Below are 66,870 nucleotides of genomic sequence, written 5' to 3' on the forward strand. Positions count from 1 at the left end.
GGCAGAGCATTGTTCCTCATGGCTCTACTCTTCGAACAATTGCATCCGCGCTCCGCAATGCGCTTGCCTCTGCTCTCCCGCATTTTGGTGCCTGTGCGCATTGTGTGTGATTACTGGGTTGTGCTGCTAACTGAACCAACGTTCGGTCCCGTGCCTCAAAGCGGGATGCCAGTTGCTTTGGGGCTACACCGTAAGCCTGACCCAATATTACAACACCCCGTATATACTCTGTGGGATTCCCAATCAATTAAAATTCAGTCAAATGCGCCAACCTCCCAAGATGTCCCACAAAATAAGGTGCTCATATACTCCATGGGCCATCGAGATGGTGCCTCACCGGCTTCGGAGTGGGGTGTGTCTAATAGTTCACGTGGACTAAAAAAAAACGTGCTCTGCAATTTATCGTTTGAAGAAGACAACTTTTAGACTGTCGTCCCTGTGCTGGTATTTCGGCGGCACTACCATGCCTTGGAATGTGAATACCCGAATGGGGAGAGGGCTCGTGGTCTCGGGTCAGTTCACCATGCTCCCTTGACCTTTAAGTTTGTTAGGTGTCTTTTGTACGCCTGTCCTACACTATGTATAGAAATTGTTTTTTCATGTCCCACTCGTCATCTGTGCCACAACCCCACTCCTCCTCTACCTAGGGCCTCGAATAGTCCGCAACCATTGTTGCCGCTTGCGTCCGTCTGCGTGTGTGTCTGGCTGTATCTATGAGTTTCCAGATGCATAGTATTAAAACATGCGCTCTAAATAGAAGCTGATCATTTGCAAAGATCAAAGAGCACCTCTCAACTGTAGTGAACCGCAGCTGCTCAGTTCCTGCGTATGTCCTCGCCAGCTAATTCCGGCGCGTCTGCACGCGTGCATGGACTGCGAAATAAACTTGAAACAATACTTGCACTAGATTGCTTTTAGATACTTCTTACAGAATGCTCCAGCCCTGCAGCGTGCGAACTGCACAGCAAACATGGGATATGCAGTTGCGTGGAGTGGAGCTAGACATTACCAGAACCCATGTTTTTTGTTGCACTGGGCACCTATATTGCCACAGCTATCTTTTCCACTGATGCATCTTGAGCTTTTGCAATGATCCTTTGCCCTTCTGCAGGGCGCAGCAGTACTCTTAGAGTTGGTTGGCTTGTACGAGTGCTGTGTTCTGCGACGGAAACTGAGCCCAGACATGCCTTCAAAAGGCGATATTCATTCACAAATTTGCCTTGGTGCACTTCTGTATTAGAGATGGATTGAAGCAAACAGAGCTTGCTCCATAACCACGAGTGCGCGACCACCACAGCCTCGGAATCCATCACGACACCCTACGTAGATCTGCTTTGTGCACTTGCGTCCGCGTGTATGAAGAACAAAAATGTAAGCAAAATTACAAAAAAAACATCCTCCCCAAATTGATATCAATTGCGCACACGAATAGTTCGTTTGGGTGAGGTCGTGTGCTCAGTGCGCGCGTTGCAGGGAACACCCGCACTATAGTAGTCCTATGAGTCAACAGTTAGCGCAGGTGGAAATTTCTAGGTTGCTTCTGATTAGTAACCATGTAGAATAGAAAAAAGTACGGTAGTTTATGCCATAGCAACAGCTTGTTCTTATCACACTCGTCGGCAACAGTGCGGGGCGAGCGAGACGAACTACTTGGCTGTCCCTGCATCCGCACTGCCTTGGCAGGCTGTGAAGAGACGAGCGCCCTGGTCCCTGCATTGGCTTTTGGACAAATACTACAATTATTTGTTTACAGGAGTGCAGTGATTACGAATTCTTTTCGAGTTTGGGAGTCTAACGGTTGTAGCTACTTGCGCTTCCACTGTTCGCCCCGTACTGCAAAGCGTGCGAGGTGCTAGGGTGTCCCATCCACGTGCTGCAAGCTGTTTGCTCCGGGTGGCTATGCTCTTCAAGCCTACGCTGCTTCACCGCCCCCCGTCACATCAGTTTAGCTGCAGATCTCCACAAGAAATGTTCAATTGAATTTATTTACATTTAGTTGCAGAAAAGCAGCAAATTCCTCCAGCATTGTGTATTCATATCTCGTGGGGAGTGGCTGCCCCACCGTGGCGCCTTGGAGTTTGGCATGTTTTTTCTTGGCGGAGGTCTACGGCGGGGTTAGTGGTTTGACCTTATTGCATTTTTCCGGTACAGGGCTTGTGGGTGTTTCATATCTAGCCTGCATTCGTCTAGCTTGAGGGTACCAGCAGGCTTGTGCCTGTTCGCCGGGCTCGAGAAGATGGAGAAGATCGATGCGAATGCGAAAAAGGAGGTGGACGCTCTTGGTGATGTCCCGCCCTCTCGTTTTACCCCCAGGAGCTGTTGCTTGCCAGCCCCTGCCCAGTTCGTGTTAGTGGCTGTCCTCGGCTCTTTCCAGTTCGGATACAGTTTTTCTGCTCTTAACACATCCAAGGCAATCATTATTGCCGACTTCGACTGGTGCAAGGGCGACGCGAACCACTTCATCGATTGCAGCAATGGCGTGCTATACGGGTCTCTAATTACCACTGCGGTTTTCATAGGGTTAACTTTCGGTTGTCTACTTGCAGGGCCTGTAACGAATTTTGGGCGCCGCGTGGCACTGATTTTGACAAATTTGCTCTTCCTTGTGTCCAGCGCCCTGGCAGCCGCAGCAGAAGGCGTTGCCTCTCTTTTCCTGGCTCGTCTTTATCAGGGTCTGGCTGTCGGTCTAGCCACTGTGTGCGTGCCCATGTACATTTCTGAGTTCACGCCAGATAGCTCTCGTGGTTTCTATGGCACGCTTCATCAGCTGCTGATCACCATCGGTATTCTGGTTGCGACTCTGCTGGGTCTGGCCTTCGGTTCCCCACCGACGGACACGGATTTCACGTACAAGGTTTCCCTGTTCCAGCAGTGCTGGTGGCGGTTCATGCTGGCCTTCCCTGCAGCAGTTTCGATCGTCGCTATCCTTTTGCTGTGGTTGGTGTACACCACAGAGAGCCCTCACTTCCTGATGCATCAGGGGCGGAAGAATACGGCAACGGCGCTGTTGAGAGAGATTCTGGGAAAAGAGGATGTCTCTCACGAGGTGCAGACGATCGATGTTGCAATCTGCCAGCAGAAGGTGCTTGAGGCCGAGAGTCTCTCTCTGGGCAAGGCGATGACATTCCCGATCTACCGCCACGTGCTCCTTTTGGCCTTTTTCTTGTCCGCCTTCCAGCAGTTCACCGGCATCAACATTCTCGTCGCCAACAGCAACAAGCTCTACACCTCTTTGAACATCGACGCTTCCCTGGTCACGGGTCTCTCCGTCGTCTTTGGATTTGTTAACGTGCTCATGACTGTGCCGGCCATATTCCTGATGGACCGCCTTGGACGCAGGACGCTGCTCCTGTCAGGATGCTTCGGGCAGGCTGCCTCTACCATTATCGCGCTTATTGCAAACCTGGTCGACCGCCACAACACTGGCGTGCAGTGGCTGACAGTGGCTTGCATCTACGTTTTCGTAATTTCCTTTGCAGTTGGCTATGGCCCCGTGCTTTGGGTTTACCTGCACGAGATTTTCCCACCAGAGATCAAGCAGACTGGTGCATCTGTCGCCTCTGCGATTAACGCTGTGGCTACCATTATTGTTGTTTTGCCTTCTGACTTCGTACTCACATCTGACATGAGAGTCATGTTGGGCATCTGCGGCGGAACTTCCCTCATCGCCTTCATCATTTCCTTCATCTTCATGAAGGAGACGGCAGGCCTTTCCATTGACGAGTCTCCTTACTTCAAGGGAAAGAGGAGGGTTATGAGCAAGTACTTCGATGTTACAGGTCTTAACAACGCAGGGCAGCCAGTGCCCTCGCTTGCCTCTGGTCACTTCTCGGCCACCCAGCTTGCTCCTGCTCAGGCGCCTTCCTTCACTGGGAAGGAGCTCACTGTCTAAGCAGCTGCGAGGACAGCACCACCATTAGGGGGACATTGGCAGCACGTTTGCTGAAATGGCAGCTCCGCGGCCTTTTGGGGGCTGAGCTTAGCAGGGCCACTGGAGTTATTGCTGTCCTTTCCCGGTTAGGTATGGTATATGTACAGCTGAGGATCGCGCGAGCGCTCTACATGGGTTCAACGTGATCAGCAGCCGTGAAGAGGCCCTTGCTTTAGTGTCTTTGATACATGTTTGGATGTGTGTCAGCCAACCTGCTTCACGGTATGTGCACGTCTACACACGTATCGAGCCAGCTCTTTTTCGGGTTTTTATGTAACGCCACACGCGAGGTTCCTGTGGGGCCTTCAGGGTCTGCACCAGCTCGCTGTACGTTGGCTGCAGTAAAGGGCAGCAGAGAAGTGCCTCAGCCAGCAGCGACTGCTGTAGCACGTGCAGCAGCTGCTGCAATCGTGCGACCATGCCTACCATGGAGCGACCGCGAGTGTCAATCCGCGCGTCACGGTGGCATTTCTGTTTCGTCTCACCGGTCGGCTAGCTAAGTAGCTAGCCATATCTCACCACCACTCTAGTGTTGCGGCTTTGGGGGAGGTGCTTGCAGCGCTGTTTGCCGTTATATAGCTTGGGTGCGTGGTCTATTTTTTATTTGTTTTTGTGGTGCTGTGCAGCTAGGGAATTAGTGCTCGCTGCGCGGCCTCAGGCCACCTTCCCGCATGCCGAATGCATGCTGCGTCTGCTTATCTATAGAGGCATGAGCAGATAACGCCTTTCGTACATTTGTCTGCTGTAGCACGTGAGGGTGCATTATTTGTTTTCATGGACATGTGTATTATGTACGTACGCGCATAATGTGAAATTATTGATGCGCATGTATAGATACGCACAGATATGTCTATCGACAGACCAAAGTATCCGTACATGTGTATTTGTCTATCTATGCCTGCGTCGGGTGTACCAGACGCTACAGCATGCAAGGCTTTGCGGTGGCCGCATTTTTCAGACGTACTGTTGGGTGGGAGAACGATTTCTCTCGTCCTTTGCTGTTCATTGCCAGCTCTGGTTTAGTCTGGAAAGTTAGTGTTTTGTAAGCTTACGCCGCGGCCGGACAGGTTGGCGTTTGTAGGTTCGGAAGAGGGGCTCTGTAGTTGTCTTGCTAGGTTGTCTAACTAGGTGTTCTGGGGCGTTCCGAGCCTGTTCCGTTTAACGGGTCGCCCGTTCTACATATAGGGGAGGGGTTAATGTAGTTTGCCTGTGGTAGTGGAGTCCGTTTTGATAGGTGTTTCGGAGCCCTCCCGAAGCTGTTTCGTGCAACAGGTCTTTCTCTTAGCATAAAGGGGTTCACGTAGTTTGGCATCCGGCGGACAGTGGGAATGTCATACTGAAGCCGTCCTCAAAGGCTTCGTCAGGAAGTTTGCCTGGTGAGCCCGTTACGTTTTGTTCAAATGCAGAGCGAGTGGCTACGCACGTACGCCGATGTCCGAACTAGAGGAGCTAAGGTGAATGTTTCATTGAAGTATAGGGCACTCGTTCTGTGAGTGGCTGCTCGTGGTTAATCCAGAGCGGAGCTCATTGGCTGTGTGTGCCTGCCCCGCTGCTCACTTGGCTCTGAGTGACCCCTCAGGCCACGAGAGGCTGTTGCCGGTATGATCGCAGTTCCTGTTGCTGCTACTGCCGTTGGCTGCGCTTATGTCCCTGGTCAGCACCTCCAAAAGACTCAGCCCGGTGCGCGCACATCTCCACCCCGTGACGAAGTCGAAGTACTGCGCGCCGCTGCAGCCGAGAAAGTCACCAGCTGCAGGCATGCCTTGAGCAATGAAATCTGTACAAAGAGCTGAGCGCTAGCCAGCTAAGCCTCCTGAGTTTAAACCCTAGACCCCACTGGTGCAGTAGCCAGAATGAAACATTAACCATAAACCCTCCCCATTGTACTTGTGCAGTAGACGGCGTGTACATACAGCACTTACCTCCGAGGTGAGGCGTACCAAATCTGCCTCGTAACGTAGTGCTTGTTAAGAACCAAAGTTAAGCCGCTCTCGCACACTACTTTGAGTACGCCATCCTGACGCAGCGACGGCAAAAACAGCAGCAGCGGCGGGGCCGCAGACAATCAAGTAGTGGCCGCTGGTATTGCAAGCAGCGCAGCGGCAGCTGCCGTAACGTACTCAGCAAAATCGCGGGTCCAGAAACAACAAGTCCAAGTGATCAGCACTTAAGGTTTTAGGTTTGGGGTTTACTCGGCAGTCAACGTCATCAATGCCCTCGGCATCTTGCCTCTCCTGCAGCTGTTCGGCCAGCCCACTCAGCAACGCATCCGCAGCTGCTTGGTAATGGATGTCCGCAGCTGTGCCTGTGTCATCTGCCTCCCCAGAGGCCCCCAAATCCCCCGCACTTGAGGCAGATGCCTCCTTTGCTGCCTCTGCTGCAGGCTCTGTTACGTCTTGGGCGCCCCTTTGTGTGGCCGCGGCGTCTTGGGGCGCCGGCCCGCAGCGTGCCGTAGATGAGCCACTGAGACAGCGCAGCAGGAGCGCCCTAAAGGAGCCCGCTTCAAACAAAAGGGCCCCTTGCAGCTCATGAGGGAGACTTGAAAAGCGGAGCCAGTGGTCCTGAGGCTTTTCAGAAAGGCTGTGGGTACGTAGGGGCCCCTGCCGTGCAGGGAGGCACACCGTTGAGGCAAATACGGAGAAAATTGCGTGCTGTTTAGCTGACGCGAGACGCCCAGCAGCCCCTATAGGGCCACCCAGAATGGTAGCCATTTAGGCAGCGTCTACCCGCTGTAGGAGCCCGCCCCGCAAGTAGTAGGAGGGTGAAAAAGTGCCCGTTGTCCTTGGAAGCTTTTGACGCAGGGAGTGGAATGGAAGGTATTGTTGACCAAGATTTGTTCCTTCTGTTACTGCAACTGCTCCTACTTCTGCTGCTCCTGTTGCTCTCGGAAAATACTACCTCTCTTCGCTGATATCGCTGCAGCCGCCAGACTTGAACCTGTCAGGTAGAAGAAGACTCTTTCTGCTGCTGGTGATATATGTGCTGATGTCGCCGTCGCAATGTCTCCTGTTTTGTTGCCACCGTGCAACTGCTCATGCGAGTGTGATAGCGCAGTCCATGGTCTGCTTTACTCAGCTTCCTGTAAAGTGCTTGATGATATCAAACACAGCAAAATACGTACATCATGACGAATCCTTAGGATTGAAATACAATGTGTAGAACAGCAATTACTTACTGTGTGCGTCATTTCTCCCGTAGGTTCGGAGCAGGGGCTGTTGCTGCATGCAGTTCAGGCTCCGCCGCAACAACAAGAAGTGAATAAATACTTGGGCGAGCATTTCATTAGTTCTTCCATTTTTAATCTTGAAAGTAATCAAGGATCGTCTCGCCTTTCTTGTCTCTTTCTCCTGTCGATCGTTCCCTCCTTTCTCGCCTGCGGGAGCGCTGGCGATGTTCTGTCCTGCTTCGTGGTGATTTGTGCCCGTTTGTCTGCGTTGATAATATATCTAATTGCTGCGTCGAATTGCAAAAGAATTTATATTGCTCTCAAGTCAAAGCCTTCCCTTTCTGTGGGGTCTCAGTCGTCCACTGTCTTGAACTAGTTGCGGGGGGCCTGTGTTGTTTGTCAGAGGCAATCGTGGGCGCTGGCAACTGGGTCGCTTGATTCCCGCGTACACGCTGTGTCATCTCTTATTACGTGCTAGGGAATCTTGGTTGCTATCCCTGTCATTCCCTCCGTTTTTCTCTCACGCTTCGTCTGCTATCGCCAGGTTCTAGGATATCTCATATACATAAGCCCAATCATACTTTCTGAACTAAAGGGACTGCACTCACGATTTTCAGAGGATGTCCTCGGCTGAGGAATGGGACTCCTTCGCCCGCGCCACCCGGAACATCTTCCTCGATAGCCCCACAAAGGTAAGCGCTAAAGCACTCCTCAGGGCACTGATCAGACAGGCGGCCTATTCCTCTCCGCGGCTTGCTCATTTCTTTATAGCTTGAGGTCTGGGTTCCCCGGGGATGCGTTTGACAGACTCGCTTCTGCATGAAGTATCGCAGGAGTGATTGCCTGCTGAAGGCCAAGGTGACGAATGATGTCTCTGTAAGCAAAGATTTGCGTTTCTGCGCGTGCAGGGTGTCGTGATACTTCTTCCTTAGCCCCTACACGGCTGGCAGTTTGTCTGTCTTATCGTCCATTGGTCTGTTTCTGAATTTTTGTGCTGGACTTTCTCTCTCTGCATTTCTCTCATTCGCTTGCTTTTTGGCTGGATCACTTGCCTGTTGGTCTTCTTACGTGCCCGCTAATAAACTTTGTTTTTTATTGGTATGGTCCCTTGCCTTCACCCTCTCTGCCTTGGTTGCATTCAGTCGACCCAGGTTCTGGGTGTTTGCTGTGGCTGATCACGTTGCACTTGCTGCCTCTACTGCCTTTGCGGCTGCTGCTCCTGCTGCTGCTGCTGCTCAGTGCGTGAAATACAGGGCCCGCTCTGTCTCTGAGGTGACCCAGCTGGAGCGGCTCGCCGCGGCCTTCATGCTTTGGGCATCTCACCCCAAACACCAACTGGGGGATGCCGACTTGTCTCTGGAAGGGATTACTCGAGGCAAGAAAACAGCACCTTAAATCGAGAATCCTAGTTATCTGCTAAACACTCTTACTCAGATCTGGAACCCCAACACTTGCCCGTAGACGCTAACGCAGCAAGTCTCTTTCGCCATTTAGGGCTTCGGCGACGTGCGCTTGGGCCGTTTCGCATGTCCAACTATATTGCCCGTTAATAGGCTTTTTGGGTCTTGTGTGAGTGTGCACAGCAACAGCAAATGCCGAAAGCGGAGCGGCCCAGTCCCGTGTTAAGCGCCAGCAGCAACGGAGGCAGCAGCAGCAGTAGCATCTGGGCTAAAGGAAGAGAAGGGGGAGAACGCTGGCTCCCTTTAATTTGCATGCACTCTGTGGAGTCTTTTGCGGCGTTCTCTTGCTTCAGCTTCCTCCATGATCAGATACAAGGGCTCCAATGAGCCTGGGGTCATGTAAGAAGGAACTGAGTAGGCGCTGAGGGGCCTCATAGCCGAAGAGCTTCCCTACAGTGGGTCCGCAGAGCTTCTTTTGGCGTGTCCGGTGGATAAGCAGGTGCCTGTTGGGTTCCGTGCACCTCTTGCCAACTGTCTAAATGCGTAGTGCTCCCATTTTGTTTCATGCACTACTTCACTTGTTTAGGGGCTTAGTCAGTGCCTTTCTCTGGGGCTGGCGACGTCATCTGGGAACCCCAAGGCTTTTAGCTTATAAGAAACTAATACTGTGGAACGCTTCTAGAGTGCTGCGAACCTCTAGTAATGTTTCCTGTTGTGCAGACAGGTAGTTCGGCAGTTGCTGCACGGCCTGCGTAGAGAACCAACCACCCTCTTTAGCTCTGAAGGTGGACTTTTAGCTTATCTGGAGCCCTTTGTAGCTCGAACGGAGGCCCACTGCATGAAGATGTGAACAGCGACCGGGAGGCAAGACTTCGCCGACACAGACCCCAGGGGCAGCTTTAGAACAGTGTAAAAGAAACAGAGAAACCTACCAGATAACCAGGAGCCTCAAGTTTGGAATCCGTGTACATAAGTTTAGGCTACGCAATTGGCGTCTATCAAACAGGAAAGAGCCAGCGAACCGTAGGAAGCTAGGCTCGTGTTCGACTGCAGGTGTAGCGGCAACAGCACGCGTGGCGGCAACAGCAGCTACTCTTGCACGTGACTGGTAAAGATATTAGATGTCGTTACAATATTTGGTATTCAAATTCAGAGGACCTGGCTGTTGGCTCTTTCAGTTTTTGTTGGATATACGGGCCAGCTATGTGACAGTCAGCAAGAGCCTTGGGCTGCTCGGCGAAGCAAACGGTGTACTGCTTTTGGAAACTTGCTCCTGCCTCCATAGGCAGAACGGGGTCTGTCGTCTGTCTCAGAAGGACTGTTGTATGCACGAGAGAAGTGCACAGCAAACGAAGACGAGAGGAAAGGGACTATACTGGGGTCTCAAATAGGAGATTCGACTTGTGCTGTGGCTTCTGCTTCTACGCCTGCCTGGTTAGTCCTGGTTAGTCGTTTTTTTGAGCTGTCTTAATACTTTTGTCACCTGTTCTTGCCACAGTAAATTCTACCAATTAGTTGGGCAGCGTGTCCGTGTGTGAACCTTGTGTCTACCGCTATTTTTTTGCAGGCCTGCCTTTATCTGGCGGCCTCGCCGGGTACACAACTCCATCGCATGTACTCTGAATGAGCCCTCTTGGGCAATGGAGCTTCTGGAACTTTAGAGGCTTCCAAGGGACTCGACAGACTTGATTCCATCAAATGCAAAGTTGGGTGTCGTGGGGGCTTTGAGGATAGCCGAATGACTGTCCTCCTGTCAGGCTCCCCGGACTCCCTCGCGGGGCTAGTCCTCTCATCAGAGAGGCTGGGTAGTTGTGATTAAGGAGGGCTTTCGTGAGGCTTCGTCTCTGGCTGGTTGCTGAGGGCGGGGCTGCTTCGGTCTTGCACCGCCTTCGCCGATTGTAGGAAGTACTCCGCCAGCTCAGCGGGGGATAATAGAGCTGAAGCCTCCTCCGCTGTATAGACAGGAGGAGCTGGCAATGGGGTCCCCTTCAGCGCTGGGGAGAAGGGAAGGTTATCAGGAAATACCTGAAAAGGTGTCGGAAGCGCAAGGGAGCCCTTACTCAACCTATACAACTAGAAGGAAATTAGAACGTGAGTAGTTAGCCAAGCGGGCAGGAACACATAAAAGGCGAAACACGAGAAGACAAGGGCAGGTGAATAACTCAAGTAAAGGTAGAGGCACAAAGAGCGAACGAAAAAGGACAATGGCAGGCAAGATCAACAGAAGGAAAGCGACGTGGAACAATGAAAGATTAGCGATAATACGGCCAAAAAATAAACTGTTTCGGAGATACGGCTTCTGACGCTTGGCAAGTGTCAAGATACAGTGATTCGTTAGCTACTGTAGGTCTCCCACCTTAGCCGCTTCTTCTGCGCCCTTGTTTCGTAGCTCAGGGTCAGGCTGGAGGGATTCCCACAGAGCAGCGAAGCCAGACCTGATGCCTCTAATAATGGCTGTTCGTTCTGCTGTCAGTTTCTGCGTCTCCTTCTCGGAGCCCCCCACAGCAACCGCCAATGCGTGGGCTGTGGGGACCCCCACAGACGAGGCGGGGGCTGCAGGCACCCCTCCCTGTTTGGGGGATACTGTTGCAGGCCTTCCTGAAATGAGGGTGTTCAGATTATTGGTGGCGGCGTTTAGACGAAGCATATCTCGCATATAAATCTCCCTGTGACCTCTGCGCCTCATGAAGTCGTAGACGGGACGAAGGCCGCTGTGCTTCCGCAAAAAGAAACGCCGGGCCATTTGCATTTCCATCTAATGGGGGCACAGAGATAAGGAAATAAAACGGAAACAGAGAGGCAGGTTTAACCAGGTAGGAAAATACAAACAAAGAGCCATACAGACGGACGAAAAAGAGACAAAAATGGAAGGCTTCGACAGACATCCATCAAAGAGGCTTGCGACTAAGAAGCCGTATTCATATATAAAAAAACAAGCAGTCACTGGCAATAAAAACAGATGCGAACGGAAGAAATGGCAGAGAAGAACACCTACACACAAGAGGCGAGGGAAAAAAGCATTCGAGGATAAGGCAAGGGAAAAAAGCATTCGCAGCAAAGTTACAGCCCGCATATGCCTATACGCAACTTCAGCATGAGTGCATCTTTTTCAGAATATAAGAATGACAGCGGCTAGCAGAAGCAAATGCATCATTATACGTAGAAGAAACAAGCAAATGAGCAAGCTGCCAGAAACCACACGAAATGACAAGCGAGCAAACAAACAGGCAAATAAACTGACACAAGAAACGGCTTGGCACAGAGGCTAAGAGACAGCGGAAGCCGCTTTGGTGTGGCAGTGCGGGCACATCAGCCTTCAACAGCCTGTCTGTCGACTCACTGCCGCCTCTATTCCTCTTAGACGCGTAACGGGTGCCTTATCGGGGCGGCTGCGGAGGACCAGGACATGAGAGGCCCCTTGCGCGATGGCACTTCGGTAGGGCACAGCCTCAAAGAGCAGTGCGTCGGCCAGAGGCTCCGTCACAAAGGCCTTGGGGGCCTCCGCAGCGAAACGGGGCAGAGATGAGGACGCTACCATCGGCAGGAAGTCCCCCAGCGGCCTACGGGTGGGGCCCCCTGGAGGAGGATCCCACAAGGGCAGGTGGACTACAGGTCCAGTCAAGCCCGGCAGCAACATCGACGCACGCAGGCACTCCGACAGCGAGGCCATGTCCTTTATGTTTCCACCAGAGCTGTCTAGAGTCACAGACTTTAAGCTCAGCAGCCCGGAGGCTATCACCTGCAGCCACACAAGCCCGACACGCTAAACTTGTCAGCAAAACACGGCAACCCTGCTAGGTTCTCAAAATGCGTTGGTTTCCTTGAACTGCCAACGGCTCTTTGCTGCCCAGGGCTTGGTATCGAAATTTTGGGTCGTGTGGCCCTGGAATTAGGACCTGGAGTGAAATGCGTGGTGCAACGCTAAGCGTTGCGATTGCATCAGCGTACTTTGAGGGGCTGTTTCTTGTCATTCCTTTCAAACTGCCACCAGTTGAAGGGCTGTCTCTTCTGCAGAACCTCCACGAGGAGCGCATCCAGGTTGACGAGCGGTCGGCCCAAGCGGCTGCTGAGAAAGTCGCGAAGGTCGCCATCCAGCAGACAGCCCAGACCGAGTGCGCGGCCGATTCGGCGTGTGTCGATGAAACGACGCCCTAAGAATGGTAGCCAGTCAGTGTAGACTGCACTGCCTTCGTAAGCGAGTTGTCGAGACACCACGAACGCACCAATCAAAGCCCCTGCGCTGCTCCCGTACACCGCGTCAATGCTGTCCGTGAAGCCCAGATGCTGCAGGCCCACCGCCATTCCCGCACACACGCACGCACGCATCGCCCCCCCCTCTATTGCCAAAGCCAGCACTTTCCCGTCCCTAGGGCTCTTCACTGGGCTCTCTGTTCCTTGTGAAGAGGGCCGGGAGATCCCAGGGCGACCCCCAACACCCTGCACACTCCACAGGCGAGGGCCCCCGGCAGTGGGCCCACAGGAAGGAACCCCCTCGAACGGTCCACCCCCAAATAGGCGGCGTCGGTACAGCAGCAGTGCCACGGGGTGTACATGCTGCCGCAGCAAAGTGCTGCACTGCTGCAGCAGCAACAAGCCTCCCTTTTTGAAGGCTCCTGGGTCTTCACTGCGTCCGCAGAGCCAACGAGTTAATTCAGAAAGCGCAGCGTTACTGCTTCGGACACTGCTGCCGCCGTTGCTACTCAATAACTGCTGCAGCAAGTGTTCCAGGCGCAGCAGCAGCACCGGATTGAAGGGGGGACGATGGCAGTGAAGGTCGCCGCACACTTCCATCGATCTGCAAACAGAGCACAAGACCACAGATGTCAGTTCTAGACCCTAAACTCTAAACTGTGGATGTGAGAGCTGCTGGAGCTGCACTGAAATAACAGTTATTCTGGCTGAGTTGTCCCAGGATGGATTCAGCTGGGAAGAGGATCTAAGGCTAGAACTTGTGGAAGAAACTTAATGAATAAACGCCAACGGCCTAGATTTCAGAGTTCAGGCTTAGGGTTTATGGCTTGCTAACGCGAGCGGCACCCCTCTTGCGAGGGCTTTGTCCATTTGTTCTTCGCTGTGTATTTTGATTCTCTTTCTCCCAAACAAGGCGCCCCTCAACCCGCTCAGAGCCGCTTGGGGGGCCCTCATCAGAGAACTTCGCGGGATATGGAGAACCCCTGTCACTGGCCTTTTCTGGGTGTGGCTGCTTCTTAAGGCTTTCTCAACAAAGTGGATCGGCCACTGCTTCCGAAGTGAAAGAGCTGCATCAAGGGGCCCCGAAACGCGGTCATGCGGCAGTCTGTGAGATACAAAGGCAAACCGCCTTGGGTGTACCACGTGATGCTGCTGCAGTCGCTGGTGCGGCTGCTGCTGCGGCTTTGGCTCTTGCTGGGGGCACGGGGAAAAGGACAGCGCCGCTGCACCCCCGCCTGCTGCTTGCAGAAGCAGCAACAGCTGTAGCAGCAGCAGAGTCCCCCATGCCGGCAGAAGTGATCCTGCATGGCGTGCAACTGAGCTTCCGCGCATCGCCCTCGGCTGTTGCTGTTGCTGCTGGTCCTGCTGCGGCTTCTCCCCGTGTAGCGCACCCGGTGAAAGGATCATACGCTCCACTGGGGCTTTCCACGAGCGTTTTTGCGCCATGACTGAAAAAGCAGCTGCTGTACCGCTGCTGTAGCCGCAGGCGCTACTGCTGCCACTCTTGCTGTTGCTGCCGCTGTTGCTCCCACTCGTGCTGCAGCATTCTCATAGCAGAAAACACCGCTGTCCCTCCAGCACATACCGCAGAGAGACACGGAGTTTGCTTCTGGAACAGTTGCTACTGCTTCCCCTTTAGTTGCTGCTGCTGGTTTCGCTGCCCTTGGTGTCCTGGTGCAGCCGTTCTCGCCGTTGCTGTCTCTGATAGCTAGACGCTACAGTGATCTGGAGCCGAAGACACGCTGCAAGCCGCGATGATAGCCGCTGCAGGAAAGCCTTCACAAGGTTACCTCGCCCTACTTGTGCTGCTGGCGGTGTTACTGCGGGTGCAGCGGCGGCAGCGGAGCTGCTGCAGCACGGGTCCTCCAAACGAAGCAGTCGATGGGTGCTAGCTGCCTTCCGTGGAAGAACTCTTATGTACGTGCAGTTCGTGAGTCAAGCGCTTCTGAGCTGTTTTTGCTGTTGCTGGTGCTGCTATTGCTCCTGTTGGAGACAGAAGCCCCAACGCATAGAGCGGAGGCAGGGGAGCAGCAGCTGCCACGCACAAAGTTGCTGTTGCTGCAGCTGTTAATCTTAAAGTTGATCAGAAGGTAGTCGAGAGGAGCAGCGCTGCTGCCGATGCTATGTCACACATCCCGTTTGCCGCTGGGCGTCGGCAGCAGCACCGGCAGCTGCAGAAAGGTCAACGCCTGTGCAGCAGCAACACTAGTAGGAATGGCATTCTTCCTGCCGGAAGCTCCTAAAAGTGCCAAAGGCCGCATTAGCGGCAAAAAAACAGACACTTACAAGAGGTGGAAGAGCAACCATCACGCAGGCCCCACGCTGCTGCCAGTAGCGGTAGCAGCAGAAACCAGTCCCCTTTGCTGGCTGCTGCTTGGCGGCAGCAGCAACTTCTACAGTGTATCTAGAGTTCAGTGCAGCAGAGGCCTCAATTGACATTTAAACGTCCTAGTGGCCGCCAGTTGCACATTTATCCCCGTTGACAGCAGCACACAACAGGAGCAGCAGCAGCAGCACCAGCAGCAGCGGCAGGAGCAGCAGCCAGCTGCGGCAACAGCAAGACAGTTAATCCCAGTATCCGCTGCAACGGCGTTATCTTCAATAAAATTATATTGTCACAATCACCCGTTGCTGCGTAAACCTAAACTACTGCTGTAGAGACAGCAGCAGGAGCAGCAGCTCCTGCAGCTCCTGCTGTTGCTCGGATGGTCCATCGGCACGTGAAGCCCTACCCGCTCTTCGGAGCAGCAACGAAGCCTCTGCGCAAGCAGTGGCTCCTGTAGAGACCGATCCTTGTAGTAGCTGCAGCAACAACAGCGGCGGCAGCAATGGTCGGCAAAAGGGAGGCGGCGCCGAATGCGCCACCACCTCAGGCACCCCAGTCAGAGCAGCAGCGACAGAAGAAGCACCAGCAGCTGCTGCAGCGGCAGTGGGAGCAACAACAACATCGGCAACAGCAACATCGGCAACAGCAGCAGCGGCAGCATCTGCCACAACGGCAGCATCCGCCGCTGTCGCAGCATCCGCCGCAGCAGCAGCATCAGCCACCACCACAGCAGCTGCAGCAACATCCGCATCCGCAGCAGCAGCAGCAGGATCTGCTCGCGTTTCAACCCTTCTCTTTCCTTATAGAGGTCTCGTTCTGGCGTTTGCTCTCTGAGCGGAAACTGAAGGAATGGAGGCTCAACACTCCGTGGGTGCCCCTTATCGCTACGTACAGCTGCACAGCAGCGAAGCCGCTACAACAGCAGCAGCATAATCTGCAACACGTGCAACAAGGAGGGCATCATGCTGCTGGTCCTTGCAGGGTGCGCATTGACGCGGAAGCACTGGATATCGTGCATCACCTTCTTCAGGAGCAGCAGCAGGAGCAAGTGGAACAGCAATTTGAGCAGCAGCAGCATCACCAACAACCAATGGGGCAAGAACAGGAGGAAGAGCAGCAGCTGCTGCTGCTCCGGGAATGGCTGGACGGGGGCGATGACTCCTCGCCTTTGCCATCTCCTGAAGCTGCGGAGGCGGAAGCTGCAGCAGCAGCTGCTGCAGGCGCAGCAGCAGGGGCACCCCCTCCCCCTGGAGCAGCAGCAGCAGGGACCTCTAGGCGTTCCGCGTTGATGTCTCTACCCCCATTCGCTGCGCGGTGCCTTAAGAGTGGCACTCGACCCCTTGTGGGGCTTCTGCGTGTCTACAACAACATGGAGGATCTCGTTGCTGCAGTGCGCAGCAGAGCTGCGGCGCAGCGCTGCCTGCTGCGCCTAGAGGAGTCTATCTGTTGCTGCAGCAGGTGCAGCCCCAACCGCCAGCAGCACGAGCACCAGCTGCAAAACCAACAGGAGGCTCAGCATGAGCTTCAGCAGGAGTTAGATCTTGAGCAGCAGCAGCAAGTCATGTACCTACCTGTCAACGACCCCGCACTGTGGACGCTGCGTCTATGCTGCCGTGACCTGGAGCAGCAGCAGCAGCAGCAGCAGGACATTGATTGCTGCACAGCGCCATCATCTCCCTTCACATGGGCAGTGGAAGGGTTTGCTTCCCCAAGCACGGCAGCAGCAGCAGACGCAGCAGACGCGGACGGATACTCAACAGAGGCCGCAGCTGAAGCCACTGGAGCAGCACCAGGAGCTGTCTCTGGCTCAGCGGAGGAGGGGGAAGTCTGCGCCTGCCGCGTGGTGTACGGACAGTTACCAGCGACTGCTTGGCCGTGCCGGTTTGTTTTGGAGTCATTTATAGATCTCAAGAGACAGCGCGCTGTCTACTCTATTTGCACACCAGCCTTGAGGCCGGCAGCAGACATACGGCAGCTGCAGCAGCCGGTCCCCGCAGCGCCCCCAGTCACGCTTAGGGAACTTGTCGCGGATTTGGAGTGTAGTATGCACGATAACCGTTCCCAGCAGCAGCAGCAGCAGCAGCACTTGCAAAGGGAGGCATTTACTGCTGCGGAGCTTTCAGCAATTTCGCGGAGAATTCGTTCTCTGGACAGCAACACCTCCCCTTTTCTCGCAGGGGGATGCTTCCTTCTTCTCAAAGACAGCAGCAGCAACCGCAACAGCAGCAGCAACGGTAACAGCAAAGGCGCGAGTGGCAAAATGAATAGCAACACAGGCATTAGCGGCTGCTGCAACACAGGTGTCGCCTCTGAATCGCTTCAGCTGCTGCCTCTGGAGCAGCTTGAAAGGCTGCGACACCTCTTACCAGCCTCACAACAGGAGCACCAGATGGAGCAGCAGCACGAAGAGCAAGAGCTGTACTTATGCGTAATGGACCCGTCGTCAAATCCTGGAGCATTGGGGTGGCCTCTGCGGTGTCTGCTGCCGGCGCTGAGTGAAGGCTTCGAGCTGTTCGGACGGCGCCTCAATGTTTTGTCTTTCAGGGACTGGCTGCTCGACCTGCGGGTGGAGAGTGCCGCTGCTGCAGCAGCTGCAGCAGAAGCCACTGCAGCTGCTGCTGCCCACGAGGCATCGGAGGCCGCCGCAAATGTCGCGGCACACTCGTCACCAGAAAATGCTGTGGCAGCCCCACAAGCTGCAGCAAATGCTGCTGCGGCAGCGAGGAGGGCAGCAGCGACGGCAGCAGCGGCTGCGGCTGCGTGGGGTCAGGTAGTGGAGCCTCTCTCGCGCATTTTTGTTGTGCGTCTGCCAACAGCAGCAGAACTTTTGGGGGCCTTCACGCCTGCGCCTGCAGCAGTACCAACAGAAGCGCCAGAAGCAGCAGCAGGAGCAGCACCAGCAACACCGACACCGGCAACATCTCCAGAAAGTGGAGCAGCAGCATTACCACCACGCAAGGCATCCATGGTGCTCGGGCGGCTGAAGCGCGTAGTGCCGGGGGGTGTTCCTGGGCATTCTTCAAAGATAGAGCACCTTTTTCATGTAGATTTGGGGCGTTTTCTTGACCCACGAGTGATGCAACAGGAGGCGGACAACCTGAACATACAGCTCATCAGGCAAGTTAGGCCTTTCCCACAGGGCTCTTGAGTGTGCCTGCTCAGGGTTTGAAAAGTAGGGCTTGTGTCACAGCTATCTTTGGGCTCTCAACTTTGGGGCTGTATTCTGGTAGTTGGCTCCACAGTTCAAGGCCCGAGGATTTGGGCTAAGGAATCAGATTTCTTGGTCTATCGTGAAGGGCTTGTGTTTGCGTGAAGGTGGAGAGTGCTGCCGTCCTTCGTCCCCGAGTCTCTGCAGTCACTGCGGGTTTTGGCAATTGGCGCGGGCACCTTAGGCTGCGGAGTAGCGAGGCTGCTGGCCTCTTGGGGTGTCAGGTAAGCCCTACCTCCTAATCAGTAGCTTGCATGCAGTTAAAGCTCCTTCCCAGACTGTGCACTGGTTGTAGCCTGTGGCTTCCTTTCTATCCTTTCTATCTCTGCCGACGTTTGCCTGTCTCTGTGTTTCCGTTTGTTTCCAAAGCGCCGCAACTCTCTTCATTTTTCGTGCTAGCCCGCTTTTCCCTCAGTTTCTGCCCGTCTTTGCCAAACTGAGGCAGCAAAGAGAATTGGGGCAGAGACACTTATCTGCCCCTATGAGCCTCGCCTACTCTGTCTACAATTGAAGGTGTCCTTTATCCCGTATCTAATGGTTCACACTTAAACTGCTAGTCTATGAGGCTCATACACAGTGCTGCTGGCCTGTCATAAAATTCTGAAGCTACGTTGTTATCCCTTATTAATGATCAGGGCCATAACGTTTGTAGACGGGGGTCGTGTGGCCCTCAATAACCCCTCTCGGCAGAACCTCTTTACCCACCAAGACGCCGCGGCTGACGTCCGTACACCTTAGGACAGGGTTAAGGCTCTGTATAGACACTAAAGCCTGCACCTACTCGAGGCCAAGAGCTGCTCAGATAGCTGCTAGTAGCACCATGAGCCCGCCGTCCCCGAACACTGAACTGCTTGACCGTCTGTTAAATATGTATTAGTCACTAAAGCCTGTAGTTTAGGGCATGGCGTACAAGTATGGGCTGGAACTACACCCAGCGTTTGTGTTCAGGGAGGCTTGGGACGCCTGAAGGCCGAGGCTGCGCGCGACGGTATTCTCGCAGTCAGGCCCAGCATGGAGTGCAACGCGGTCGTCCTCGACGTCCCCATGCCTGGTTCGTCAACAAACACATCCTAACTAGTCAAATTAGGCTAGCTGCGTGGTTAGCTGGGCGGCTAGCTAGCTACGTTGTCACTGCGGCGGACGTAGTCATTCCTGTTTTGCAGTCGAAAGCGTTGACACTAATTTTGGAATGACTTTGCCGGCTGTTCGGAGCGTATCTTTTAGCTGCCTGCATGGTCTCGTGAACAGATAACTAAGAGGTTAGCTGAAGAGGCGGCTGGGTAAGTAAGTAGCGGTAGCTGGGCACGGCTTCCCTTTTCGTGTGCCGTGTATACCGGCGTAGGTCACCCCCGTTTCCTCCTAGGAGATCTTCTGGAGAAGGGAACGGCCACTTTAGAGCGGCTTATTGACTCGCACAATGTTGTGCTACTTCTGACTGACAGCAGGGAGTCGCGCTGGCTGCCCTCGCTCATTGTTGCGGAAAGGTCAGGTCCTCTTTTGACATCTTAACACCGTAGTTAATTGTTCTCTGTGCAATTGTTTGTGTAGTTTCTTCATTAACAATTGCATGTCTTATACTTTTGTGGAAATTATCTCTATGCCTGTGTGTGTGTATGCATATTGCATGCATATTCATTTTAGTTCGTATGTGCATGCACATGCATGTTTTTGTTCGTGCGAACGCAGTCCATGCACAGGCCTATACGTATGCTTTTATACGCATATGGCTCAAGCACTGTTTCGCGCTATAAATATGGTTCTACATAGACCACGAATTAGCGTGTGCACGCGAGCACGCACGAACTTACGTCCACATCTTACTTGTATGGGCCGGCATGCGAATGCTTATGTACATTTTGTGTGCGCAATCTCAATGTATAAGCACCAACGTGCACCTGTACAGGCAAAGGTTTAAGAGTGTTCCATCTGTATAGGTTCTGTTTACATGCCTGTACGCATTTGCGTGGAAGCGCAAATCATCTGCAAGTTTAAATACATACTCACATGCATGTTACGCGTGCATGCGTAGATACATGTGCGTTTTCCCTGTTTGCCCGCACTTCCTCATTTGTCTTCCGACTTTTGTGTTCATGCACGTGTTCCTATGTGCAACATAGCAACAGATAACTTTTGTAGATGTGTAGATACATGGAGGACATGTCATATCCGTGTACCTACAAATCAGTGAATGCATGTTTCGTATGTATGCCCATACGCACACACGCACATACATGAACTTCATGGACATATTTATAGGTAGCAGTGAAATTGTGCATTGGCAGTGTTGTTTCTCTCAGACACAATCGATATGCTGCGGGATTGCTTCGTGGCAGCCTTGGCCCTCCCTTGGCTGTGACGGTGGCCCTTGGATTTGACTCGATGCTAGTAATGCGCCACGGCTTTGGAGGCAACAAACTCGGCTGCTACTTCTGCCACGCCGTCAATGGCCCCGCAGATTCCATTTCTCACAGGTTGGTTCATATATAGACAAATGCGGCCGCAATAGTTGCTGCTGCAGCTTCTGGTACTAAAAATGTGAATGCGAAGAAGGAATGTAATCACAGTTACTGGCACTGTGATTCGTAGTGGCACTGTGCTGTATGTGCTGCTGTCCTTTGTGGTCTTGATGATGCGACATTTGTGGATTATGCCTCAGCTGCTGCTGCTGACACTGCTGCTACTCTAAGAGAATCTGCTGGTTTGCCATTGCTTATTGACCTGTGGCGCTGGTGTCTACAGCTGTGTTTCTGGGAGCTACTGGTGCTACCTGAATTGCTCGTAATGCTGGTATTTTGCTGCTAGTGCTACTGCTGCTCTCAGGACATTAGATGAGCAGTGCACAGTGACTCGGCCAGGTGTTGGGGCTCTGGCCTGTTCTGTAGCCGTGGAGCTCCTTGCTGCTCTGACGCAACATCCCCAGGGCTTTGCTGCGCCCCACACTGAGACTGATCCGCTAGCAGGAGGGAGTGCTGCCGCTGCCGCCGGTCTGCAACGGCAAAAGCAGGGAGGCTTTTCCTGTTTAGGCGCCACGCCACATATGATCAGAGCCAACTTCGCAGGTTAGAAATGAAAACTACACTTGCTGCACAGCTACTCCTGACGCTGCCGCCGCATCTGTTATTTCAGTTCAGACGGTTGCTTACCATGTTGCGACTGTCTTACGTGGCCATTGACTGCCCCTGAAATGGTCACCCCGTGCCCCGCCTGCTTTTGTCAGTCTGTATTTGCCTTTGAGCCGCAAGTATACATGCGCACATGCATTGCTTTTGCGTACGTCCGATCACATATGCATGCATTTAGCCCTTATATATGTATCTATGGGAGTTGTGTATTTGTCTTTTGTTCAGACTTTAGTTTGATGAAGGAGCACCAGCCGCAGTGCCCGACTTGCTCGTGCTGCTCTCCAGGTATAGTGTCTGCCTATCGATCCCAGGGCCTGAGCTTCCTGCGGGAAGCCACGAGTTGCGCCTCGCGGTTGGAAGAGTATTCAGGCCTAGCTGCCTTCAAGAAGGGCCTGCAGCAGCGAGCCCTCGAAGTGATTAATCTGTCAGACTCGGAATGAACTAACAACGGACAAACAAACGAATCTCACAGAAAATATGGATGAAAAATTACATAGATGAATAACGAAATTAGTAGTTAGGATAGGTGTATCAACAGACTCTAGGTCTCGTGTATGCCCACAATCACATGCGCGCATGTAGGCCCTTTACCAGTCGGCTCTTCCCGACTCTCCCCCAGCATGTATTACTATTCACAGAGGAGGACAGCTGACCGCGCATTGAATGCACTAGAAGCCGACAGCATGTGCACGAATATAAATTAAAATTGCCCAGGCGACAAAGACACAAACTGCGTGAGCACAAAACGCAGACAAATCAACAGAGCACGTGCACAGCGAATACTTACGCGAAGAGGGCCACAGGTTGTCTGAGCTTGTATATGGCCGGCCCCTGAAACGGACCCTCTAGTTAAGACAACTCATCAGAGGGACTTCTATTAGAAGAAAACAGTTCTAGGTTTTACTCTGTGGCAACCATCTCTCTGGGCTGCCCCTATTCAACAGCATCATCGGGCCTCTAGCTTGGTGAATAGCCATTCAGTGGGTGGTCTCTAGGCAAGCTCCGGTAAAGGACCTACATGAAAAATGAAATTGCGAGCAGAGAGTGACAGATGAGGATGAATGGATCGGGCATGAAAGAGGCGCCGTTCGACAGTGATGGAAACCATTTGTTCTTTGCAGTGTGCTGGTCTCCAACATTAACTCAACATGTCTGGAAAGACACATCCATGGACAACTACAATATTGTATTCCTGAGTAATTACTTAAAGGTTGAACCGGTCCGTACACGAAAACTTCCAGAAAGAAAGGGTGAAATAACAGAGGTAATTGCCAACAAAGTACTGAACTTGTTTAGTTCTTGGTTCAACTGCGCCGAGCCTCATATCGCAACTCGGCATTTATATACACCTAGTTTCCTGATGAATCCACTGCTCAACAGGAAAGTAGGTGTATATGAATGCCGAGTTGCACAAGCAACTCTCAATGACAGAGAGTAAATGCTGGCCGCCACTGGCGGGAGCGATCGAACTGGAAGGTCATTGAATTCACGCGGCTCCCCCTTTCGTTTATGCTTCGGTCTCGGCGTTGATCCTATATGTATCTCGTTAATCTTTCACGGCTATCGCTGTTCTTGTCTTTGTTGCTTTTCCCTCCTGTTGGTGCCTGTCTCACTTTTACCTCCGTTTAGAGGTTATGCCCATAACCTCTGCTTTCGTGTTTTTTCCCGAGTCCCTCCATCTGTGTATGGGTCTGTCTACAGACGGACAGATACAGCGTTGCTATTTTTGAAAAATTAAAAATAAAACTATGTCGTAACAGTCACGAGGGTCCCCTCTATCAACTGTAGTCCTTGGAATAGGCTGTCAAAGCCCCCAAGGGGCTGAACACACTGTCAGCTGAATGACAGCCAAACGGCCACACAGAAGAGCCATAAAACGGGCCATGGGACAAACACTACCGTGACTGCAGGCCCTAAAGGCTCTCAAGCTCCTGCTATACATCGGGAGCCCCAGGTCAGCCCGTAGATCTACAGGAAACCCTGATTACACTGGGGGCTCGCATTTAATCAATGACGAGCATTATTATATCCAAACATAACTATGTATTCGCGAACCTTTATAGTTATTCTGTGATGCTTTCATATACGTGTTCCGCCTAACTAGTGTATAATGTCTTCACATAACGAATACAGAAATCTGTACGTATAAAATTCACACTAAGCGCTAAGACTTAGGTGTACACCATGCACACCTACCCATAAAAAACAGTATATTTATCTATTGACTTACGTATTGAGAGGCAACGCTTCATCGCTTGCACAGCTCACAGCTCTGTACATAAAATTAGACTTAATTGGGAGATAATACTACACCTCCTGCACGGCTCTGTACATACAATTGAGCAACTCAGCAAAAATGCTACTGAGAGATCCTACAAAAGGACCTCACTAAAGCTAATTAAACAGTTAGCAGACGACGGGTCAACTCGGCCAGATTTTGCAAAGATGCCTCCCCTCCAGCAGGATCCCCCTCACTACTGCGTTGGGGGACCGCATCCTTGCCTGAATCGCAAGCAGCTGTGCGGCGTCGCTCAGCCCTAAAAAGTTCCCTGCGACAGCACACAGCAAAGCACTAGGGATCACGTTTCAACCCATAGCACCGATTTCTAGAGCCACAGCCCTGCAGCTCGGAACCCAAGCCTCTATTTACATTTCTCTGTGTATTTTAGAGGCTAGAGTAGCCTGTGCCGGCATCTGTCTCGCTGTCCCTTTACCCGTGTATCTACACTGCACATGTGTCAATCTTCTACGCATGCATTGTGGCTTGCATCACCCCCCACCTCTGCAGTTTCTTTGCCTTTTTCAGTTCCGCCCGCTCCTTTTTAGTCATCCTTCCTTTTTTTGCCACCTGCTGCAGCTGCTGCAGCTGCTGCTGCTTTTCTTGCTGCTGAGTCGAACTTTCCGCCTTGGCATCAGCAGCACCACTCTCGCCACCCCGAGCAACAGCAGCACCGGCAGCCGCAGAAGCAGCAACAGCGGCGGCAGCATCTGGCCCTGCTTCTACCTCGACGACGGAAACTTCGCCTCCTGTGCCTGTTGTTGTCACTTTGAAACACGGCGAACCTGTTGCTGCTGCTGTTGCTGCTGCTGCTGCCTCGCCAGTAAGCCACAAACGAGCACAAGGCAACAAGCGGATACGCAGTGAAGGAAGAGAGACCGCCCTCCTGCTGCTGCCGGTGCCTTTAATGCTGTTGTTTGTGCCGTTACTGCTGCTGGCGTTGCTGGGCTGCAGCAATGGGGGGCGTTCTATTCTCAATAGTGTGGGGCCCGCCCACACCCTGCATGGCAGCAAGACCTCTTTTGCTGCTACTACAGCTCCTGCTCCCTTTGCCCTTGTTGCTTCTGCTGTTGCGTCTGCTGCAGTTGCTTCTGCCGTTGTTGCTGCTGCACGCTGAACTGGCTCGGCTCCATCGATTCCGCCTGTTGCGGGCTGAGACAGGTCTTCCGGTGTTGCTGGAGCTCCTGCCACTGCTGCTGGTGGCAATGGCCTTGCATGCGCGGATCCCAATGCTTCTGCTGCTGCTGCAGCCGTTGTAGTTAATGGCGCCCTCCTGCGGCGAGGCGAAGGCGAAGCTGCGGCGGATTCTGCAGGTACTGCTGGCGCTGCTGGCGGAGGGTTCGTGCAGTTGTGGAGGCGCAAGCTGATGGAGTCAATGGAAAAAAGGCCGTCTAAAGCAGCGCCGGCACTGCCCGTACTGCCGCTGCCACTGTCTATCAAATTTCGGTGCAAGTAGACCTCCGAGGTGTTGCTACTGCCTGGTGGCGGCTGCAGCACGGCCACTAACACGTTGAGGTGAGAGGCCCCGTCTTTAGCTGCATCCCTACCATCTCCGTTGACTCCCTCAGACTCTGCCTTGCTGCTCTCGCTGCTGCTGTCAGTGCTGCTAGTGCTGCTTCTGGAATCGGTAGAGGTGGCGACTCGTTGGCGCCTGCGGGGCCAGATGGCTGCGAGGCAGCTCCGGCCTCTGTGGCGAAGGGAATAGTTGGTCCTCAAGCGTGCTGCGCTCTGGAGGCTCTTGACGGGCTTCTCCCCTACCTTTTGTGCAGCTTCTGCTGCTAGAGGCACATAGCGAAAAAGAGAGGGGCGGCCCAGGGGCCCCCACGAGTTAAGCTGCGCTGTTAGGGCCCCCCGCCGCCACGCAGCTCGACAGCAAGCTGCACAGGCCGGGCACAGGGGCCCCATGTTGGTCAGAGATGCCACTGCCCGGAGGGCCCCCAACATTTTATCCGGCGGGAGGCCCACGTATCTGCTGCTGCTGCAGCTGCTGCTGTTGATGGTTGCGCTGGGTTCATTTGCTGCTGGCTCCTGCAGTGCTGCTGCCTTGTTCGATTGGAGTGTCGGTTCCATTGGGGGCCCCTCCTTTGTTGAGACTTCTGAATTTTCTTGAGGGACGCCCTCTTCTCCCTGACCCTCCCAGCTGTCGCTATGAGCCTGCAGCTGCTGCAGCGTCAAAGTGCTGGGGGCCCCCTCGGGGGCCCCTTGCATCCTTAAAGAGTTGTAGTGCTGCATGTCAGGGTGAAAAGCGAGTTGCAGACAGACTGCGGAAGGCCCAAAGTTCTGCATTTTCCATATGTCCCATTTGGGGGCCCCTCCGTCGTCCTGGGCGGCGTCCGCAGCCCCCCGTTCTCGTCGTGCGGCGGCAGAGGCCCCCGTCTTTGCCTTGCCGCTGCGGTGGGCCCCTCCTCCTTCTCCCCAGCCGTCTTCGGGAGCCACGTAGATGAGCAAGTTGACTTTGTAGGCAAGAGAAATGGCCTGCAGCTCCAGCTGCCCGCCCCAAGTGCCGTCTGTCGCCATGCGTTTCAAGTACCTGTTGAAGGGCTCCTCCTCAGTGTCTATAAAGCCCGAAAAGGATGATTCATGGCTCGACATGTAAGATACGGCAGCTGCCCTCACTGCTCGGTGCTGTGCCTGCTGCCCATACAACTGGTCAGCAGCAGCACGAAACAGGCAGTTGCCGTCGGGTACAATGTGACGAAGAGATAGGCCAGCCGCCTTTAGTGCTGCAGAGAATGACATATCAGAGGCTACAGGGGGCCCGCGGGGCTTGCGATTGCCCCGAGACCCGCGAGACGGGCCCCTTAAATCCCCGCTGCGTCCCCATTCCCCGTCATCCGGCCCTGCCCCCGAGCCTTCTCCAGAGCGCCCGAGAGAGAAGCTCCCTTTTTGTTTCTTCTTCCCCATTGCCACTGAAGCAATGGAGGAGAGGGAGAGCGGAACAGCGAGAAGAGAGAGAAAGAAACGAAGGGAGAGGAGAGACAACCGACTCAAGGGGAAGCACGGACAGCCTCCAGGGCTCGAAAGAAACAGCTTGAATGAAAGAAGGCTCGAATTGTGCTCGAAGGTCTGAAGCTCCGAAAATTGGGTTTGAAGTCTAGATCTCAGGAAAGTGAGCCTCAGCGCTTGCAGCGCAGAGCATCCGCTTGCCTGGCCTGCCCAGGCGTATCGAGAACGGAAATGCGAAGCCCAGAGAAGCTATTGCGGCCTTCCATACAAATAAATTTATATAAGAGATCAAAAAAACATCTCAGACAAAAAAGCAGCGGCGTCTTTCTCTTCAGTCTATGCCCCTACAGTTGGGGGCCCCCTAGCGGCTATCGGATTTGAAGGGGCCCCCTTTGCCTTGCCCAGCGGCACTTTTTGCCTTATGAAGCTTCGTACAATCAGTTGCATTACTACTTGGGCTCTTACAAATGCAAAAGGCCCTCTTCGAGTGGACGCTAAGGAGGGAGCCCATCTTTTTATCGCTGGCGACCCACGGCAAGGGGCCTCAAGGCGGAAGAGAAGTCCTCGGGTGTTCTGCTTGGCCAGGCTTATTTAAGAGGCTCAGGGCCATTTTTAGGGCAGAGTTACCGACCGAGCACCAGCAACAATAGGAACAGCAGCGGCAGCAGCAAGCCTTCAGGGACGCTGGCCCCTATATTGTACATTGTGATTCCCGCCTGCAGCCACCTGAACGGCTTTACATGAGGCCCTTAGTAGCCTCTGGAGGAGGTACTGCAGGGCCTCCGGGGCCCCAGGGCCCCTCCTTGGCAGCTGCAGTAGCACCTGCTGGGCCGCGGCCGGCCGCTTCCTCACCAGGGGCACCCCATTTGCCATCCAGTGCATCTTCAAGCGGCCGCTTATCTTTTGGGTCTCCCCATATTGTCATATCTGCCTCTCCTTCGCCGAATTCTTCTCCCTCTCTCTCCGCTTTGCCCAACCCCTCAAACGCAGGCAGCGCAGGGGCCCCAAGTGCCTGCAGCTCCCCGTTGCCGCCGCAACACAGGCCAGGAGCTTCTTCTGTGGGAAGGCCTTTGCAAGACTCTTCGAGAGAAGCAAAAGGGTCATTTCCAGGGGCGCCATCAGGGCCCCAACAGGAGGGTAGGGGTCCCTCCGATGGAGGACCGCTGGCTGCATATAAAGTACCCCTCTACAAAGATGGGTCTCTTGGTGAGGGCCTGTGGATAGTTGCGGGGGCCCTTCCAGCCACTGTAGCTGCCAGGGGGACCCTTCTAAAGTCGGTTCGCAAGCTCGTCGAGGGCACGCGGAGGGCTAAGGGGGGCCCCAGAGGGGGCCCTCAAGCCCTCGCCGCAGCCAAGGCAGATGCCCTCATGAGAAGGCTTGATGCTCTCGCTGCACAAGAAGGGTAAGTCCCACGAGGATGGCCTGGTGTTTAGTCTCAGGCGAATTGTAGTGCTTGAAACTTCGGCCGAGGCCTAGGGTTTACTCATGTCTCAGGCTTGCGGCTTGGGTTGTGCCACTTAGCTCTTAGAAGTGAACCAGGCTGAGGTTTAGGGTTTGGGGTATACGCAATGAGGCTCACAGCATGGAATAGAGAGCTTGTTTGCGGCTGCAGGGATGCACCGAAGCGCTCAAGGGCCCCCCGCAAGTCCACAACATCTGCTGCTGCTGCTGCTGCCACTCAGTCGCTGCAGCCCTCGGAGGGGGCATCTTCAGGGGCTTCTGCCTCATCTGCAACTGCAGGAGAAGATAACCGCTCAGGCGGGGAGGGAGGTGCCCAACGGGGTCGCAAGGATTTAGGAGCCCTTGACTTTTCTTTGGAAACCTCAGAGTCTGTTGAGGAGCCCTTGCTGTTTTCTGTGCCTCGCTTGGCTCCCTTGCAGAGGCAAAAGCGGAAAGAGGAAGCCCAGCCCAGCTTCAACTCCCAAGTTAGGCACACACTTACAGCGGTGAGCTAGCGACAGACAGAAATGGCCAGCCACCTGCAAGGCTGGATAGCTACAGACACGGCTACTTAGCTGCTGGCCAGGCTAGCTAGCCACAGGCAGCTCGATATATGCCCAGAGAGACGGGAAGACGCATATCCAGTTGGATAGGAAGAGGTATTGCCGGCTAGCCAGAGAAAAGACAGGCTAGCGAGGCACTTGAAGGCTTCCTTTGCTATCTGTGGGCTCCTTGCTGCCTACATGGTTTTTAGCTTTCCAGCTGCAGCTGTGGATAGATGCTTAGCCAGCTCTTGGTTGGTCATTTGACTAGGTGGAAGGGCTAATTTTGCTGCCTGATGGGTACGGAGCCGTGCAAGAACATCACTCTTCTGCTTAGTCAAGCTGCTGCAGTTGTTGCTGCTGCTGCGGTTTTCTCAACTGTTGCTCCTGCAGCAACTATGTCAGTCGGCGATGTGTCTCTTCGGTTCTGCGGACTCTCTCTTGGAGGAGCAGTCTAACCCTTGCTGGTCGAAGTCCCCCACTCCCCAAAGTCGCGGTGTGTGGCCCTCTGCCTCTTTCGACTTTCCTGATTTCGTTTTATTGAACAAAACCTTCACATAAATGTGCTGTGGGTCATCGCGAGGGTTTCCGGGGAATGGGAGCGATTTGCGCTTGAGGGATGGCGGGTTAGGTGTTTTCTGCCCTGTGTGCAGCAGCAGAGGTGCAGCGCCTCCTCAGTCGCTCTCTGTTCATGACAGGTCCCCCGACTTTTCTTCTTGAGCCTCCAAAGTCCCAAGAAAGCGAATGGGCGGCCCCCCGAACCTCACCAGAAACCACTCCCGCCTTGCCTGGGGAGGCTTCCCGCGTTCCCCTCTCTGTTCTTCTTCAGCAGGAACCCTTCAGGTCCAGGCTGAGAGAAGATGTGTATCTGTCGGTCGGTTCTAGCTCGGAGAACCAGCAGCAGCAGCAGCCGCAGCACAAGAAGCAGCAGCAGCCTCAAACACAGCAGCAGCAACAGCAAGTAAAGCCTGCAGGCAGCACTTCAACTGCTGACGATGGCAACAAAGGCGCAGCAGAGGCTTGCGAGAAGAAGACGGAAGCCACGGCCGCCTCGCACGCTTCAGAAAGTCCCGCAAAGCCCGACACACAGCCGACTGGCTATGAGGCCCTCTCAAACTGGTGCTCCTCAGACGAAGACGAAATGGGGGGCGGCCTGCCGTTTGGGGAGGCGGACAGTTACGCTGAGCTATATGCCCATCGTGGATTTTTCTCCTGGAGTCCCCCCACAGCCAGAGACCCCCTGGGCTTGGGTTTGGGGGCGTCGAAATTGGGCAGCGGGGGCTCTCCTGGGGAGCCATCTGGCTTGGAGGAGCATATGGATTTGCTGCTGGCTGCGCCCGAAGAGCTGTCCGTTGCTGCTGCTGGTGACTGGCTGAGGAGGGCCCTGCGAGCCAGGAGACGCACAGAGAGGCGACAGATGGCCCTCAGGGCCCTCACGCTAGAAAGAGCAGCGGCAGCTGCTGAGGGACCGTCTGTTGCAGCAGCGTTGCAGCAACTCAGACCCCATGAGGTCATCGAGCTCAAGAGACTGCGCCAGATGCTGCAGCAACAACGCGCAATGGAAACTGCCAGAAAAAGGCACAGGCTGGCGGAAGCAGAGCAACAGCAGCAACAACAGCAACATCAACAGAAGCAAGTGCGGCAACAACAGCAACAAGAACAGCTACACCAGTCTCAGCCCCAAGAACAAGCCAAGCAACAGGAGCAAGCTCAGCAGTGGAAGGTCCCTGATGAACAAGCACAGGTTCAGCAGCGGCACGTGGACCTCCAGATTCAGCAGCAGATGCAGCAACAGCAGCTTCAACGGCAGCAGCAGGAGCAGAGCTCTTCTCAAGGCAAGAACCACCTTCAGCAACAGAAGCAGCGCATCCAGGAAGAAGAACAACAGCAACCTCAGCGTCCGCTACACCTGCAGCAGCAGACACAACAGCAGCACACGTCTCCGCAAAATGCCTCGCAGCACCAGTTTAAGCAGCAGCAGATACAGCAGCAGCTGCTGCAACAGCAGCAGATAAAACCGCAGCAACTGCACCAGCAGCAGGTGAAACAGCAGCAGATGCAGCAGCAGCAGCAACAGGAGCATCTGCAGCAGCAGGTGCAGCAACAGCAGCTGCAGCAGCAGGTGCAGCAACAGCAGCTGCAGCAGCAGGTGCAGCAACAGCAACTGCAGCAGCAGGCGCAGCAACAGCAGCTGCAGCAGCAGGTGCAGCAACAGCAGCTGCAGCAGCAGGTGCAGAAACAGCAATTGCAGCAGCAGCAACAACAAAATAAGCTGCAGCAGCAGTTGCAGCAGCAGCAGTTGAAGCAGCAGCAGTTGCAACAGCAGCAGTTGCAGCAGCAGCAGTTGCAACAGCAGCAGTTGCAGCAGCAGCTGCAACAGCAACAGGTGCAGCAACAGCAGTTGCAGCAGCAGCGGATGCAACAGCAGCAGTTGCAACAGCAACAGATGCAGCAGCAGCAGATGCAGCAGCAAGAGGTGCAAGAGCAGCAACAGCAGTTGCAGCATCAGCAGATGCAGCAACAGCAGCTGCTTTTGCAGCAGCAAATTGCGCGGCAGCACGCGCAACAACCGCAGCACCATTCACCGCAACAGCAACTACTGCAAGCGCCGCAGCATCAACCAAGCCAGCAGGAGCATCTTTTGGAGCAGCACGGTCAACAACGGCAGCAGCAACTGCAGAGCCATTCACACCAACAGCATTTCATGCAGCGCGAACAGCACTTGATGCACCACCAGCAACAGCTCTCGCAGCAGCACCAGCAGCAGCTTGTGCAGCATCTCCTGCAGCAGCCGCAGCAACAGCAGCTGCAGCAATAGCAGCTGCTTTTGCAGCAGCAACTACAGCAGTTGCAGGACAAAAATACGTAGTAGTTCAAATGGCATTAGCAGCTGCAGCGGCAGAAGCCATAGCTGTCGCAGCTGCAAAAGGGTTTTGCCAGTAGAGTGGGCAGGAGGGGCAAGACAGTGGCCACATGACCTTCAGAATAGGCGAGGGAAAGAGCAACAGGCGCTCGTCTCCACTGCTGCTGGATCTGCACTGGACAGCGCTTTGGTGGCAGCAGCAGCAGCTGGGCCTGCAACTGCAGCAGCGAACAAGGCTTGGTGGCAGCACTGCTATTTCAGCAGGTGCACATCTGGAGGGAACCGTAAATGTCCGGAAGGTGCTGTTGTGCGCTGTGCATAGCGAGTCAGCTGGATACGAAGCCAGTTAGGTAATGACTGGCATGCATGTCGCCGGTGGTTTTTACTGCTCATTTTATTTTTAGATGTTTTTGTTTTATGATCACTGTCTCCATATTTGCTTTTCCTTCGACGGGACAACAAATTAACGTGAGCTGACGCTGGTAAGGCGCCAGCTTCGTAGGTATTTTGGGCTCCAAGTTTTCGGGCCCTTCCCGCAGCCCCCGCCTCCCCTAGAGGCCTCTGCATGCACAGCGGCTCGCTCTGTTTGGGGGCTTTGCCAGCATGCATTAGCTGAAGGGCAGAGGGGACAGAGGCAAGCCAGCTGCCCGGCCGTCTCTCCCCAACATTGCGCGCTGCCCTGGGGCCTGTAGGATCCTATAGTGTTCGCTAAGAAGTGAGCATTCTTCTGAGGGGCCTCTGTGATGGTCACCAGCGCCTACGCGTTTCAAAAGAGATGTGTCCTGCCCCGGCCTCAAGGCTAGAGCAGCAGCAAGCTCCGAACGACTGCAATCTGAAGACCCATAAGAAGCATCTATTTGCTATGTGCGAAACTGAGGAGGCTCCAAGAGGGCTTCTCTAAAGGGTTTTTCGCTGCCCTCGTTAGCGTCTTTTCGTTAGCGTCTTTAAAAGCTCACTGTCAGCTTATTGACAGGCATGTTACTGAACTATAGGGAGTAGCTCTGAACTGCAGGGTGTACAGCACGGATGTCTGGAAGGCTCTGAGGGCTCTTCACTCTGTAAGCTCCAAGCTGGCCATACCTTCCGTGGCCCACAGAGAAGGCACGAACTGTTTTCTCGTACAGACTGCTTTCTACACTAGTGAATTTGTTATTCAGCAGGACAGCGTGTTGTTCAAAAGAATGAATTTAATCACTCAGTTATAGCTAAAGAGTTCGCTTTCCCTCGATGCCGCAGGTGGTAGTGCAAATGTACAGGCACGCACAGACGGAGACCCTTGTTCCGGACACCAGCTTGCAGGCACCACTCAAGTGCAACAGCCCTAGCGTCTAGAACGCCGCTGCCAGCAATCTTCCCCTCTGCGATCAAGTAAACTTAGCAGGCCCCTTTCCCGAGCCTTCTAGCCCGTATACTCTTGTTTGCGGTCAGAGGGCCAAGGGCTCTCGCCCTCGGGAAGCCATCTGACCTCCAGGAAAGTAGAAACAGATTCATGGTGCCTTTACAGGCCACTTCCGAAGCCTCCAGGTACCGTCCATCGAAAGCCCCTCAATTGTCATAGAAACGGGTGGAGCTCTTCATGGTGGACGAGATACTGCAGGGACCCCTGAGTAGCGGTTCCTCTGCTTTCCAATCCCCATTGGGCTGCAATGTATACGCTGGGAACCCTTCTCCCATCGATTTCATGAGTTGAACTGAAGGGCCGTCGTACTTCGCCCACGCTGACTTTCCTGCGCGGGTACGGTAAGGTCCTTTTTCATCTCGTCTGGGGCTGCCAATAAGGGTCTGGGAGCTCCCACTGCCGTCTATTTTGCCTTTGGAGGCGTTGACAGCCCCCGAAGACCCACAAAAAAGCCAGAAACCAATGGCACCCAGGCAGGCAACGAGAGCAAACACCAGCAAGGGAGGAGCTGCCGTCTCGCTAAACCCTGGGGCCGCTTCTTCTCCTTCATCATCGTCCAGCCCAGTCGTTACTCTCTGGGATGTCCGCACACCCGAGCTGTTGAGCACCACTAGCAGCCTAGACCCGCCAGAAGAGTTTTCAATTACCACCTCAGTGCGCACAGGGGCTCTCCAATTCGAGATAATTGCCTGTCTGCTGGCGTCTGCTGCATCACCTGCAGCACCAGCGGCTGCCACGCTGCCTTCAAGGCTTGGGCTGAGACGCAGTGTAAGCAAGGGACCCTGGCGGTGCATCTCCAGAGCAAAGGCGTTGTCAGATATCCGCACCCTCGGCGCATTTACGCCCAAAACGGGGAACACGTGCAGCTCCAATGGCCACTTGCTGCTGGCGCCGCTGCTGCTGCTGCTGCTGCTGCTGACCGAGGGAATGGCCACAAGACGGCCGCCGCTGCTACTGGCCGCAGCTTTGAAAGCCAGTTTCTGCACTGCAGGTTTTATGCGAATCGTGGCGTCTGCGGACGGGTCGGTAGTAACAAATTGTCCTGGGTAATCTTCGTTCTCTAATAGCCGAAGAGGAACAGCGATCGGCCAGCGCACACAGTGGGTCCAGAACACTTCCTGCTGCTGCTGCTGTTGCCGCTGCTGCTCCTGCCGTAGGGCTAGAACCGAGGACGGGCCGCTAAGTGAAACGAGCAGCGCCACAGGCCTGATTTCTGCCCCGTCCTGATCAGCAGAACCCTCTTGCTGCCGGTTTTTAATTCTAACTTGGTGCAGTGCCTCGCACTGTGCAGTGGCAGCTGGCGAGGTAGTTGAGTCAAGCCTTGCCATCTTTTCCGAAGTGTACGTCCACCGCGTAGCCTCTCTCTGCTGCAGCAAACGCTGCACTTCCTGGACACTTAAGTGCTGCCTCTCCCTCACAATGCACAGAGGCTCCGCCGAGAGGCTCCAGCCAACTGGAGTCCCCGGCGGCCTCTCAATAACTGGCCTCGACAGACCTTCTACAGTGTACAGACGGGACAGGAGGCGGTCCGATAGCCGACAGTGGACAGACAGCCGGGACTGAAACGCTGGAGACACAAATGGGGTGTCCTGCCACTCTCGCTTCTGCTGTTCGTGATAATGGGATGTGGCAATTCCTTCTACCGGGGTAAGGGCTTGCATGCGGAAAGAGAGAACTAAAGAACCCCCTGTCTTCCCTGTAAGGCAGCGCGGCAGCGTCAAGTCCTCGGCGTCGACCCACTGCTGCTGCTGCTGCTTCTCCTGCTGCTGCCAAACAGACTCCCTAGCATCACATGACGCTTGGGTAAGAAGTCTAAATGGCCGGACGAAGCCAGAAACTGCTGCTGTCGCTGAGGCGTTGATGATCTCTGCTGCAGCAGTCGTCGTCCCTTGCTGCACCAGCTGCACCACTGGGGCAGGTCTTGCGGCAAGCGCAGCAACAGGGCCTCCAACCCCTGACATGCAATTTGCTAGCCCCACAATAACCAGGGAAGAGGGATCGGAAGATCTCAAGGTTCCCATCCTGCTGCAACTCTTGCTGCTGCCGCTTCTGATTGACAAGCCCTCAAAGCCATTGTCCCATGAAAGGAAGGCAGCAAGGGGAAAACTCCAAGAGGGGCAGCAGATGCCTGCACCTGAAACTCGAGGGCCAAGGAGAACAGATGCTGCGTGCTGGGCCTTTCGCCAGTCCCGCGCCAGGCCCATCCACAGCTGCTGCAGCAGCAGCAGCACGCCATCCACTCTCCACGCGGAAGGAAGTGAATCCAGGGTTGCTGCTTCAACTTCTAAAGAAATGGGCGATGCTGCCGCAGCCTGCATTGTTTTGCTGCCGACTGCCAGCTGCATGGACACTGCCGCCGCTGCTGCAGTGGGCAGGTTAGGAATTCTGATGTCGGCTACAACAACAAAGGCTCCCGCCTCTGCTGCAGCTGCTTCGTCAGTAGCACAGAAGAAGAACGAGTTCGTGGCCCCTTCGTCACTTTCTGCTGCTGCTGCTATAGGATTCTCGTGCAGTCTAAGGCTGCGGACCTCGACCGCAACCGGAGGCAGTGAGTTGTCTTGAGGCATCTCGTCAGCAGGCATTAGGGCCTCCACAAGAAGGCGCCTCACCTCCGTCGATAAGGGTGTGTGCAATCGGCGCAACAGCGCAGCAGCTGCCTCCTGAGACATACACGTGGGCGCCCAGTCTGCTGCTTCTGCAGCGGCGTCACTTGCTGCGGCTGCTGCTGTTGTTGCTGCCACCCCTCCTGCGTCGCCATGTGCGGGGCCTCGCCAGGCGCGCAGCGCGTGAAGTAGCGGCGGAGCCCTGAACGCAACTTGAAAGTGTAGGGCCGCCGAGGGCGGCAGAAGAGCAGGCGGAAGGCGAGCGCCCTGCAGAAGAGGAAGAGAGGCACCTGGCAAAACGGCGAGCGGAGGCGGCCCCAGCAGGCCGTCAGTGACGTCCACACATGTGCGATAGGCAGATCCCGGCTGCACCCGTTGCTGCGCGTCTCCGCCGCTTTCCGCCGCAGCCCAATATACCCACACGGCAGCGCAGCCCCGCTGCAGCCCCTTCACGCGCACAGCAGGGGGTCCCAGGGGCCCATCTGGTCCCGTCACTACAGACGCCGAAACCACGGAGGGGTGAGACGACAGAACATCGAGCCTAAACAAAGGCAGCGACAAAGAGCAACCAGCAAAGCACATAAGGAGGAGAAATTTTTTATTCGCACTGCAACGAAGAAGTGAAGGGAAAAAGGCACAGGAAGGAAGCAACCGGCAATGAATATTCAGCGGTAAAAATACCAAGACGAAACCCATATAGCAAGACGCAGCAACGCTGTTGAACAGAAAGAAAACAGAGCTACGTCAAGCGCCAAATGGCGGAGGATTTGCTTGACCCCTGCAGTTGACTGACAGGATTGAAGATGGGGTGGCAATGATACGTCCTCTTTGATCTCTTAGAATCACCGTGAAGTCTTCCGTTTCTCCAGCTTGAAGGAGGTGGGGAAAGCCAGCTACTTGCAGTGTCTGCACGTCGGCCGTCTCCACGGCCACCAAAGCGCTATTGCTGTTAGTGCGGCTGCTAAAGCCGCTGGTGCTAGTGGACCACTGGTCACTCCCCGCAGAACTGCTCTCAGAGGAGAGTCTTAAGACTCCCTGTTGTCCTGGCAAAGGAGACGCTATGAAGCCTTTGGAGCCCGACAAAATGAACACTGCTGAATTTTCTGCTGCTGCTGCTGCAGCTGCTCTTGGCGACCACTCGCAGCAGTCGGCAGCCAAGCCTTCGCAGCATGCTGCTGCTGCTGCAGTCGCTGCTGCTGCGGCTTCTGCCTCCTTGCTGTTGCCCGCCACTGCCGCTGCAGCGGCGCAGCAGGCCTCGCGAGCCTCTTGCTCTGTGGTTGCCGTGGGACCTTCGCCCTTCGCTCCCGCAGCTGGTGCTGTTGGCGCTGGCTGTTCGTGTTGCAGCTGCTGGACGCTGCAACATGGCAGCAGGTAGACAGCGTCAGTCGCCAGCAGTGGAGCCAAGACAGGCGCAGCAAGGAAAGGCGAGAGCGAGGAGATGAATCCACTGAAGCCCCCAGCCGCGCGTGGGGCCAACAGAGCCGGCAAAGGGGACGGCAGTACGCGCACTCGCAGCTGCGGTAACAGCCAGAAAAAACTAAAGAGGGAAACGGTGGGCAGGCAAATGGCAACGAACAGCCATGCTAAGTTGCAAACAGACAAGATTTTGCAGCCAATGAGAGAAGGAGAGAAAAGAATCAATAATAACTATGCCGCAGACAACACGAACACGAATGAAAACCAAGAGCCGAAGTAAGCAGGCAAGAAGCTGTCAGACGAAGAGCTGCAAGCACACGCGAGAAAAAGCCCTCTAATGCGGAAAAGCAGAAACAGAATAAAGGGGAGCACGAGGCGATAGAGCTGTCCAGCGAGATGATCAGCAGAAGGAAAAGGCTGTACCTCTGGTGCAGTGACGGACGCAACAACTCGACCTCGCCTGGAGCAATTCACTGCAAGGCCTATCAACGCCTCGCCTGCCCCGACTCCCAGTAAAGCGACCTCAGACAGGCCGCGGGACTGCAGCCGTCTTTGCCCCTTCAAGCCCCTCCAAGATAGTGCCCCCCCATGCTCCTCCCCAGCCCCTCCTGGTGCAGCCGGGAGTCTTGCTGCTGCTGCTGAATGGAGGGCGGGAGCTTCATCAGGCACGTCGAAAGGGGATAGAAGAAGCACCCCAGAGCCGCTACGCACTTCCCAGGTGTACACGCAGTGGACTGCCTCTGCGGGCGGCAGTGAGGCGAGGGCACCTGAGCAGCAGCAAATGGCGGGCACAGCAGCAAAAACATCAGAAAACAGCAGCAGCAGGAGCAGCAGCGCGTCAGTGTAGCGAGCAGCAAGTACCAGTAGTTGACCGGCAAATAGCTGCTGAGAGCCAACGCTGGGAGTTGCTGTGAGTCAAAAGCTCGCAGTGGCGCCGTCATGTTCTTTAGATTCCTTCTTAACGAATTTCGGAGTCTCAGCTATTGACTCAAGTGTCTCCTCTACCTCTCTCTGCCGCTAACTGTTTGGCTTTTGATATGTCTCTTAGCCCCTTTCCGCTTATTTGTCCCGCTCTTTCTTCTGTGTGGCTATTATCCCATCTTTGTTTGCTTCTACCTCCTATAATAGCAGTCCCTCCCTGCTTGTCTCTACTCCAATGCCTCTATGTTTCGCTTGGTCCCTCTCTTTCTCTACGCGTTTGTGTCTCTGTCTCTTCATCTCTATCTGTCTCTTCTGCGTCCCTCGTGCGTCTCTGCTGCATTTCTCTCTCGCTTTGCCACAAACGCCCCCCAATCATTCCGGGGTCACCTTACCGAATTCTCTCTGCCTTTTTTCCTCTACACCCTCGGCAAGCCGAAAGACCTCCAATGGCCCCGAAGGCATCAGCAAATGGGGCGGGCTGAACGGTCGGCCCTGGGCATCAGCTAACGCTGCATGCAGCCGCGCCGCGTGCTCTGCGTATACTGTAATGGAGCCTTGATCTTCAACCCCTGCCGCTGCTGCGGCTGCTGCTGCTGCTGCAGCACGCCCGTAGCCCATACGCGCGGCCTCAGAAGGCAGCGCCGCTTGATGCATCTCCCTCACTTGCTTCTTGGACCCGCTCCTCCTGCTTTTTGGGTGTGCATACACCCCGTGCTGGATTGTCACTGAGCTTGGAAGCGCCACCACGACTCGCATGCTTGCTTCTGCCACTGTCCTTCCTGCTTCCCCGTGCCGCAGCACAGCAGAAACCCGCGTCTCACCCTCTTCGCCCGTTAGCAGCAAACCTGCAAATGTCCCGGAGAGCCGCGCCACGCCTTCATTTTCTACTGTGAACCGTTTTCCGTGGCCTCCCTGGCTGCTCGCGTTGCTGCTTGTGCTCCTGCTGCCGCTGCTGCTGCTGCTAGGGTCTGCTTCCAAATGAGCCTCCTCCGGACCTCCATGCAGCGTCAGCTCGAACGAATGACCTCCCGGTAGAAGCACCAACTCCGGTGGATTCAGCTGAAGTGGCGGATGAATGCGCACCGTCAGCCGGGTCGACACTGTCGCTGCTGCTGCAGCTGCATGTGGGGAATCCGCGAGAGCCTCTGCATGCAGCACGAAAGATCCGCGAATATCTGTGGCGGCAAGGAAGAAGTGGAAGCAGTCAAAGTCCGCAGTTGGCAGAGCAGACAACGAATCCCAGCCCTCAGGAGCTCCGAATTCTGCGGCTCCCTCAGCAGATCCTGCCGCTGCAGCTGAGCCGTATGATGCCACTGCGAGAGGGGAACTGAAATCTCCTTCCTCTGTTAAGTAAGGCGCCAGTGGCTCTCCGCGGCCAAACAGGCCATATGTGTCGGCCGCTTGCTGCTGCTGCTCCTGCTGCTGTGGGCTGGCATGCGCTTGCTTTTGTGACCCTACTGGCTTTAGGAACACCCTGCCCCTCCCACTCACTCTGCTGCTGCCGCTGCTGCTGCTTGTGCTGCTGCTCTCGTCTGCTGCTGTGGCGACGACGGAGAGGCGCATGGCTGCAAAGAAGCGAGGGTCTATGGGCAGTCCGTCGTCGCCCGTAGCCTCCACTCTGAGCCCGTATATTTTCCCAGCCTCAATTTCTGTCAACGTTTGCTGCTGCTGCTGCTGCTGCGAGGCGGGGCAGAAAGGATCCCCTTCTTCTTTTGCCCACGTTTCTGCGCTTGATGCAGCACTTCCTGTCGCAGGCCACCCTCTTTCCAGGTGTGTGGAAATGGCCGACGGCAGCAGCACCAGGCGCAGCGAGCGCAGACGCACAAACTGCAGCTCCGCAACTAGCTGAGGCCCATTACTGCTGCTCATGCTGATAGTGCTGCTACTGGAGGGGTTTCTTGGCCTCCAGGGGCTGAGAAGCCTCTGATCCCACGCCTCGAGGTGAAGTAACGGCAGCCGCTGCTGCTGCTGCTGCTGCTGCAAAAGTGGGTCAGTTTCACGAGAGGCTGCGAAGAACGGAGGAGGAACAAATATTTCTCGCGAGCTCAGGGGACAACTACGCGTAAAGGGATTGGCAGAAAAGGAAAAGGGGACAGGCAACGGCAGCGCAGACACGTCCTCCTGGGATGCAGCCAGCCCAGCGCATGCAGCATCAGTCGCCGTCTGCAAGTCGCCCACTGCTCTTCTTGCTGCTGCTGCTCCTGCTGCTGCTGCTGCAGAGTCTCCCGCCTGCGCCAACGCGTACCGCGTCGACGCCTCGGCCGTCGAAAGACACAGCAGGAGAGGAGCATTCGGGGACGTGAGCAGCTCTCCGTGTGCAAGAGCTGCAGCAGGCATTGTTGCTTTTTCTGAGCTGTGCAGGCGCAGCATGCGTATTGCCTCTGTGTCTGGACTGCCAAACTGCAGCAACATACGCGACGCCACCCCGGGAAGCAGCGGAAGCCGCACCGTCTGGAAATTTTCCTGCTGTTCCTCATTGCCCTGTGCCGCTGGTTGCCCTGGCGCTTGTGCTGCTGCAGAGGCAATGAGGGGTGCTGGGAATGGCAGAAGCCTAATCGGGGGAGACATAAACAGAAGCAGCCGGTCCCGCAGTTCTCCCTTCTCCCAGAGGGGTAACAGCTGTTGTTCCCGCTCTGCTGCTGCAGCTGCCCTCCATTCCCCAAGCGAACTCTGTAGCAGCTGCAGCTGCTGCCTGCTGAGGGCTGCTTCTAAGAAGGCTGGAGCACCTTTTGGGGGTTCAACTGTGGCTTGGAGAGCAAAAACACCGCAGCAAAGAGACGGAGACACCGTTAGCAATGCCACGGAGTAGCCGTTGCCTGCCGTTTCTGCCGCTGGTGCTGCTCGAGGCAGCACCTGCAGCACTGGAAGATCCGTCTGGTTTGGCTGTTTGTTGTGCTGGTTGTCGTGTGGAGTGGCCGGCGTCAGTGACCAACGCGTGGGCAGACTAGCAAGGCCGTGCAAAGGCCTCAAGGCGGAGTCATAGGCAAAGAGAGCAAAGGCGTGTTCAGCTCCACACTGAACATAAAGCCCTTCCTCGGACTCCTGAGGCCCCTCGACGCCCTCTGCATCCCAGCTATTCGACAGAGGTGTTGTCTTGGTAGCAGCCAAAGTAGCCGAAGCTACAGGTAGGCCCCCAAGGGCCTCCTTCAATGTGCCCTTACTCGCCCTATCTGCATACGACCCGTAGGGCGCAGCAGCAGCGCGAGATAAAGACGGCAAAGGCCGCACCTCGATGAGCTCCGGATAGGCACAAGATAGCAACAAGGAGGTGACCTCCTCGCGGTGGGAACTGCGTCGACAAGCAAAAACAAAAGCGAATGTTTCTGCTGAGTTGTGCAAGCCAACAGCCACAAGCGTGCACAGGACTGAAGCAGTAGCAGCAACAGCTGGCATTTCAGCAGCCACAAGCGCTGCAGCAGCGTATGCCACGGAGCCTAGAGCCAACGCTACAGTAGCAGCAAAAAAATGTTGAAGAACGGCGAAGAAAGGCTTAGCAATAGCAAAACAACTCATTGCAGCCGGCAACAACTACGGCGGCGCCATAGCAGGAGCTATTTTGTTTCTGGCCTCGCCACAGGAGCAGCAACAGCAGCAGCACAGAGAGTTCAAACAATAACAGCAGCAGCAACGAAGGCGGCAGCCACAGCGAATGCTCACGTGACTTGCGGGTCCTTGGGAGCGTAAGAGCTTTTAATCTGAACGGAAACTGGAGAGCGGCTGGGGCGAAGGCAAACGAAGCGCTGTACAGCGCCGCTGCCCTCTGGTAGAATAGCCACGGATGCTGCCTCATCGTCAGTCTCGCTGTCATCTGCTGCTGCTGCTGCTGGCACTTCTGCAAAACTGTGAGAAAGCGCAGTAGCAGTGACGCTGTGTCTGTACGCCTCTGGGCGAGGTGGAGGCCCTTCCTTGAGAAACACTGTGATATGTCCGCCCACCGTCAACGTAATCTCTCCTGCGACACCCCGAAGGCTGCCAGTGCTGCTGCTGTTGATTGCAGCAATTGGTGCGCCGTAGAGGACAAGGTCCGCAGAGTCACCAGAAGGAGCAGCTGGAGCGTGGAGGTCAAGCTGCTGCAGCAGCGTCGTGGCTAGTGCCACCCCCAGTGATGTGCTGCTGTTGCTGTTGGGGTCCTGGGTGAGGCGCTGCAGCAAAGGCGCTGTCCTGCTGCTGCTGAGGCGCACGGGAGGAGGCAGAGGCAACGCAACGGAGCTCATCGAGGCCCACAACTCCACGGGGAGGTAAACATCAATTCGAGCCGAAGCTTGCAGCCTCTGCTGGTGCTGCTGTTGCGGCACAGTGGCTGTAACTCGAGAAGAGCCCTTTCGAAGTCCCCTCAAGGAGACAATACCGCAAGTGAACGGGATAGCACCACCAGCCTGCAGCAGCAATAGCACGCGAAAGAAGTAGCTAAGAAAGGAGAAACAACTTATATTCTACTGGGGATAATCGCAGCGGCACACGCACAACGATTCCTCACGGAAAGGCGCCAGCTCTCACCGCACATGCATTAGCAGCAACACACACCGCAGCACCACCACCAACAGCAGCAGCAAGATACGCAGCTGCAGCAACAGCCCGGAATCAGCAGCGTTCGCTTTGAGCTTGGTGTCTCACACGAGTGGTAATGTCAACAGCAGACCCCTCGACAGCAAAGCGGACGTCGGGGCAGCTCGCAAGCTGACTGCGGCGAACCCAGAAAGGATGAAGCACATCGATCCCAGTCTCTGCTGCTGCACCGGAGGCAGCTTGAAGCCTTTCCTCCATTCCTACTGTTCCCTCTCGCGGCCTCGCAGCAGCATCAGAGGCCAGCAAGTGCTCTCGGGCGTCCTCCACAGTCTGCGGCCACTGACTGTTCGGAACAGAGCCCACAGAGTCACCCTCAGCCAACAGCCAACGGCGAGAGGCCTCGGGGAGGAGCGGCAAGAAATCTGTCAAGTCCGCCAGTGCTATCAAAACCCCCTGAAGAGACAGAGCAGCAGCACGCACGTGCTGGACCCGGTCAAGCAGGGGGACTAAAAATACCGCAAGTAAAAATGCAGGCAAACGAGATGCCAGAAAACCACACCAAAAAGAGGCACAAAATACACAGTCGAACGAATGACAGAGTTCTCGCAGTAGCAGGGCAAGAGTCAAGGATAATCTGAAGCGGAGAAGCTCAAAGTCTTGATCCAGAATGCCTGTGGGTGTTTCTTGTGTATTTGCTGACGAACCGTGGCCTCTTGTGCTCTATCTGCCGCTTGAATTGTTGTCTTAATGTCTCCTCTGGCAACTGGCAGGAGCAGATGCTGCATTCTCAGCTCTATGGTCACTGGGGGAGCCACAACCACTGAGAGCAGCACCGCGTTCTGCGGCTGTCTTTTGTCTCTCAGCAGCAACGTCGCGACTCCTGGGGCGATGCCTTCCACGGTGAAGACTTCCGTAGGATCCACAGGGGCCCCCGCAACCACTAGTCCAGAGGAGGACAGACGACCCGCGCGAGACGGCACAGCATATACGACGGCGCAGATTGACGGGTCCGAAGAAGACAAAACAAACTCTCCTGTGAAGCAGCAGCAGATACACACAACTGATTCTTCCTGAATCTTTGCCCTCAGTCCCAGTTCATACATACACCTAAGACGACAGCTCAGCCAACGCTGGGGCGCGTGGGAAACCCACAAACGAACACATTCGGAAGGGGAAACGGCTGCATTCAGGATAGAGTGAGGGCCTTGAGTTTTGAGCTTAGTGACTAGTTATTCAAATTTGTGTACCAGATCCTCCCTGCGGCTCTAGGGGGAAGCGCGAGCCAGGCGCGAGGACCAGAGGAGCTGTGAGTCTTCGCATGGGCGCTGAAGAGGCCCCCAGGCCCCCTGTCCCTGCAGCTGTGTCTACAATGTAGTGAGTGCTCAGCAAGCGAAAAGAAACAGGAGGAACGACGCGCACAGGCAGCAAGATGGACAGGGGCCCCTCTGACATCCAAACAGGCCCCGGAGGAGAGCCCACTTGCAGGAGCGAGACACGCACAGAACCTGATCCTAGGGAATCCGCCCTCAGCAAGACAAATGCCTGGTACAGGACACACAGACCTCACACCTTGGACCCTAAACAAGGAAGCCCTAAGTCTAAACAACCTTGGGCAAGACTATGCAATCTGAAGCCCCCATGGCTATCGTCTAGAGCCCGAAGGCCTCGACAGTGTGCCTAGAACTCAATTGGATGCAGTACCTGCTGGGAAGGCACGGCTTTTTGGAGAGGGCTAAGACCCGTCCCTTCCTGTTCCTCTGCTGGTTTTGAGGCCCCTTCGCAGGTCCAGTGAACCACCGCATTGGAGGGCAGCAGCATTCTACGCGGTCCAAGACTATCCTGTGCGTTGACCCCAGGCAGCTGTTGGCTGGAGAGAAGCTCCACCTTGAAAAGATACTCCCGGCCCCGCACCAAGTACAGTATCAAGCCTGTTCCCTCAAGGCCCCTCTCCTGTTTCCCAGCCAAAGACAAGCGGAGGGGCGGCAGGGCTGATAGTACCGCTTCCTCAGAGCTGCCCACGCCGCTGGCCACAGCCTCCTCCGCAAGAAGAAGCTGGCGCAGCAGCACGGCCTTCTCGACAGCTGCTGCTGCTGCTGTTTTGCGGCCGCTGGTCTGAGCGGCAGCTGCTGCAGCTGCCGCTGCGTTCTTCCAGAGAGTCTGTGTAGACAAGACCTCGGTGTCTTCATAAAGCAGTCTTAGGGCTGTAGGTAGCAACACAGTGACGTCTGCCTGCTGCTTTTCCCCTATGCGCTTATCTAGACAAACCACGAGAGCCCTGCCAGTGAGGAGGTCGGGACCCTCAGTCGCTTGCTGCGGAGAAGTCACTGTCACCACGCCGCCGTCTGTCACCTGCAGCAATGTAGAGGAGGCACTAGAGGCCGTTGAGGATAGGGCAGACCCCGAAAGCGAGGAGAAAACCGATATGTCTTCGGCACTCCAGCCGAAATGTGCATTTGGTAAAGACAATGCCTCCTGGCGGCCATCCTCCTGCAGCAGGAGCAGAAACCGCAACCTCAGGAATACTGAGTGATACTAAGGGCCGCTAGCAGCAGCAGCGGCTTCCAGGAGAAGCCTAAGCAGCTGCAGGAAACAGACAAAGGAAGACGGAGCCTCCAGAGATTAGCAGAGAGGAGCGAGCAGAAAATACAGTCTTGTATTCACAGAACAAGTAGGCCCCACGCCACCACCAGAGACGCAAAGACAGCAGACCCACAGTGGAAAGACAAGCAGCTCAAACGAGGCAAAAGCCACAGGGTTAGCAGCACAGGAAATGAATTCCGGTAGCGGCTGTTGTCAAGGTGGCCGCAGCAACCTAAAAGTGGCAGCAGAGAAGCAACAAACGGAAACAAAGGGCGACAATGCCTGAAAGCCGACAACAGATCCAGTGATGAAAAGTGAGACATGATCAAGGGCCCAAAGTGGGACTGATGCAAAGGCCGTGACAAAGAGTGCGAGAAATACAGAGCCAGCATGAGACAGCAAGACAGACAAAAATTGAGAAGCAAGGTAAGAGAAAGTGCCGGGTCCGAAGAGAGCAAATGAGGACGGCCTCCTGCGTACCCAAAGCTTGTGCAGTTCCAGTGCGAAAACAGCTGCGGGGGGAACAAGCAGCGCGGCTGGGCTCAGCGCGACCAACTCGTGCACCAAGAAGGCGACTTCGGCGGGTGGCACGTCTCTGTACTGTTCCATGGCCAGCCGGGCTCGAATGGTTGCTCTGCCAGTGCTTTTCCCCCTCAAGACAATTGCGTCTGAGCGCCACCGGGGACCGTTTCGGCGCTTCTGCTCCTGGGCACCCATTTCCTCGACACGGCGGCGAGCGATGGTGCCCGCGACAGCGTCCGTCTCTACTGGCTCAACCACAACGACCTCGTCCTCTCCCTGGACTTCCCAGAGAAAGGGAATGCCCTCGAGGGAGGAGAAGACGTTGCCTTCGGCGTCATAGCCCAGCAGGCTCACGTCCCCCAGCTGGCCGATGGCCAGCCGTTTGTCTCGCGTTGAGAAAGACAAACGCACTATGGGGGCCACCAACACCTGCGCCCGAAACCCTCTCCGAGACACAGACAAAGCTGAAGCGCCCTCTGAGGGGGCCCCAGACGGCCCCTCAGCGCTGAACTCTTTTTCCGCAGAGGCGAAAATCCAAGAAGACGCCCGACGACCGACTCCCTGGGGCACAGCCTCGACGAGCACTCGAGAGAAACACGAATTCGAACCCCCTGAGCTCGGGGCCCCGGCCGCTGCCCACGAGCCGCCACTACTCCCATCCAGTCGGCACTGAGCTGCAGGCTGCACAGAGGAGCAGTCAGGGTGCAAAAGTGACAGCACCTGCGGGTTCTGGATAGCCCAGTAGAAGCAGACGTCGCCTCCGCCCGTACTCCCCTTGTTGCCCTCTAGTTGCAACTGCGCTCGCACTGCAGGGAACTCTGCAGCGTGAGACGGAGGCACCCACGGCAGCAGCACCTGGGATGGGCCGATGGAAAGACCTTCAGGCAAGCCGCCCGCCAATGCCCCCTGGGGCTTGGATAAGCCAACAGAAAGCAGGAAGGGCAGCACCAAAGCCGAAAGCCGCATCCCTGGCGCAGCAAAAACTGAAGCGACGCTGCCGCCCGCAACGCACTTTCCAAAGGCAGCAGTTAACACCGAGGCGAACACACCCAAAAGATGCAGCCCAGTTCGGCATCGTGTCCGCCGCATTCTGTCTCCTCCATTTGCTGCTGCCCAGCGGGTTTCCATGGTCGCCTGTCGATATGCTGTACCGCTGTGAACCAACTAAAAGAGTCCAGGTCCGTAATCACACATGCTGCAAAGGGCGTGAGCACGACCACGTATGTGACAGCAGCGAAAGACGAGTCGTGGACCCTTAGATGAAGCGTTGGGCCCCGAAGAAGGAGCAGAGGCCGTTAGAATGCAGTCAAGTTTCCGCCCACTTGAAGGGCAGTAACGAAGCCTCGCAGCGTGCCAGATGACCCCGTCAAAGGAGGGTCTGGCCCTGAGGACACTACCTCGAGTTACAGCGGATCGTCGTTATCCGAGGTGAAAAGTGTTTCTTTTGTCCATAACATCCCCAATGTGCTGTGTAGAGACAAAGAAAGGCTGCAAATCACAGAAGACGTCATTAGAGATCTCGCCGCTGCTCCTTGAGGGCCTGCACTTTTCGCTGCCTTTCAAAATTGCCGCATCTTGGGCTCACACGAAAACCCCTCATACGGCTATTTCTTATTCTGCCGTATTTGTATGTGCAATCTCTCAATAATTTGCAGCTGCCAAGAGGGATTATCTGCAGCGCTTCTAGATCATGCTAAAATTGCATGCGTCTGTAGGCTGCCACCCCACAATGGGTGGATTACAATTACCACTTTCCTTCATAATGAGAGTTACACATTCTGCATATAATGTCCCCTTAGCCAATGATAGCTTCTGAATCAGCTGTATGCTGTGCTCACTCCTTGACTCTCTGGGGCACCAGGGTTGGATGCTGAGTACTCGATCACTGCTTATCGCACGCTGTGTCGCCTGCAGCTTTCCCAAGGCGTTAATGTGAAGCTAAAGCTTAGCTGTAAACGCTGCATCTAGATTTTCTCCGTGCGGAGGCGCAACACCGGGCAAGATTCTGCGATCAGCAACTGTTCGAGGATTGCAACAGCTTCGGTTGAGGAATGGAGCGGCCTATAACGAAGCTATGCAACAGCACGTAGACAAGGCTAGCAATGAGCATCAATTTAGTTTCCCATAAGTGCCACTATTTCTGTCATGAAACAATGTTTTCGTTCCTAGAAGTTGCTTTTCATTCTAGAGCCGCCGTCGTGCTGGAATTTTGGGACATTTCGGCGTGGAACGACTGTACTACTGATGACAAAGTAGGCACTGCAGTGAAAACGATTTGGGTGCGTTTTGGTGCGGTGTTTTAGCGCCAAGCGTAGGACTAAACTCTAGAATGACAAGGCACCTTTTTGGCTAGCAATGGTTGCTAAAGGGCGCAATCAACAGAGTTAGGGGCAGCACTAATGTACATGATATGCAATTCAAAGTATCTATGGTGTCCTTGCCTCCGGGATATGACTCCGTGACGTTGGATGAGACTCTAGAGTGGCAGATCACTCTGCTCATACACGTGGTCCTGCACCAACGCCGTGCTCCTTTCCTATTAGACGCGTGCCTGCACTTATATGGAGACAAGCGCTCTTCGTGACTTTTGGGCTCTGCTCAGCAACTGTAGGCATGCGAAAGGCTGCCAGTGTGGCTGTTTGTTTGAATTCCATATCGTACAGGTCTCGTAAGTGTCATTCAAGGCCTCCCTACCCGCGCTAGCTAGAAATATGTATAGCCCTTTGCAGCATGTCTCTTGTGTGTTAGCCCTACTTTAGGAGCCGTCGTTGAAATAAGACGCCCTCAGCGTGAGACGCCCTGTTTACTTATAAGGACAAGCATACATCGGTCAAGCGTCTTCAGGGACGGACTAGCCCTTAGCGCCGCCGTTGGAAACTCCCGATAGTGTCTGCAAAGCTACATGCGTTACAGGTGATCTGTTCTGATTGTTTCACGAACTGAAACGCGAGCATTTGCTACTTCATAGCTTCGCACTCCCGGGTGCGAAAGTTGCTAACTCATTAAATGTTTTACAAAGCGAACCATATTTTCAAAGGATACCACTTTTCGTTCTCCTTGTAATTTACAAGACATAAGTTGGAATACACGGATGTGAATCGTTCTACATCTTGAAACATAGCAAACGCCAGTAATAAGCTGCCCTGTTTCCTTCTATGGTTAATTAAAAAGGAGCTCGGAGCTGAGCTTTATGCCATTCGTGTGAGTCTCACGAGACACTGCATTCTTAGCTTGCACGATCGCTTTCCATGCTTCTAAGATTCTTCTCGTCAATGAAGAGCTTGACAAAGACCTGTGGGCAAGTGCCTATTTGCTTCTCGCACTGTTTTCAAATAGCTTGAAACTGCGCTCATTTTCCCACGCCCTTTTCAGGATAACCCGAATCTGAGCGCTGAGGATTCGCCAACAGTTCAGAATTTCAAGTTAATTAACTGTAGGAGCTCAGTGCGCCTTATTACTGATGCTTGCTGTGTTTCACGTAGAATGACTGACATTCGTGTATTTCAACTGGAACGCTGCTCTGCTTCACACAGCATGCGTATGTTTGGCTCTGTTTAGCTACTATTCGAATCGTTGCAGTGTCGCGCTCGTGTTGCATCACATGAAAGCATCAAATTGTTTTGACAAGACGCCAATACTTGTCGCCTCATTCGCGAAATGTCATTCGTCTTTAACTTTGTCCACGACCGAACTCGCAAGCTGCTCATGATTGGACTGGAGAAAATCTGCATCATGGCTTTCTAGATTGACACTGGTTCTTGCTCGGGCTGGCAGTGCTGGCGCCTCTCCTGCGGCTCTAATAAGGGTTGTTTTCTTTGGTTATGATCCTTTAGTGGCTTTTTCTAGCGTTTTGAAAGAAAGATAACTTGATGAATTTATCTCTGGCCGAGCGAGTGGGTAATAGTTGCGCCGTGCTACCAGCATTCAGCTACGGTTGGGATATGCACGAACTCGTGCTCATCTAGAGTAATTCGATCAAGTAGTCTTAGCGACTTCGTTCCCGAAATTTCTTCAGGCACTCATTTCATTTGTGAAAGGTCAAATGTTCTTGTCAAGTAAGGTAGTAATTTGTTTTCTAGATGTTCACGGTGTTCGCCTAAAGGCGAAGATCCACAGCTTCTGGCCGAGGTGTGGGACCCAAGAGCTTGCTGAGACAAAATGGTAAACATGATACAATGCGCTAAAATAATGAGTATCGAGGAGCTGTGTACCTCGCTTCCTTGATTGACTGTTCAACACGAGTGGTGGTGAAGTAGAACATCAGGAAGACTCCAACCATGATGAGTGCAGCAAAGAAGGCAATGGCGCGACGATCTCCCCGGAATCTGTCGAAAACAATATAATGCAAATGAAATACCCGGGAAAATGGTGTGTTACGCGTACTTTTCCTCAGATTCTTCCAAGCGTGCGAGCTCAGCTGTCAGAGTTGCAACGTCAACTGGAGCGGGAACGTCGACGAAAGCGGCATTGGAATCCTTGCTCTGCCAGGCCGTTATTCAGATCAAGGGAGCGCCGAGATATACCATTTCTTTTCTTACAACAGGAGTGGCCAGAGAAGATTTGACTTCTGCAGCGTACGCCAGTTTGGCTTCATCTACCCATTTTGGGACACTTTGGATGCAGTCCGCGCCGATTACAGATAGCGCTGCAACAGCAACCGCTGTGCACAAGAAAACCGCAGACTTCATTTTTATAGAAAATGTTCTGCAAATATGACCCAATTTGTGGCAAAATATGAATTTTTGAGTGCCGCGTAAGTGTGGAACCTCAGGTGCCAGCGCTAGGTGTACGGACAGCACTCCGATGTTGCCAACAGATCCGCTTGTGTCATTTTTTCTAATTTGGAGCTTTCTGCATGAAGACCCTACCCCCGTGCAATGAGCAGGAAAAAATGTATCGCTGCCTTCATGGTTTTTGGAGCACTATACGAAGGATGGGTGGTACCAGTGGTCGCCATTAGGACTCACGAAAAACAGACCCAAGTGGGCAGCATCCTTTGGCTTTCTTGCAGCAAGAACCCATGTAGATGCCAATAGATGGCACGCGGCATAAGCGACGTGGCTGACCAGATGAGATTTGGTGTAACTGGACTGGTAGGATGCAGTTGCCCCATCGACAATTTTCATTGAAAAAAGTCAACAAAACAGACAGTTGAAGTTGATCCCGCGGATGAAGATGAAGATGACAGTACTGTCTCTGGTCTAATTTCTCCAAAGTACAATTATACACCAACTACGCTCACCCAGCCTTTCCTGGGACCGGGCTATTGTCTTACGACTCACTCCTGGGATCACCGATCACGATGCACCCAGAAGTAAGAGGGCACTTTCTTCACCTGCATATCTAATTCCCTTATTCTGTAACAGGACATGACCGCTACTGAGGTGAAACTAGCTAATCCTGATTGCAAGGTGCTCTCACACAGCTGTGCAACTTAGGCAAACATATTCACACCACAAGAGACGCCTACAAGTTTGCAAGTGAGTTGTGTAGGACACTGTACCATTGTAGCTATATGTAATATGAGGCGATTCGATATTTGGGAGCACTGCAGTTAACACCTAGCGCGCTTCGCTTTCAAGAATTGCCCTGACGTAACTGCGGCTTCTCAAAATTTGCGAAAGGTGTGCGGGCTCTTCGCACACGTGAACTTCAGCTAAACGACTTCGCATGAATCCTATATTCAGTTAGTTGCATGCTTGCTGCGTAACTTGCTGTGAGGTCGCGATCCAAGAATAACGGGCGTCCTCACTGACCAAATTCCTATTGGCATATTGCCCAGAGCGCTAAGATGCTCTTGAGAAGTTTTCTATCGATGAAAGCAGATCAAGCTGAGTACTTTCATGTTCATAATTTGCTCCACGTGGATGTGTACAAGCTGCCGGCCACTGTCACTCCAAGTCCCACCCAACATGACTACAAAACTCGCGGTCAGTTTTTGTGCCATTACACGAACTTTCGTGTGGTGTGGTCTAGACCTGTCAAAAGCTGCATTGCGCAGAAAAAAAGCAGCTTTCGTCTGCGCGTAAAGACATGACTGTCCTCAAAGCTGTTGAAATTTGAGTTTGTGCTCCGCAGCTAAGCAAACTGAATGCGTGGCCAGTAGATTAAGACGCGCATTTGCACACAAACCCAAACTGCGTTCAGAGCGTCTAAAACAATTTCCTCAACGCTCTATCAAGGTAATCCATGCTGATCAGCGTAATCATTGCATGGGGTGCAATTCGCATGTAGTATGTAGGGTATCCTGTATAGAATGCAGTTATGCCTTCTGTCCGAGTGATTTTCACAGCAGCATCAAACACGCCTTTGTACGGCAGCTCTCCTGTTAGAGGGTCTGGGCGCATTTTTTGCAGCCTGAAGCACTCCAAAACACAGAATTCATCAGCACAATAACTGCGTGGGTGCGTGGAACATTCGGGCTGTGCTGCATGCCGGCTTAGCGGAATGCTGTTATGAAGCTATAGCCAGACTAGACAAATTTTACCTTGTCTTCAAGAAATCGAATGGGAGAGAGAACGTCACCGCAAAGAAACCTGAGATAGCACTTGCCGTAAGTGTTGTTGTCCATCCGTTCCCCAGGGTCGGGGTAAGCATCTCCTTGCATTGGTCATTTGTAGCTAACATGCCTGCAGTCAATCCCGTACACAGCGCTCACACTGAATTCCGCGCGGAGCATCACGGCAAAATGTGCGCTATCTGACAAAGCACGTAACGACTTGTGTGTCGCCTGCGCGCACCCATATTCAGCGACATTGCTCGAAGGACCGTTGGGAAGCTGCCCCTCCAAAGGCCTAATATGCCTTCTTCTTTGACAATTCGTGAAATTGCGTTCAAAACGCCTGTATAGTTTCGTCGGGATTCAGGTGGGAGAGTTGCATCCGCCTACATGCCATGTTCACATCACCAAAGTATGTTTGCGTCCCAAAGATCTGTCGATCAACGATGGTTTTTCAGTAACCACTGTGTCGTGGAACTGTGCGTGATGAGGCATCACTGACTGCCTACCTGCATACGAATCAGGGATAGGTCTGCGGGGTTTCCAAAAGCTGCAGCAATGCCACCAGCAGCCAAGCCCGCTGCCGCCTTCTTCCAAAGAGGGAGAGGCGGAGGAGGTGCTGTTGGGTCTGAACCTTTCGACATTTCCTTCAGCCTATCGCTGAAAACCCTGAATAGCCCAAGACGGGCTGTAGAATACGTAAGCTGCACAGACGCAGCGCCGCACATCCATGGAAAAGGGCTGGTATGGCGGGTGGAAACCATGCACATTAGCGTACTAATCAGAAGATGGTCGTCGAATGAACATGAAAACCACGCGAGACGTAACTGCTCATGCTTGTGAACAGTTGCAAGTGCTCATGTCGGAACGCCTTTACACTCACCTGGCGAATTATGCCTGCATCTAGGCCCTTGTACAAGGCGAGGGCGCCCTCATTCTTCAGGACGTTTCTGAAAACATAAATTGGACTGGTGGAACCTTTTGCGCCTCCTTCCCCCACCAGCTGTAACCGAACCTTAACCATATCGACAGGTTGGATGCAGCATGTCGCAATACACCCGGAAAGACCTCCAACAACAAAGGGTTTCGCCCGGCTAAGAAAAGAAGGCCCAGGCTTCGTCGCGCTCGGGCCCCGCGTGTCCGTACCCTGGGTAGTGGCCATTACGGAAAAACTAGGTCAGCAGTTGACAGCGAGCCGGATCAGATGTTAAAAAAAAACAAAACGCTGATGAAGGTATTACTTCTACCAGAAAAAGTCAGAGGCGGCCATAGAGAGAACACCCTTGCTGCATGCGCTCGCGCTGCGGCGACAATGCGCTCATGAATACAAATCCGTTTTCTCGAGAGACTCTGGAGGAGGCAGGCAAGACAGAATTCAGCTTAGCATTTAAATTGAACATACCTTATACTGCTTTGTAACCTGGTGCAAAATTTGTGTAGGTCGCTCTCCTTACTTGCATGACGAGAGCGTGTTTCCACCTACTCGATTCGGGTCGGCTCCTGCGTTTCGACATTTCGCAGGCTCCGAAGAGCAGAGTCCTTTTGTTTTACTTTTTCTAGCCATTACAAACTAAGATGCATCTGACACAGTAGCTGTTTAGAGGGAGTACCACAGGCGTGTACTGCCGTATGAGGCGCATGACGAACTCGAGTCCAAGGGGGCCACCAGGTTCTGAACCTGCGGCGCTCTAATGGCCGCCGCATTAAGTGCGTCAGTGCTGGTATACTAGCCTCGTGGATGACAGCACGGCCTCACAAACAGGTGAAGTTTCATTCGGGGCAGTTGCCGTCCATCGGGCAGAACACGTCTCGCGGAGCTGGTTGGGTCTTTACGCAGATTGCCTGCCTTGGCTCTCACCGAACGTGCTGTTTACCGCGGCAGATTGGAACCGTTGCGCAACGTCAGACCCCACAGGCTGTCGCTAAAGATGGAGAGTGAAGGCGGAAACAAAAAGATGGAATCAACAGCAGCCGAAGGCGCCTCCACTGTCTTGGGGTTTGAGAAGAACGGGGCAACTAGGAATGCTTCTGAGGAAACATGGAGAAATTTACTTAAATCTTGGCGCCGAGATGCCAGCCTTTCCTCCAGGATGGAGGGGAGAACCCGTAAGCCGGTTCTTCTGCGCCGTGTCGTGGTAACCCGAACTGAATGCCTCCCCTACATGTAGTCCCCGTTAGCCCTTGTTCTGGTGTTTTTGTAAAGCGGTGAGTAGCAAACGCCAGTGTGCTGTAATGCACTGGGAGGCACTCTTGCCTTTAGTTCCACAATGCTTGTCGTTTGTGGCTTGATGTTCGCCGCAGGAGATGAAGACCGCAGTACGCATTCACTTGAGTGACATGTCCTAGCAATATAAAGCGCGCTGTAGGCATTTTCTCTTGTTTTCAGGAGCTACTTTGCATGTTCGTGGGCTCTCTGGGTGAGTCGCTACGCGAAGTTGGCTGTGCCTGGCTGTCCGTTTTCTTTGTCAGTTTTCTTCCAGTTGGATGTCGCCGCCGCAACTGCATTTCAGCACTCTTCGCCGGAAAGTGTCCTGAAACGGCCCATTCAGCTGCAGCAACAAGGCCAGGGGCAACTGGCTGCCTCTGGGGGAAGAAACCCGCCCATAGTCACGCGTTCGTCCCTGGCTGCGGCTGAGGCAGCGAAGGGGAATTCGATGGCCCCAATGGTGCGGCTGTACGGGGTGACTGCTTCTGGGTTGTCTGTGATGTGCAACGTGCACGGTTTCTACCCCTACTGCTACTGCGAATGTCCGGCGGCCCTGGCAGCGGCCATGCGACAGGCCGCATCGGCAGGCAGCGGAGCCTGGCAGCAGAATGCAATCACTGAGGCTTTGCGCTGTGTGGTGGATGTAAGCTGCTCCTCCCTTACTGAATGCAATCGCCAGTAATGCCTTGCATCTCTTCACCGCGCGCTAATGCTGCTGCTTCTTCTCGCGCTGCTGCACGCGACTGCTTGTTGTAATATCCTATGTGGTTCTGTCGCTGTTGCCGCTACAGGACTACGTCCTCAAATCGCACGCCCAGGGGAAGACGTATGATAAACGAATTTTAGATGTCCGCTGCGAAGAGAAGGAAGTAAGGCACACTTAAAATTTCTTTGCATTACGTGTAATTCTGTGGAGGTCCTTGTTCTTTTATCCCGACTCCCTTCCGTCCCGCGGTCGTTAATAAGAAAACCATGCTCACTACTGATTCACATGAATGCGCTCGCAGAAGTTGACAGTGTAGGAAGTACGGTAATCGGCACCTATGTGTGTCTCTTGCGTCAGTCTCTGATGTATTATTCGCCTTCGAAAGCCAAACAGTTGTTCTTCCGGATCACTGCTGCATCTCCGCAAATGATATCCGGGATAAGAGGCTTCATAGAGAGTGGTATTCGGTTACGAATTCCAGATGGCTTCGGGAAGCTCAGCGGTCAACAAGTGGTGCTGCCGGAGACAGCCTACGAGGCCAACATTCCTTTCGTGCTGCGTTATATGGTGGACTCGGATATCACAGGCTGTTGCTGGATTCGCGGTGGGCGTGTTAGCAGCGGCATAATCTGTACTGCACTGCCCTGAGTATTCGCTGATCCTCGTTAACGAAACTCAAGAATACCTAATCTACCCTCGTTACTCATTTAAGTTGCTTTATGACGATGGGGAATCGGGATTTGTCAGCTTGAGTTCCACTGCAGATGGGCTTTAAATCGTCTGCAGAACACCCTTGTAGACGATCGGCGAGTTCTGCTGGCACCTTTAATGTCTCCACTGGTCAGCTTCATTTCGTTGATGCCTACATGTCGTTCCACTTCTGTAGAAGCGCTGTGTGCTGCGTTGGACTTTGTACAGTGAAGAAGGGACGCTATTCCATTCGCCCGGCGTCTTTACGGGAGAGTCGGTGCCAGGAAGAGTTCGACGTGCACTATGCAGACATTGAGGCATTACCGCTGCGAGGCGAATGGCAGTCGCTGCCTCCGTTGCGTATGTTATCTTTCGGTGAGATCCTGGAGCTCGTCGGGGCACTCTGCAGCCCTCCACTGTCTTACGCTTCTCTTCGTAACGTTGCATTATGGTGATAATCCAGGAAGGGCAACACGAGAACTATGTTACGGGAGAGGGCTGCCTTCGTTGTGACCTTTGTCTGCGACAGATATTGAGTGCGTCAAAAATAATGGGCAGGGCTTTCCCGAGGCGCAGGAAGATCCTGTAATCCAAATTTCTTCCATTGTTGAAGAACAAAGGGCAGGCCGCAGCCACAACAAGGCCGCATCGGACGGCTCTGATGAGACACTATGCCGCGTTATTTTTACCCTCCACGAATGTGCACCAATCGCTGGTGCACTGGTCGTTTGGTTCGACGACGAGTCCGAAATGCTGAAGAAGTGGGCGGAGTTCGTGCGCGAGGTGAGTGCCGGCGAGCCCCCGCGGCAACCCGAAATCGCAGCATAGACACTAGAATTCGTCTACGGTGCTGTGAGCAACACATTGAATGAATCGTTTAGTTTTAATATTATTTTGAGACTATGCAAAGCAGACGCAAACGAGGTCTGGGCCTGCGTTGTGGCTAAGATTGTCTCAGGTGGATCCCGATTTTTTGACTGGGTACAACTGCATCAACTTTGACTTGTGTTATCTTTTGACGCGAGCATCAGCGCTGAAGGCAGAAGGTGTAGCATCACTCTCTCGACTGAAGTCCATAGAGTCGCGCATCTCTGATACGCGGTTTAGTTCAAGGTGAGGCAGCGGCTAACTGTAGTTTGACTGCAGCGTCCAAGACCTCCATCTCTCCTGTAGTGCGTTATTCATGGACATGCGCAGGCACGGGGTTGCACTTTAGAATTCTCCACTTCTGTCCGTAGGGCATGCGCCTGTCGTTTGCCTTTTAGAGCACTTGGGACCCATGACAATAAGGAAATCCCTGTGGAGGGCCGCGTGCAATTCGACTTGCTGGAGCTTATCCGTCGTGACCACAAGCTGAAAAGTTACTCTCTCAACTACGTCTCTTCGGAGTTCCTTAAAGAACAGAAAGTAAATAGCCAGCATGTTCTATTCAAAGTTTAGTTGCAGGCCTTTATTCCACAGAAGGCCTGTCTCTTTACCGTAGTTTTGGGCCGCGCATGTGAACATCCCTATTAAGTGAATAGAGAATTGTTCCTTCAGAAGAAGCACAGCATTTTCGGGCTTGCTGTGGATCTCAGGAAGACGTGCACTATAGCATGATTGGGGATTTATTCCGGGGATCTCCAACGACACGCCGGCGCATTGCGGTGTATTGTCTCAAAGATGCGCTGCTGCCTTTGCGCCTCCTCAACAAATTGTTGTTTCTATTTAACTACGTCGAAATGAGCAGGGTCACGGGCACGCCACTGACTTACCTGCTAACACGGTACCTCACCGAAGCCCCCAACACCCGAAACGTGTTTCTTGGAATAGGAATGCACACCGCATGACAGCGTTCCTTTCGTGCGGAATGCTTTTTAGGGGTCAACAAATTAAAGTCACAGCGCAGCTTCTTCGGAAATGTCGTCAGCTGCAATACGTTGTGCCTTCTGTCAAAGTGAGTGGGCCACACATAGCAAACCACGGCAGAGTACAGGATGGATGGGTGGTGCGGTGGTACTGGCGTGACAACCCATTCAAGAACATCGTTGTGTGCTTGCGACGAAGCACACTAGGACTAGTGCGCCTATGAAGCTGTCCACCCTAATGGCCATTCAAAGAATTTGACCAAAGTTGGAGTTCTGTGGCTGCACTGCTTCTTCTGCTCAGCGCGTTGGCGGAGACCGTGACGACAAATATGAAGGCGCCACAGTGCTTGAGCCTGTGAAGGGGTTTTACGACGCGCCAATTGCCACTCTCGATTTCGCGTCTTTGTACCCTTCGATTATGATGGCCCACAACATTTGCTACAGCACACTTGTCAAGGGAAATGATATCAACACTGTGGACCCCGCCAACGTAAGCTCCGTCGCACTACACACACCCAGACTATGTCCTCTGTACGACAGCAGCCAACTGGGCCTGTTGTAATTTGTCGGAATACTGTCAATCAACGTAGCCGCTGACACTGACTTTGCTGTGTTGGGTGCCGCTGTCTGCTTTTTGCAACAGTTGACAACCACCACCAGCAACCCCAGACACACGTTTGTTAAGGCAGGAGTACGACGTGGCGTTTTGCCGATGATTGTAGAGGAATTGATCGCCGCACGAAAAGTGGCAAAGAAGGAAATGAGCGAAGCAGAGGACAAATTTACCAAAAGTGTGCTCAATGGCCGTCAACTGGCTCTCAAAATCACGGCTAACAGCGTTTACGGCTACACAGGGGCAACGGTAAGTGGCGTACCAAAAACTTGGCATGCTTCAAATGTGCAGCACTGCCTTCCGCTCTTCTTTTTGCGTGCACTTCACGCTTCCATTCAGTCTTCGCGCTGCCGCTTGACACACTTTCTCACAGGTTGGTGGGCAGTTGCCCTGCCTGGAGGTGGCCACGTCTATTACCTGCTTTGGCCGCGACATGATTGAGTACACAAAGCGCCGCGTAGAGGAGCTGTACACCAGGGAGAACGGCTACGCAAACAACGCTGCTGTTGTCTACGGCGACACGGACTCTGTCATGGTTCGCTTCGGGACAAGTTCCATCGAGGACGCGATGAAACTGGGTAAATTAATCATCATAGTTTGTCTTTTTGAATTCTTATGTGGGAGAGGCACGGGCTGATGAGACGTTTACGACGCCTTCAACATTGCCTCAGGTCGGGAAGCAGCGGAGAGAATAAGCTCGGAGTTCACAAGACCTATCAAACTGGAGTTTGAAAAGGTCTACTGCCCATTCTTGCTGATGAACAAGAAACGTTATGCTGGTTTGCTGTATACGAATCCGACGAAGTTCGACAAAATTGACTCAAAGGGGATTGAGGTTAGCTCAGTGCATCCCACCCCAGGCCACGCCTTGTGTTCTGAATAGCCATATTCTTGAGAGTAGCACTTCTCATCGACTCCTCAGGGTGCAGGTTAGCCATTTCCTGTCTGTCTCCGTCTGTGATGACTCGCAGACAGTGCGACGCGACTTTTCCATGCTAGTGCAAATAATGGTGGACACGGTCTTGAAGAAAATGCTAATCGAACGGGATGTCGAGAATGCGAAGGCATACACGCGAACGAAAATATCGGAGCTTCTGCAGGTCAGAGAAGCGTGGTGAACTGCAGCAGAAACCTTCCTTCGTTTCTACTTCGGAAATGCTCTAAGAGCCTTGCCGACAACTGTTGCTACGAGCGACATGCTGCTGCTACAGAACAAGATCGACATGAGCTTGCTGGTACAAACCAAGAGCCTGGGCAAGCTCGACTACGACACGAAGCTTCCTCACGTCGAACTTGCAAAGAAGCTGCGAAAACGTGGTGAGCGTGGCATTTCATAGTGTTGGTGCACTTTGTTTAGCCTCGATAATTATCTCATTCCTACTTTTTCAAAGCAGCCGTATTCCTGCCTGCTTTAAGCAAATTGTGCCTACTATTTTGTGTAAATCTTGTTCGTTCGTGTCATCCATTAGTTCCATGCTTTGTGCGAATTCCGTTCGAGTCTCCCTTCAGATCCAGGGACGGCTCCCAACGTTGGAGACCGCGTCTCGTATGTTGTTATCCAAGGATCTAAGGGACAGGCGCAGTATGAACGGGCTGAGGATCCGCTGTACGTGTTGGAGCACAACTTGCCTATTGATACGCAGCATTACCTTGAAACGCTTAAAGGCCCTCTAATGCGCATCTTTGAGGGAGTGATGAGCAACCCAGAGAGCCTTTTCAGTGAGTCTGGCACACGGGATAGCACGCCGATACAGTTTCCCCTACGCCACTTCCTCATCCTGGTCTTCGTAGATTTATTGTTTACTGACATTGCGTTGCAAATTTTCTGCTCTAGGTGGAGGTCACACTCTGAAGAAAACAGTTATGGTCTCGACGCAAGGCGCCTTGTCTAAGTTCATCAAGCGTGGCATTCAGTGTGTCGGTTGCCGCGCCACGATCCTTGAAGGAGCTCTGTGCAAACACTGTCAGTCCAAGGAAGGGACGGTAGGTCAATGCGCATTTTTCTGTCCTCAGCGCTCACTGTCTGCGTCTAGTGTTTTGGAAATGCTCAAGGGCTTTTGGCTATTTTCTGATTTTCGAGGAGACCGGGCCGTGTTGTTCCTGCAGATTGCAGCAGCAAAAGCTCTAGAGATGCAAGCACTGGAAAAGGAACACAGCGCCTTGTGGACTGAGTGCCAGCGGTGAGTTCTTGCAGCAAATTTGACTACGCTACCCGATTCTAATATCTCAGGAGAAAACAACGTTTGTACACCACTTCGCAACGGTTAATCTTTTTGTATGTGTTTCTACTTTGCCTTGGCTGCTTGGAACGACCAGGTGTCAAGGTTCTCTCCTTCAAGATGTGATTTGCGTGAACCGGGATTGCCCAATATTCTATAGGCGTGCAAAAGTAAAGAAGGAAATTGCCCTGCTGGAGGAAACTCTGGAGCGACTTCACGCTACAAATGACTGGTAGCTCAGTGGAGTCGCTTCTCTAAAAAATATAAAGACACTACACCGCACGTTGAGAGGATTGTCCTGGGCCCGGCATTAAGACAGGTGCTGGGAAATCATCTGCTTTGATGTGGCGTCCTGGGGACATAGCAGCGTAGTGCGAGATACGGCCTTATTGGTCCTCGTTGCCCGTGCTTGGTTCTTTCAATAACTATATTCCGAGGTGCGGCTGATAATTAAGATCAAAGGTATACATTAATTTGATAGCCATCCGAGCTGCGCCTGACACTCAAAGTCAGTGGGAGTTTTTCCACGAAAGCTCTCTTGGTGGCATTTGACAGTGCCTTCCCTTTGCGCAACATTTACCCCTGGCAGACCAAATAGCAGGAACTCTTCTTTGACTGAAAACCTGGAATATTTTCTGTACGCTGTGCCCGCACATGGTTCTGTTTCTGGCAGCTGAAAGCGATAGGTCACCCCAAGGTGCCAAACACTACAGAATGAACTTCGAGTGATCGAATTTTTCGCGCAGACAGCTCACGCTCTCCAGTACGTGCTGTCTATCGATGACGAGACTGAGTAGGGCAATCCACAGCACACTGTGTTGGTCTTAAGTGTCTTGAGAATTATAGGCCAGGCTACTTAAGCTATGGGCAGCTCACGTGGCTCCGGGAGCGTGGAGCGAAGCATTCAAATTGATGTCGCCCAAGACCCTGAGCAGTGTAAATGGAACAAATGTAGCCATGTTAGGTTGGTGTCAATGGATACTGTAGGAGGCCAACACATCCCAAGGACACGAACACATCACAAGATATCAGTACGCCTGCTTAGCACAGGTGGAACTTCACCAATGGCCAACCACGGGAGCCATCAGAGAGGCTCACTTTTCGATGACTGTGTGGAGACGACGGGCTCCGATGTTTTCAACTTGGGAATTTATTTCCCACGCCACTGCACGCAATGCGCAACTGTCCCTGTGAACAGTGACCTTGTACGACCCGCACACCGTCAAGGGCCGCCAGTCTGCTATAGCAACACACTAGGCTGCAGACCTTGCGAGCGAAACTCACCGCGAGCCACCTCTGATATCGCGTCATCTCTGAAATCTAGAACAATGCCCTCCGTCGCTAGCAACGCTGAGCAAGCAAAATAGCACCGAAACCACGAATCTCCAGCAACGCGTTAGCGTTGCAAGAGATTCGTGATACAGCATGTTGCGCAGGTCTTACCTTTGTGCTGCTCAATCAAATTGTGCCTTGTCCTCGTCAAAATCTGGCGAAAATCATCCTCAGACAAAGGGTTCAAAGTGACGCGCACAGGGAGGCGTCCTTGGAGCTCAGCGAGCATGTCACTCGGCCGGACCGAATGAAAAGCACCTGTGGAGTAGACATTTGAGTGCCTTAGCTGCATGTTGTTGGCGACCAAAAAAATCCTCCCTGTGTTCTGTCTGCAAGCTCACCTGAAGCGATAAACAATATGTAGTCTGTCCTGATGTCGCCGTAACGAGTTGTCACGGTGGACCCTTCTAGTAGAGGCAACAAGTCCCTCTGCACGCCTTCATCAGATGCGTCTGGGCCGTGATATCCACCACTTCCCTGCACATCAACCGCTGCACATTAACCTTTCCCTTACTTGCAAATAAGGTGGTGTACTAGCCCTCGGAAAATGCTTCGATTACTTCTCCGGGGCTCTCACGCTTTTGGAACAAATTTTATCTATCTCGTCGATAAACACGATGCCTTCCTGTTCCACTGCTTCCACCGCCTGCTGAATCACCATATCCTAACATCCAAAATCGCATAGCAGCGGCCACTCAAGTCAAGCTCTCATTAGACAGCTGGATCCTGCACCTAAGCTTTTTGCTTGCCTTACTTTTGTGATCATGGTGTCGAGTTCTACCTGCGTTAAATGCGAAAGGGCCTCTTTGATTGTTACATATCGTCGTTCGATCACGCGGAAATCTGTTGAGGACATCAGCGGCTCAGCTGTATCAACATGTTTCCTTTCTCACGCCCAACTAGCAACCATAAAGTACGACGTTAGCTTAACAGTTGTGAACAAAGTGAAGAGCTATTGAATTTTCGAGAAAGACCTGACAGGTAGCGCACCGCTGGTAAATAGTTGCGGCATTCTCGAGTCCTTTGCATCTCTCATGGCACTTTCTATATCCGATAGAACTGCAAGGCAACAGGGCAAAGACCACAAACAGCATTGCCTTGACTCCAATGGTTTATATCTCTTCCATTTCCACTTTGAGGATCTGCGCACCCCCTTGATGACCGGCAGATGGTACCATGGGCATGTCAATCTGAATGCGCCTATTATCAAGCGAGCCTCTTCGCAGGTGCCGCAGCCACATCGAGTACTCTTCAGCCTGCATGAATGCGCAAAATCACCCTCACCAGGCAGCCCTATGAACAACCCTCAGTGTCTTCGCCGCGTAGCCAACTTACTGGCATTTTTCCAGCCAGCGCCTCCAGAACTTTTGCTTCAGCCTTTTCCTTAGCTGCAAACCTCAGCTGGGACTCGAGGATTGTCCTTTTCTGCTTTACTGCAACCTCGACGAGGTCCCTGTTTACCCAAACAAACGTTAGGCAGAAGCCCCGATGCCATGAAGTACAACCAGAACTAGAGCGATCTTTTATGCATATTCCAGTCAAGCAACCAACGTGTGCTACCACCATCCCAACTTACTTGATAATCTGATCGACATCCCTACCGTGAAATCCAACTTCCGTGTATTTGGTAGCCTCAACCTGCGCATGTTTCCATTGTGTTATACTTCGGTTGAAAGCACACTCGGTCTCTCTTCAGCTGCAGCGTTTATGCAAGAGGTTTGGGCTGGTGTCCAGTGCAATAAACATATTAGGAAGTTTTGTACACATTAATCTTAGTGTAAGCGGGTGTTCAAGAGACACCTTGACGAAAGGAGCATCCAGATGTTTTGCTAGGCGCCTTGCGATTTCTGTCTTGCCGACCCCGGTGGGCCCTATCAGTAGAATATTTTTCGGCGTGATGTCGGCCCTCATCTCGGGGTCAGCAACCTGGCATACAAGAAAAGTAAACACAGAATTGCAGTAAGAGACGAATCTGCACGCCCACTAGAATGTATGAAGAATAGCCAGCGTATCAGATGCCGCCCTCATGATTACTTCCTTCAGAAGGGCACGCCCGCCCTTCTGAAGTTTAACAAAAGTCTCCACTCTGAAAAAATATTGTTGCCATTTCCGTGTGGCATTTCATTCGTTGGAGCTCCACCATGGCTGGGCACAAGCGAGGTACCCACCTGCCGGCGCCTCCAGCGCTGACGCAACGCGACTGCCACCGCCCTTTTTGCTTGTGTTTGTCCCACAATATAGTTGTCAAGGTATTTAACAAGAGCTTGAGGGGAGCGTGACATATCTCTGAGCGAGGCGACAGATTTTCCAGTTTCTATTTGTAGGGGCGGTTCGTTCTCAAAGGCTGGCTGGGGCACAGGCTGAAATGCACCTTGTGAGCCCCTCCACCTGGAACGGGGACCATCCTGCAACTGATTCGCAGCACTACTTTGCAGAGCCAGTATGTGCCTGCCCCTTCGCGCCTCCTTGGGCCATAGGGAACAGTAGCCACAAGGCTTCCTCTCTTGACACTGCGACGTGCGCGCAGCAGTGGTGCAGCCCCTTATGCATCCGCTGCAGCCACTCTTGTAAACTGCAAAGGCGAGCTTTTCATTGCCGCAGCTGTTTAACACATTAAGTGAGGGGGCACAGACGGATGCCACCCGCCTCGGAATCGACCGAAGCTGTGCAGGCACCGCCCACCTCGCCAGCATTTGGGTGCCGGAAAAAGTTACTGCAGTACGGATGCAAAGTGCCTTGGAAGACACATTTATGCAAAAGCGAAGGCAGAAACGGCGGGTTGTGCAGCTTTTCAGTGCGCAGCCACCAGTCGGCAGCTCTTGGGGGGTCGCTCTTCAAGTGACTCCGTTGGAAGAGCGAGAGGGAAAGCAAAACACACCCCAACGAATCCCAAAGGAGAATGAAGGTGTATCTGCATTAAAAATTGACGTATACATCTCACAAATCTCCATACCCGCACTTGCGCATAGACGGTGGAATGAGTTCCTGGACCTGCCTACCAGTGCCACCGGAAGGTAGTCCCTGATGTGCTTCCGCATATCAAATATTTATCGCCGTAATATCATCCTTGTTCATATCAGGGATTCAGTTTTGTTGTGGAATCTATTTTACGGTATCTTCGATCGATCCATTAGGCGGTCGCGCCCTCCTAGCCGCACCTGTTGCGTGACCAGCGCTCACCTTGACACATGAACACATTTCTTCTACGAGAACAAGTGACAAGAAATTTGTCCAAGCCAAAAGTGGACATTGCCTCATCCAGACTGGGGCGTTATGTTTAGCTTCAAGGTAAAACTTCATTCGAACCAATGGGCTAAGAGTGACTTCCTGTACGTCGTTTCCCGCATAGATTTGCATTAGCAAGTTGTAGCTCATTAAGACGCTCCTCAGGCTACCTCAGAGTGATTCTACTTTAAGACTAAATATTTTATATGGAGATATAATAGAGGCGAACTGTGTGAGTAGGCTTGGCTGCCTAAAATGAGTGAATTCATGAAGAATGCTTTATCTGTTATCGGGGTCGCCCTTCACTGTTCTTTTACCTTTATTTGGAATGAAACTTAAATTTGGCATATAGCTTATTTTTCCTCAAATAATGCGAACTGAATGCACAATTTCAGTGTGAAAATTGGGGAGGGCATACAGAAGGTATTCCACCTGGTATTTCGAGAAGTGCAATTCCACCTTGTCTTTCAAGAAATGCTAACATCCGCAGCCTCTCTCGGGGGATCTCTGTTCATGTGTCTCATTTCATGAAATGGTCTATTTTTCATTAGCTTTGTTCCAAAAGCACATCTAAGTTTAGGCCACGGAATTTGAGGGAACAGCAACAGAGTTTAAACGCATGAACGAGACATGAACTAAACACACAAAGTCCATTCACGCTGTGCTGCAAACCTTAGAAAATGGGCCCATTCATAGTGGTTTGTTTCTTTTAGGGCTAAAATGCAAAAGGGGTCTAATTTCTGTCGATTCCTATGGACGGCTCTGAAGTGTCCCACAGCAACGGAGGAGTTGCTGTTGCTTGCCCCCAGTTAAAGAACCCCCCACATCCATAAGCTAAGCAGTCCACCTGTAGGAATTCATACAGATCTTTTCAGGTGTATTCCAGACGTTGGACACAAGACATCCGCTCTGTGGAAGCTGAGGAGCGTGCGTATGAGACTAAAAACGTGCCCGTACACATGCGCGATTTTCGACCTGGTTTTTCACGCCCCGTTATGCCCTCCAAAGAAAATAATGTTATCCTCACTATTGAAGGCCCCGGAGCTTTGAACTAGTCTCGCGGGCACAGCAAAAACACTGGAGTAAATAAAACAACGGCAAACGAAATGCACTAACGAACAAATAGCGAGTAAGCAATTACAAAATGCCATTTCGTTATCCAATTCAAGGTACAAAGGGAAAAACAGCTGTTCTTTGAATGTGCTATGATCAAGTGATAGGAACAGCCAGATACCCTTTACCTTCTATGTTTAATTTGATGGAACCGAGTCTGTCATTGAGCACTTCAGCAAACCCTAGCTTGCCTCGTAAGAGTTTGGCCTTAATGAACGTGAGTGGAAGAGTATCAGTGCCAAGACCGGGCCCTAAAAGCTCTGAGCAGCTCTTGTGGGTGGAACATTCCTGTCACCTCTGCGCTTCTCACGCCTAAAAGTTTCAGCATGGGACTTTAGATTCCACGGTTTACCCTCTTTAGGTCCATGAGCTCATAGTAGCGCTTATAAGCACATCGTGTAAATGCAAGCTGCTCAGATGTAATTGTTCACGCACAGCAGCAACTGAGGTTGATTAAAGATAAGAAATGCTGTCGCTGACATGCAGACAGTGCCTAAGGAACTCAGTTGCCATAGGGCTCCGCAGCCGCCCTGGACACCGCCAAAGCTGCACTTGCGGTGTTGAGCATACAGCGCTAATGCCTTGTTTTTCCCTGTGATAGTTATGCAAGCTTCTCCTACAGGCCCTGTCACCCTTTCGTCATCACATCATCTGAGGGGGAGACTCCGTACTATATTTTCAGGAAATTCGCTTCTGCGCAGAGAGCTAATCGTCTCTGAGTTTTTCCACTGCAGTTTCCCTGTGGGCACTATACTTCTACTTTTCCATTGAAGTTGAGAAGGAATTATGAACGTGGGCGATAAATATGGAGAGCGCCATGCCGTTGATGTTCTTTATAGGAGTGAAGGGAGGAAATGTATGATCAGGCAAGACCTTTGCAAGCACAAAGAGCAACAAGCCTCTAGTCTGCAGAAAAGATACGAATCATCAGCACTCGGGTCGAGTCATCTGCAAAAAGAATGAGAAGACTTGCGTTTGTACACATTCAAGACTTACCCCTAGAGTGACTGCCATCTCTATATTGCTGAAGCACAGATGTTTACCGAGCTGCACTAACGAA

General features: G+C 53.4%; 12 protein-coding genes across 12 annotated transcripts; 4 read left to right on the forward strand and 8 right to left on the reverse strand.

Annotated features, from left to right (window-relative positions):
• Positions 1 to 2,236: 2,236 nt before the first annotated feature.
• On the forward strand, positions 2,237 to 3,892 carry ETH_00021075 (facilitative glucose transporter, putative; the record flags this gene model as incomplete). Its single annotated transcript, XM_013375584.1, has 1 exon — positions 2,237 to 3,892. The coding sequence occupies one exon, from the start codon at positions 2,237 to 2,239 to the stop codon at positions 3,890 to 3,892; it is 1,656 nt and encodes a 551-aa protein (XP_013231038.1).
• A 1,592-nt stretch (positions 3,893 to 5,484) lies between these two features.
• ETH_00021080 (uncharacterized protein) lies at positions 5,485 to 6,642 on the reverse strand (the record flags this gene model as incomplete). Its single annotated transcript, XM_013375585.1, has 3 exons — positions 5,485 to 5,659; positions 5,854 to 5,948; positions 6,124 to 6,642. 3 exons carry the CDS (start codon positions 6,640 to 6,642, stop codon positions 5,485 to 5,487), a joined length of 789 nt encoding a protein of 262 aa, XP_013231039.1.
• Positions 6,643 to 10,312: 3,670 nt separating this feature from the next.
• ETH_00021085 (uncharacterized protein) lies at positions 10,313 to 11,246 on the reverse strand (the record flags this gene model as incomplete). Its single annotated transcript, XM_013375586.1, has 2 exons — positions 10,313 to 10,522; positions 10,854 to 11,246. The coding sequence occupies 2 exons, from the start codon at positions 11,244 to 11,246 to the stop codon at positions 10,313 to 10,315; spliced, it is 603 nt and encodes a 200-aa protein (XP_013231040.1).
• Positions 11,247 to 11,813: 567 nt separating this feature from the next.
• On the reverse strand, positions 11,814 to 14,134 carry ETH_00021090 (uncharacterized protein; the record flags this gene model as incomplete). Its single annotated transcript, XM_013375587.1, has 3 exons — positions 11,814 to 12,236; positions 12,446 to 13,292; positions 13,524 to 14,134. 3 exons carry the CDS (start codon positions 14,132 to 14,134, stop codon positions 11,814 to 11,816), a joined length of 1,881 nt encoding a protein of 626 aa, XP_013231041.1.
• Positions 14,135 to 15,516: 1,382 nt separating this feature from the next.
• Positions 15,517 to 21,784, forward strand: ETH_00021095 (thiF family domain-containing protein, putative; the record flags this gene model as incomplete). The annotated part of the gene is made up of 7 exons (XM_013375588.1): positions 15,517 to 18,135; positions 18,330 to 18,446; positions 19,171 to 19,273; positions 19,565 to 19,706; positions 20,520 to 20,693; positions 21,043 to 21,281; positions 21,570 to 21,784. The coding sequence occupies 7 exons, from the start codon at positions 15,517 to 15,519 to the stop codon at positions 21,782 to 21,784; spliced, it is 3,609 nt and encodes a 1,202-aa protein (XP_013231042.1).
• A 1,958-nt stretch (positions 21,785 to 23,742) lies between these two features.
• Positions 23,743 to 26,526, reverse strand: ETH_00021100 (OTU-like cysteine protease domain-containing protein, putative; the record flags this gene model as incomplete). The annotated part of the gene is made up of 2 exons (XM_013375589.1): positions 23,743 to 23,893; positions 24,125 to 26,526. The coding sequence occupies 2 exons, from the start codon at positions 26,524 to 26,526 to the stop codon at positions 23,743 to 23,745; spliced, it is 2,553 nt and encodes an 850-aa protein (XP_013231043.1).
• Positions 26,527 to 27,308: 782 nt separating this feature from the next.
• ETH_00021105 (uncharacterized protein) lies at positions 27,309 to 31,368 on the forward strand (the record flags this gene model as incomplete). Its single annotated transcript, XM_013375590.1, has 4 exons — positions 27,309 to 27,970; positions 28,181 to 28,514; positions 28,944 to 29,046; positions 29,204 to 31,368. 4 exons carry the CDS (start codon positions 27,309 to 27,311, stop codon positions 31,366 to 31,368), a joined length of 3,264 nt encoding a protein of 1,087 aa, XP_013231044.1.
• Positions 31,369 to 32,958: 1,590 nt separating this feature from the next.
• ETH_00021110 (uncharacterized protein) lies at positions 32,959 to 46,488 on the reverse strand (the record flags this gene model as incomplete). The annotated part of the gene is made up of 10 exons (XM_013375591.1): positions 32,959 to 35,956; positions 36,209 to 36,930; positions 37,255 to 37,598; positions 38,145 to 41,041; positions 41,410 to 42,128; positions 42,367 to 42,711; positions 42,963 to 43,291; positions 43,506 to 43,800; positions 43,960 to 44,745; positions 45,319 to 46,488. The coding sequence occupies 10 exons, from the start codon at positions 46,486 to 46,488 to the stop codon at positions 32,959 to 32,961; spliced, it is 10,605 nt and encodes a 3,534-aa protein (XP_013231045.1).
• Positions 46,489 to 51,512: 5,024 nt separating this feature from the next.
• Positions 51,513 to 53,021, reverse strand: ETH_00021115 (mitochondrial 2-oxoglutarate/malate carrier protein, putative; the record flags this gene model as incomplete). The annotated part of the gene is made up of 5 exons (XM_013375592.1): positions 51,513 to 51,717; positions 51,848 to 51,989; positions 52,101 to 52,245; positions 52,369 to 52,563; positions 52,743 to 53,021. 5 exons carry the CDS (start codon positions 53,019 to 53,021, stop codon positions 51,513 to 51,515), a joined length of 966 nt encoding a protein of 321 aa, XP_013231046.1.
• A 1,105-nt stretch (positions 53,022 to 54,126) lies between these two features.
• On the forward strand, positions 54,127 to 60,376 carry ETH_00021120 (DNA polymerase delta catalytic subunit, putative; the record flags this gene model as incomplete). Its single annotated transcript, XM_013375593.1, has 20 exons — positions 54,127 to 54,175; positions 54,329 to 54,708; positions 54,857 to 54,934; positions 55,129 to 55,375; positions 55,690 to 55,836; positions 55,991 to 56,244; positions 56,420 to 56,574; positions 56,727 to 56,868; positions 57,039 to 57,226; positions 57,322 to 57,397; positions 57,610 to 57,798; positions 57,952 to 58,170; positions 58,295 to 58,499; positions 58,593 to 58,756; positions 58,893 to 59,021; positions 59,133 to 59,238; positions 59,431 to 59,640; positions 59,756 to 59,904; positions 60,028 to 60,101; positions 60,238 to 60,376. The coding sequence occupies 20 exons, from the start codon at positions 54,127 to 54,129 to the stop codon at positions 60,374 to 60,376; spliced, it is 3,300 nt and encodes a 1,099-aa protein (XP_013231047.1).
• A 636-nt stretch (positions 60,377 to 61,012) lies between these two features.
• Positions 61,013 to 62,656, reverse strand: ETH_00021125 (uncharacterized protein; the record flags this gene model as incomplete). Its single annotated transcript, XM_013375594.1, has 7 exons — positions 61,013 to 61,067; positions 61,239 to 61,305; positions 61,425 to 61,490; positions 61,814 to 61,949; positions 62,050 to 62,136; positions 62,452 to 62,531; positions 62,623 to 62,656. The coding sequence occupies 7 exons, from the start codon at positions 62,654 to 62,656 to the stop codon at positions 61,013 to 61,015; spliced, it is 525 nt and encodes a 174-aa protein (XP_013231048.1).
• Positions 62,657 to 62,765: 109 nt separating this feature from the next.
• Positions 62,766 to 64,165, reverse strand: ETH_00021130 (ATP-dependent heat shock protein, putative; the record flags this gene model as incomplete). The annotated part of the gene is made up of 4 exons (XM_013375595.1): positions 62,766 to 62,925; positions 63,049 to 63,110; positions 63,273 to 63,398; positions 63,641 to 64,165. The coding sequence occupies 4 exons, from the start codon at positions 64,163 to 64,165 to the stop codon at positions 62,766 to 62,768; spliced, it is 873 nt and encodes a 290-aa protein (XP_013231049.1).
• Positions 64,166 to 66,870: the final 2,705 nt, after the last annotated feature.

The sequence above is a fragment of the Eimeria tenella genome, genomic scaffold (assembly GCF_000499545.2).
Source record: "Eimeria tenella Houghton genomic scaffold, Eth_scaff29, whole genome shotgun sequence".
NCBI lineage: Eukaryota > Apicomplexa > Conoidasida > Eucoccidiorida > Eimeriidae > Eimeria > Eimeria tenella.